Genomic DNA, 72,089 nt, shown 5'->3' on the forward strand with positions numbered 1-72,089 from the left:
ATAACCACTCTGAATCTGAAGATGTTTCTCTAACCTCTCTAATACTAGAATGTAGATTTAGCAATGATACAGATATACCGCAAGTTCCAACACCATCCCATGAAAATCTTAGATCTTAGTCATGTACAATTTCGGGGAACCCCTCAACACTGCATATATATCTCAGACCCAAGACTGATATGATACTTTCCCATGCAATCTGATCGTCGATAGTAGACTCTCCCACTTGGCGCGGAGTCATAGGGCACAACATCTGATGATCCACATTACCAACTTTCATAAGCTCGTACAACACCAATCAAATATACGAACCAGATGCATCCCACACTTGAACAACTGAAGCTCTACCAACACGTCCATATCCTTAGTCTGGAAAATACCTTGAGACAATGATTAAGCATATATGTCCCCCTCGTAGCCCATCTGCAACATTACAAACTGTCGGAACATAGCTGATACTGAGCGTGCAATGTCATATATGAGTGGATGTAAAGGGATATAAGATATATGCTTCAAGCTAAATCAATGTCGCACGATAAAGAATAAAAGAAGTGGTTCCTAATAGTTTCATAGCCTCTCGAAGATAAGTACAGACGTCTCCGTACCAATCCATAACACTCTACTAAACATGTTTATGACTCATAGCACCTATGAACCTAGAGTTCTGATACCAACTAGTCACGACCCCAATTTTCCACCTTAGAATGTCGTGATGGCACCTAGTCTCTAAGTCTAGGTAAGCCTAACACATGTTGATTTAATAACAGAATTGAACTATTTAATCATTTATCATAAACCATTAAATGACATACATAGCTGCAAGTGAACAATAATTATACATTTCTCAAAATCGGTAGTACAGAGTCATAAGCACTACTAAAACACACTAAAATTTTTAAACACAATACTGTTTTGGATTACAATTTAACAGTAGCATAATGAAGTAAGATGATGACTCTGAGGCCTGCGAACGTTAAGAAGTTATACCTTGAAGTCTTCCGCCGCACAGACGTAACTTTCACCAACTGTAACGACTCGGCCGGTCATTTTGAGAATAATAGCCCCAATCCCCTATTTACTGTTTTCCCCGTATCTTTTTCTGCTTAAGTGACTTTTCGGGAGGTTTTGTTTTAGTTTCGGAGTGTTTTATGACACTTAGTCCCTAAAATGGAAGCTTAAGTCTTACGATTATGACCGTGGTCGGAACTGTGTGAAGACTACTCTGAAATGGAATTTTGTTGGTTCTGTTAGCTCCGTTGGGTGATTTTGGACTTAGAAGCGTGTCCGGATTTCGTTTTGGAGGTTTGTAGCTCATTTAGGCTTGAAATGGCAAAAGTCGAATTTTTGGAGATTTTGACCGGTAGTGAAATTTCTGATATCGGGGTCGAATTTCGATCCCGAAAGTTGGAGTAGGTCTGTAATGTAAAATATGACTGTGTGCAAAATTGGGGGTCAATCGGACGTGTTTTGATAGGTTTCGGCATTGGTTGTCGAATTTGGAAAATTTTAAGTTCTTTAAGTTTGAATCGGAGGATGATTCGTGATTTTAGCGTTGTTTGGTGTCGTTTGAGGGCTTGATTAAGTTTATATGGTGTTTTAGGATTGGTTGGTATGTTTGGTCGAGGTCCCGGGGGGCCTCGGGTGAGTTTCGGGTGCTTAACGGATGAAACTTTTGACTTGTGCATATTCTGAAGTTGCTGGTTCTGGTGTTTTCGCACCTGCGGTGGGAAGTCCGCAGGTGCGGTCCCGAAGAAACGATAAAAAGGTCGCAGGTGCACTTTTAATCTTGAGTTCCAATGATCGCAAGTGCGACGGGTAAGTCACAGAAGCGGAGCCGCATCTGCGGAAGAGAGATCGCAGAAGCGGATCTGGGGAGGAAGCCAAGTTCCGCAGAAGCGGACGATTGAGCGCAGAAGCGCATCCGTAGATGCGGATATATGTGCGCAGGTGTGGAGCTGTGGAATTTAATGAAATTCTGCAGGTGCGGAGATTTAGCCGCAGAAGCGGTACCGCAGAAGCGGTTAATGGACCGCATGTGCGGTTTAACTAGCAGAAAAGGGGCCAAATCGAGGGTTTGATTCATTTCTTCATTTTTGGACTTGGGAGCTCGGGAATTGGCTTTTTTCTAGGGATTTTCAGAGAGATCTTTGGGCTAACGATTCCTAATTCGTTTTTGGTTGTATTTCATTTATCTATAGTTGTTTCATCCATTTAATTTCGGATTTGGATTGAAAAGTTGGGAAAATGGGGGAAGAGTTCCCTAACAGAAATTTTGAGTTTTGATTGGGATTTAGACATCGGATTTGGATAATTTTGGTTCAAGTGAACTCGTAAGTGAATGGGTGTTCATATTTTGTGACTTTTACCCGATTCCGAGACGTGGACCCGGGTCGACTTTTTAGGGTGAATTTCAGAATTTTTGTTAAAGTATTGATTTCCTTAATTAGATAAGTTCATTATGGTTGTATTTATGATATGTAATTGCTTTTGGATAGATTTGGGCCATTCGGAGCCGGATATTCGTGGGAAAGGCATTGTGACCGATTGATTGAGCTTGGTTCGAAGTAAGTGGCTTGCCTAACCTTGTGTGGGGGAAATCCTCTTAGGATTTGGTACTATTTTGATATGTGAGTGTTGTGTACGTGAGGTGACGAGTACGTACACGGGCTAATTGTTGTAAAATCTCTATTTCTGCTAAGTAATAACATGTTTCCTTCTTATTTGAGTTACATCACCATGTGTAGTATCTTGTTAGCTTAGAATAGCATGTCTACTTGCCTTAATTGCTTATCTGAACTCCATGCAGCATGTTTAGTGAATTGTTTGCTTTTCCTTGACTTGTACTTTGTCTAAATTGTAGGATTTCATGGTGTAGCTGTTAATTCTATTGTTTGAGCTGCATCTTTACTTTTGGGACTACGGAACGGTATTTCGGGATATTCCCCTGTCTTGCATATTTACTTTGGGACTACGGAACGGTATTCCGGGAGATCCCCATGTCTTGCATATTTACTTTGGGACTACGGAACGGTATTCGAAGAGATCCCCATGTACTACATATTTACTTTGGAACTACGGAACAGTACTCCGGGAGATTCCCATGTATTGCATATTTACTTTGGGACTACGGAACGGTATTCCGGGAGATCCCCATGTACTGTATATTTACTTTGGGACTACAGAACGGTATTCCGGAAGATTTCCCTACACATTTATATTTGGGACTGCGAGATGGTAGCTCGGGAGATCCCCTCTTGTTATTTCTGTGTACTGAGCTGTTGTCTTCTATGATTTCATTCCTGTTAAATTTCAGTCTTTATTTTACTACGGTATTTCATTCTACCTTGTTTTATTATATATATATATACCAGTAGGGCCCTGACCTGACCTCGTCACTACTCGAACGACGTTAGGCTTGGCACTTACTGGGTACCGATTGTGGTGTACTCATGCTACTCTTCTGCACATATTTTTTCCATTGTGTGCAGATCCAGATTCTCCTTGTCAGCCACACTATCAGTGAGCCGAGACAGCTTTGGAGACTTCAAGGTGTATCTGCCGCGTCCGCAGACCTCGAAGTCCCCTTCTACTCTTCCCCATGTCCATTATCTTCTGTATTTTCCTTTTGTTAGACTCTAATGTATAGAGACACTAGATTTTCCTTTTGTAGAGGTCGAGGATGTCCATGTGGTACAGCTAGAGCACCCGCATGAGCTGTTACAGAGGAACCCCCATTAGCTCCAGCTGGAGGGCAGACACCTGAGGTACCTGTTTCTGCACCAGCCATCCAGGAGACTTTAGCCCAGTTTCTGAGCATGTTCACCACCTTAGCTCAGGCTGGTTTGATTCCACTTGCTCCTGCTATATCTCAGGTCGGGGGAGGAGCACAGACTCCCATCATCGGTACTCCAGAGCAGCGGGTTCAGGTCGACCAGGTTCCAGAGATTGTACCAATGCAGCCAGTAGCTCTAGCTCAGCCATATCTTAGGGCAGCAACTTCTGAGGTGGAGTAGCTCAGACTTGAGAGGTACAAGAAGTACCACCCACATACCTTCAACGGATTGGCTACAGATGATGCTCAGGGTTTTTTGGAGGAGTGTCATCGTATTCTCTGTACTATGGGTGTAGCGGAGACAAGTGGGGTTTCTTTTACTATATTACAGCTTAGAGGAGCAGCCTATCAGTGGTGGCGTACTTATGAGTTGAGTAGTCCGGCTGAGGCAGCTTCACTTATATGGACTCAGTTCTCGGACATGTTTTTGAGAGAGTATGTCCCTTAGAGCCTCAAGGACTCATGGCGCACGGAGTTTGAGCAGTTGTGCTAGGGTGTTATGACTGTGTCATAGTATGCAGTTCGCTTCAGTGATTTGGCCCGACATGCACCGGCCTTAGTTGCCACAGTTCGAGAGAGGGTTCGACGGTTTATTGAGGGACTCCACCCCAGCATCCAGATTAGTATGGTTAGGGAGTTGGAGATGGACATTTCTTATCAGCAGGTTGTGAGTATTGCCAGGAGATTGGAGGGCATTCTTGCCTGGGATAGAGAGGAGAGGGAGGCCAAGAGGTCTCAAGAGACTGGTTCTTATTCTGGTGCTCATGCCCCATCAACTCGCCATGGTAGGGGTTATGTGAGCCGCCCCGTTCATTCAGCTCTTCCAGCCACCAGCGGTGTTCCAGCTCCTTCTAGGCCCCAGGAGCTTTATTATGCACTGCCAGTATCTAGTGTGCCTCCTGCAAGGGGTGTTCCTAGCGGCCAGTCTAAAAGACCTAGCCTGATCCAGTCACAGCAGCCACGCCCTCCCAGAGCTTGTTTTGAGTGTGGCGAAACTCGCCATATGGTGAAGGATTGCCCCAGATTTATAAGGGGTGCCCCTCCACAGACTTCTCAGTTACAACGTGCTCCACCGAGTCCTCAGGCTATGATTACAGCACCAGCTGCCACCCCACCTGCTCAGCCAGCTCGAGGTGGAGGTCGGAGAGATAGAGGTTGCCCTAGATGGGGAGGCCAGGCTAGATATTATGCCCTTCCTGCTCGTACAGAGGTAGTCACTTCTGATTTGGTCATTACAGGTATTGTCCCGGTCTATCATAGAGATGCGTCGGTATTATTTGACCCAGGCTCTACATATTCTTTTGTGTCCTCTTATTTTGCCCAGTCTTTGGGCGTGTCTCGGGATTCTTTGAGTTCCCGTGTTTATGTATCTACTCATGTGGGAGATTCTCTTATTGTGGACTACGTGTATCAGTCGTGTTTGATTGCTCTTATTGGTTTTGAGACCAGAGCCAATTTATTATTGCTCAGCTTGATGGACTTTGATATTATTTTTGGCATGGACTAGTTGTCGCCCCATTATGCTATTCTGGATTGTCACGCTAAGACTGTGACACGGGCTATGCCAGGATTACCGCGATTAGAGTGGAAAGGTACCTTAGAGTATACTCCTAGTAGATTTATTTCATTTCTTAAAGCTCAACAAATGGTTGAGAAGGGGTGTGACGCTTATCTAGCTTATGTGCGAGATGTCAGTATTGATACCCCTACAGTTGAGTCAGTCTCAGTAGTGAGGGATTTTCCAGATGTGTTTCTAGCTGATCTTCCGGGCATGCCGCCCGGTAGAGATATTGATTTTGGCATTGATTTGTTGCCGGGCACTCAGCCCATCTCTATTCCTCCATATCATATGTCTCCTCCTGAGTTAAAGGAGTTGAAGGAGCAGTTACGGGAATTCTTGATAAGGGCTTCATTCGGCCCAGTGTGTCACCTTGGGGTGCTCCTGTCTTATTTGTGAAGAAGAAGGATGGTTCTATGCAGCTGTGTATTGATTACCGCCAGTTGAACAAAGTCACAGTGAAGAATAGGTATCCATTGCCTCGTATTGATGACTTATTTGATCAGTTACAGGTTGCCAGAGTGTTTTCTAAGATTGACTTACGTTCAGTCTATCATCAGTTGAAGATTCGGGAGTCAGATGTCCCGAAGACTGTTTTTAGGACTCGGTATGGTCATTATGAGCTCCTTGTGATGTCTTTTGGGCTGACCAATGCCCCAACAGCATTTATGCACTTGATGTACAGTGTGTTCCGGCCCTATCTTGACTCATTCATCATTGTGTTAATTGACGACATTCTGGTGTACTCCCGGACTCGTGAGGATCATGAGCAACACTTCAGACCGCACTTCAGACCTTGAGAGAAAAGAAGTTATATGCAAAATTTTCAAAGTATGAGTTTTGGCTAGAGTCAGTGGGATTCTTGGGTCATATAGTATCGAGTGATGGGATTCGAGTGGATCTGAAGAAGATTAAAGCAGTGCAGAGTTAGCCCAGACCGTCTTCAGCTACAGAGATCCGGAGTTTTCTTGGTTTGGCGGGGTATTACTGTCGATTTGTAGAGGGTTTCTCATCTATTGCAACACTTATGACCAGGCTGACCCAGAAGGGTGCTCCGTTCAAGTGGACAGAGGAATGTGAGGAGAGCTTTCAGAATCTCAAGACATCTTTGACTACAGCACCAGTATTGGTATTGCCTATAGGTTCGGGGTCTTATACTGTATATTGTGATGCAACGCGGATTGGTCTCGGTGCGGTGTTGATGCAGGATGGTAGGGTGATTGCCTACGCGTCTAGACAACTGAAGGTGCATGAAAAGAACTATCTGATCCACGACCTTGAGTTAGCAGCTATTGTTTATTCCTTAAAGATTTGGCGGCATTATTTGTACGGTGTTCCTTGTGAGATTTACACCGATCATAGGAGTTTGCTGCATTTGTTTAAGCAAAAATATCTTAACTTGCATCAATTGAGGTGGTTGGATTTACTTAAGGACTATGATATCACTATTTTGTACCATCCGGGAAAGGCCAATATGGTGGCCGATGCTTTGAGTCATCGGGCAGAGAGTTTGGGGAGTTTAGCATATCTACCAGCAACAGAGATGCCATTGGCATTAGATGTTCAGGCCTTAGCCAGCCAATTTGTGAGATTGAATATTTCTGAGCCGAGTCGAGTATTGGCTTATGTGGTCTCTCGGTCTTCTCTTTATGATTGTATCAGGGAGCGTCAGTATGATGACCCCCATCTGCTTGTCCTTAAGGACACGGTCCAGCACGGTGATGCTAAGGAGGTCACTATTAGGGATGATGGTGCATTGAGGATGCATGGCAGGCTATGTGTGCCTAATGTGGATAGTTTGCATGAGTTGATTCTCTAGGAGGCTCACAGTTCATGGTACTCTATTCATCCGGGTGCCGCAAAGATATATCAGGACTTGAGACAGCATTACTGGTGGAGGAGAATGAAGAAGGACATAGTATAATATGTAGCTCGGTGTCTGAATTGCCAGCAGGTAAAGTATGAGCATCAGCAGCCAGGTGGATTGCTTCAGAAGTTAGAGATTCCGGAGTGAAAATGGGAGAGGATCACTATAGATTTTGTTGTTGGACTCCCACGGACTCAGCAGAAGTTTGATGCAGTTTAGGTGATTATAGATAGGCTAACCAAGTTAGCTCATTTCATTCCTGTGATGACTACCTATTCTTCCGAGCAGTTGGCTCGAATTTATATCCGTAAGATTGTCAGGCTTCATGGCGTACCGGTATCTATCATCTCTGACCGAGGTACCCAGTTTACATCACAGTTCTAGAGGGATTTACAGCAGGAGTTGGGTACTCAGGTTGAGTTGAGCACATCATTCCACCCTCAGACGGACGGACAATCCGAGCGCACTATTCAGATATTGAAGGATATGCTCCGCGCTTGTGTGATAGATTTTGGGGGTGCTTCGGACTAGTTTTTGCCACTTGCGGAGTTTGCTTCCAACAACAGTTATCAATCCAGCATTCAGATGGCACCGTATGAGGCTCTGTATGGTAGGTGGTGTCGGTCCCCAGTGGGTTGGTTCGAGCCGGGCGAGGCCAGATTATTGGGTACGGACTTTGTTCAGGATGCCTTAGATAAGGTTAAGGTGATTCAGGATAGACTTCGCACAACCCAGTCTAGACAAAAAAGTTATGCAGACCGAAAGGTTCGCGATGTTGCATTCACGGTTGGATAGCGGGTCTTGCTTCGGGTTTCGCCTACGAAGGGCGTTATGAGGTTCGAAATAAGGGCAAGCTGAGCCCAAGGTTTATTGGTCCATTTGAGGTGTTGCGGCGAGTTGGGGAGGTTTCTTATGAGCTTGCCTTACCTCCCAGCCTAGCAGGAGTTCATCCGCTATTTTCGATACTCTGGAAGTATCACGGAGATTTGTCTCATGCGTTGGATTTCAGCTCAGTCCAATTGGACAAGGATCTATCTTATGTTGAGGAGCCAGTAGCTATTTTAGATAGGCAGGTCAGAAAGCTAAGGTCAAAGAACATTGCTTCCGTGAAGGTTCAATAGAGGGGACAACCGGTCGAGGAGGCGACTTGGGAGACCGAGCAGGATATGCGCAACCGTTATCCTCATCTTTTCACCACTTCAGGTATGTCTCTATACTCATTCGAGGACGAATGATTGTTTTAATAGGGGGAGGATGTAACGACCCCGGTCGGTCATTTTGAGAGTAATAGCCCCGATCCACTATTTACTGTTTTCCCCGTATCTTTTTCTGCTTAAGTGACTTGCCGGGAGGTTTTGTTTTGGTTTCGGAGTGTTTTGGGACACTTAGTCCCTAAAATGGAAGCTTAAGTCTTAGAATTTTGACTGTAGTCGGAACTGTGTGAAGACGACTACGGAATGGAGTTTCGTCAGTTCCGTTAGCTCCTTTGGGTGACTTTGGACTTAGGAGCGTGTCCGGATTTCGTTTTGGAGGTATGTAGCTCATTTAGGCTTGAAATGGCAAAAGTCAATTTTTTGGAGATTTTGACCGGCAGTGGAATTTCTCATATCGGGGTCGGATTCTGATTCCGGAATTTGGAGTAGGTACGTAATGTTAAATATGACTGTGTGCAAAATTAGGGGTCAATCGGACGTGGTTTGATAGGTTTCGGCATCGGTTGTCGAATTTGGCAAATTCTAAGTTCTTTAAGTTTGAATCGGAGAATGATTCATGATTTTAGCTTTGTTTGGGGTCGTTTGAGGGCTCGATTAAATTGGTATGGTGTTTTAGGATTGGTTGGTATGTTTGGTCAGGGTCCCGGTGGCCTCGGGTGAGTTTCGAGTGCTCAATGGATGGAAAATTTGACTTGTGCATATTCTGAAGTTGCTGGTTCTGATGTTTTCGCACCTGCGGAGGGAAGTCCGCAGGTGCGGTCCCGCAGAAGCGATAAAAAGGTCGCAAGGGCTCTTTTAATCTTGAGGGCCAGTGGTTGCAGGTGTAACGAGTAAGCTGCAGAAGCTGAGCCGCATCTGCGGAAGAGAGATTGCAGAAGCGGATTTGGGGAGGAAGCCAAGTTCCGCAGAAGCGGACGATTTAGCGCAAAAGTGCATCCGCAGATGCAGATATATGTGCGCAGGTGCGGAGTCGGGGAATTTAATGAAATTCCGTAGGTGCGGAGCTTTATCTGCATAAGAGGTACCGCATAAGCGGTTAATAGACCGCAAGTGCGGTTTAACTTGCAGAAAAGGGGCCAAATCGAGGGTTTGATTAATTTCTTCATTTTTGGACTTGGGAGCTTGGGAATTGGCAATTTTTCGAGGGACTTTTAGAGAGAGCTTTGGGGTAACGATTCCTAATTCGTTTTTGGTTGTATTTCATTAATCTATAGTTATTTCCTCCATTTAATTTCGGATTTGGATTGAAAAGTTGGGAATGGGGGAAGAGTTCCCTAACCGAATTTCCGAGTTTTGATTGGGATTTAGACATCGGATTTGGATAATTTAGGTACGAGTGAACTCGTGAGTGAATGGGTGTTCATATTTTATGACTTTTACCCGATTCCGAGATGTGGGCCCGGGTCGACCTTTTAGGGCGAATTTCAGAGTTTTTGTTAAAGTATTGATTTCATTAATTAGATGAGTCTATTATGGTTGTATTTATGATATGTAATTGCCTTTGGCTATATTTTGGCCATTCAGAGCCGGATATTCATGAGAAAGGCATTGTGACCGATTGATTGAGCTTGGTTCGAAGTAAGTGGCTTGCCTAACCTTGTGTGGGGGAAATTCGCTTAGGATTTGGTACTATTTTGATATGTGAGTGTTGTGTACGTGAGGTGACGAGTACGTACACGGGCTAATTGTTGTAAAATCTCTATTTCTGCTAAGTAATAACATGTTTCCTTCTTATTTGAGTTACATCACCATGTGTAGTATCTTGTTAGCTTAGAATAGCATGTCTACTTGCCTTAATTGCTTATCTGAACTCCATGCAGCATGTTTAGTGAATTGTTTGCTTTTCCTTGACTTGTACTTTGTCTAAATTGTAGGATTTCATGGTGTAGCTGTTAATTCTATTGTTTGAGCTGCATCTTTACTTTTGGGACTACGGAACGGTATTTCGGGATATTCCCTTGTCTTGCATATTTACTTTGGGACTACGGAACGGTATTCCGGGAGATCCCCATGTCTTGCATATTTACTTTGGGACTACGGAACGGTATTTCGGGAGATCCCCCTGTACTGCATATTTACTTTGGGACTACGGAACGGTATTCCGGGAGATCCCCATGTATTGCATATTTACTTTGGGACTCTAGAAAAGTATTCCAGGAGATTCCCCTGCACATTTATATTTGGGACTACGAGACGGTATCTCGGGAGATCCCCTGTTGTTATCTCTGTGTACTGAGCTTCTGTCTTCTATGATTTTATTCATGTTAAATTTCAGTCTTTATTTTACTTCGGTATTTCATTCTACCTTGTTTTATTATATATATACAAGTAGGGCCCTGACCTGACCTCGTTACTACTCGACCGAGGTTAGGCTTGGCACTTACTGGGTACCGATTGTGGTGTACTCATGCTACTCTTCTCACATATTTTTTCCATCGTGTGCAGATCTAGATGCTCCTTATTAGCCACACTATTAGTGAGTCGGGACAGCTTTGGAGACTTCAAGGTATATCTACTGCGTTCGCAGACCTCGGAGTCCCTTTCTACTCTTCCCCATGTCCATCATCTTATATATTTTCCTTTTGTTAGACTCTGATGTATAGAGACACTAGATTTTCTTTCTGTAATTTGTGATTCACCATGTTCCGGGTTTTGGGAATTTGTTGTGTATTTTTGAATAGTTGGTTATTGTACATGCCAAGTTGTATGGTACCCAATTAGTTGTTAAATTTATGTTTTTATTTCATTATTCTGCAAAATATTAGGCTTACCTAGTCGTAGAGACTAGGTGCCGTCACGACGTCATACAGAGGGAAAATTGGATCGTGACACCAACACTATCAGAATACCTGGATCTGCACAAAATTATGCAGAAGTGTAGCATGAGTACACTACAATGGTACCTAGTATGTATCAAGCCTAACCTCGGTAGAGTAGTGACGAGGCCAGGTCAAGATACCTACTAGACATAGAAACCTGTTCAAGATATACATAAGCTAACAATGGAAAGGACATCAATGTAAGACCAACGGTGTAAAAATTATTGATTTACAACCAACAATGAAGTAATAGTAACATAAATGGCAGCAAGTAATAAAGAAACAACATAATCAGAACATCGAAGAGATGTAAATGAACTCAAATAAGGAAAAATGAGTGACAACTCAAATAATCAAATCGCTCCCAACGCATGAACTTACAACAAGAATTACCCCGAGGCACCACATCTCATAAACCACAAGTCATGGACAACAATTTCCAAATCTTACACATATGGCCTCATGCCCACAATAACAATCACTTCGCACGGCAAAGCCCACGTGCTACCATGTACTATCTAACCGTGATAAATATTAATTTAGATGAACGAAAGATATATTTAAGCACCATAAAACATAATAAAACTCTAGAATAAAATAAGGTGTCAAATGAAATAATGACTTTATTTTAGAAATCAAGTAAAGTAAAATAATATACAATTTCTACGAAACCGAGTATAAGATTCAATAAAATTGAGTAAAAGTATCATTTTTTAATAAAACAAAACATAAGTTAAATTAACGAATTAAATATAGAATTTGTTAAGGAAAAATATGATAATAATTTTAAGTAAGGTAAACATCTAACAGGGTGATGAGTATAATTTGAGAACCCAATTATAGTGAAAGTGCGATAACTATTTAGAATAATAGGGCACCGACTGACATAACGAGTTATATCTTAAGAAGCACACAGAATAAAACATGTTAATATTTCTTTTATTTAAACCATTATGTTACCAAAACTCAAAAGAATATGATATAGTGACTCCACGCAGTTAAATTCACATTGACAATCAATTCACCAAGTTATAACAGAGGCACAAATTGGCATGTTAAAGCAATACAACAAATCACGTAGCACGCATGACTCACATAAGAAACCACAATCGTTCCAACGCCACGATAACAACGAATAACGAAACACAATCAAAATGCGGATGGATGATTAAAGGAAGAGCAATGACCGTTCAAATCAACAAGTTGTTCCAACATGGAATGTACAATGAAAATCACAACCGAGGTACCGCCGCGTATTCACATTTCACAATTTCAATCACAATCTTTTTTTTATATCACCGCATGAGCCTTACATTTAGTTTTGAAAATTATTTTTAACGAAATAACTACACGTGTTTTAGCCCACCTTATCTCACCGCGTTGCTTCAACTATTTCGCCTACTAGCAACATGTGTATCAAGCCCGTTTTATCTCACCGCAAGTGTATCAACCCCTAGCCTTATACCACCGCATACGTATCAGTATCACAATACAATCACAACTCACCCCACAAGTGCCCATATGCCAAAACTTGCCACAAAGTCAACAACACCAATATCTCTACGACAAATAGCCCATAGCTCAACCACAATGTGTACAAGAATTTCAATAATAAAAAAATGAATGAGAATGCTCAACAAAAAAAGGTATCTCAACAATTAACAACTTCGCCTCAATGTGATAACGGCTATTACAACTTCAACACCAATAACTCAACAAGTTGATATTCCACAAAATAACAACTTCAATTAAAAGTGATTCAACAACTAAGAGGTAACAAGATAAGAAGGAACACAACAACTTCAACTAAAGCATATAAGAGCAAAATAACAAGTAAGAGGTAGAACAAGTGCTAACAATGTCAAATAGAGCATGTAAGATTAAATTAGCAATGAAAGATATAACATATTATGAAAATTCAATTAAAGTCATGGAAGGAGTCTAAATAATCTAAACCGGTCAAATACCACATATAGCCTATGTACCCACTCGTCACATTGCGTACACGGCTTTCACATAACACAAATGCACAATCAACCCAAATCCTAAGGGGTTGTTTCCCCCACACAAAGTTAGGGAAGGTACTTACCTCAACTAGGCCAACTCAACCCTCTAAAATAGCTTCTCTCCTAAAACTTGCCTCCACATGGCTCAAATCTAACCAAAAATTCTTAATAACATCAAACAATCCAAGAAAAACCAATTACAATTAATAAAGCTATGATCTTTACATTTTCCCGAAAAAGTCAACAAAGTTAACGCCGGTCCCATCTTGGATTCTAAATCCAAGCTTACCCAAGCAAATCCCGAACCAATACAAGCTCAGACGAATGAAAATCGACTTAATCGGAGTCTGATAGCTCAACCAATTCGCCAAAACATCGCGCTTGGAGTGTTCATAACCAAAGAGTCCAACCTACACTAGTTGGGTCCCATATCTCCCGAAATACTCCTCCAAAACTCACCAAATTTGAGTATGCTATTCTCCAAATATAGGAGAACAAGACCCCAAAAGGAATCGAAAAATAAATGCCTCTACCTAATTTTAATTTTTAAAATTTAGGACATAATCCTAGGTCTTGATTTAAAGAATTAAATGGGTTTTCAATTAAAATCATGGATTAAAGCTTAAATCAAGGGAATGAATCAAAGAGAAATACTTAGGTTATGGTTTAGACCTTTCCCCATGGAAGAAACTTGAATAGTATCCTTGAATTCTCGCAATCCCAAAATTTCAAGTTGAGAAAAACTCCAACAACATTAATAGCCAAAAATGCCAGGTGTTCTTCCTCGTTTCTTGTGCCAAATGATTGTGAAACTCATTTTTTATGCCTCTAATGGTTTCCTCATGAAATTTCAGTCAAGTTAGGCTTTTGAATCACTCCATTTGACCTTATAATGAAGGAGATGTGTTGGTTTCAATATTTGAAAATAGTGTAGATTTTTAAATACGAATTCAATGATAATTACGTAATTAATCTGAAAAATCTAGCAACCCAACTCTTAGTAAAATGACCATAAATTTCTCATACGATGACGAAACTTAATGATTTCAGTTGCTATGGTTTCAAAATTATGATATGGATATAATGATTTTTTTAAAACACGAATCAAAGGTCGTTTGCTCAATATGGTAACATTTATGCTCAAATCGACGTCGAAACCAAAATCAATCATCGTACAACTCAAACTTATCCAAAACTCATCGGAATTTAATCAAACTTTGTGGACATGAACAAAATCATCATATTAACTTATTGGAATAATTAAAACCCAATTCTGAGTCCATTTACCCAAAGGTCAAACCTTGGTTAACTCTTCCAACTTAAAGCTTCTAAAACGAGAATCATTCTTCTAAATCGATCCTGAACCGCTCAAAAACCGAAACCATTATACACACAAGTCATAATACATAATATGATGTTGCTCAGAGTCTCAAACCACCGAATAGAATGCTAAAGCTCAAAACGACTGGTCGGGTTGTTACAAATAATGTCATACAAGCTCATTCGCTAACTCAAATCACTAAAATAACATCAAATATCAAGAATCGATCATCAAAACCCAAAGTTTTCAACGTGAAACTCAACTTTTTCCAGTTTTCACATAACGCATTAAAACGCGCTCGGGTTACTCGGTGTTACACCCCACACCTGAAAATTAAAGATTTGTGAGTTTGGTTTTAGCCTAGCCAATTGTCGATGTTTGTGACAGCAAAGGGGATTAAATGTTTTTGCAGGCTTGCACCAGCTGTCCCACCGGGTGCTGTAACCGGGGCGGGGCGACCCATTTTGCATGTGGAGCAGCGGAATTTTCTAGACTTGGTATGGTATAAAAAACTAGAGTAGCTCTTTCTCTCTCATTCTAGAAGATATCACCCATTTTAGGTTGTCTCCCAAATTCTCTCAAGCCCCCTTTAGAATTCCCAAACAGTATAAGTCAAGATCAAAGGTGAATATAGAAGAATCTAGGATGAAGGAGCTTGGGATCACCGCTAATATAACTATCATCTTGTTGTATTGATTCTGGAGATTCGTTAGAAGCAGAAGTATCGCTAGTTCATCAACAAGGTATGTAGGGAAACATTCTTTCTTGGCATGATTTGGTGTAAGTCTCTCTCTCTCTCTCTCTCTCTCTCTCTCTCTCTCTCTCTTCCTTTAAAGGATTTTTGTATTTTAAGAATTTTGTTGATTCTGAGTCCATGTCTATGATGTTGTCCCTGTTCTTGTTCATCCTTGTCGATAACATTACTTTCACAGTCTGAAATGTTCCCAGTTGGTATCCTGAGTTCAGAATGTATGATGCTTTCTAAGTCTAAACTTAATATCTCTTAAAATTGACTTTTCATTGTACTTATATTTATATGTATCTAGTTTAAATTACCGAGACATTCTATAGACGGTCGGGTACAACACCTATTGTGAAACCACTGATTAGTTAGGTATGAAGATACAATGTGAGACATTATCGAACCTTTGGAGGCTGGGTATGACCAAGATCTCTATGAGGCTGAGTACAAAATGATATAATGTAAGACACCAGCGAGCCCTCATGTGGCCGGGTACGATCAAGACCTCCTGAGGTCGGGTATGATGTGACAAAAGAAATAAACTTTACTGACTCCTCTGCAAGGTCGGGTATGATATGAAGCAATATGCCCCAAAAGAAGGGCTAAATAATACTATATTGTATTTAACACATAGTTTCCATGAGTGGCTCAACTCTTCATAAAGTTTGTATCCTTTCAAGTTTATGGCTTCTACAGTTTATGCCCCCGGGGTCTTGTCTTCGGTATTCAGGTTGAAATCAAGTACCCATATCTCTTACGTTATGTCATTGATTTTTACATGTTTTCTTAGTCTTACATACTCAGTACATTTTCTGTATTGACGCCCTTTTCTTTTGGGCGGTGTGATCATGCCCACAAGTGTAGAAAGACTTGGTGACGTCCCTCCCTAGTAGGATGTTAGTTCTAACTGACTGGTCATGCACTCCACTTCTTCGGAGTAGCTGTTCAGAGGTTACTAGGTATCGAAGTACATGTACCAGTTATATTGGGTGCGGAGGGGCCCTGTCCCGACTAAGTTGTGTACATGTGTTATGTTTCGATGCTCTTAGAGGCTTGCAAACTTGATTAGTGGTTGATATGTGTAAAAGATGACAGTAACTCTGATGGCAACAGATTTTTATGTGTATGTGTAAATATATCAATGCTAAGGTCTTTTACCAAACCAGTTGTGTTCATTTAAATGTTTACTCGAAGGCCTAGTTGACCCAGACTCTATGTTACAAGGTCTAAGTATGGCATCAGTTCACACGGACCTTCGGGTGTCATGTGCCGATCGCACCTCTCAAGATTGGGGTGTGACAAACTTGGTATCAGAGCAGGTCTATCCTAGGAAGTCTGCAAGTCATATCTAGTAGAATCTTACTTATAGGTATGTTGTGCACCATACTTATAAATAGGAGGCTACAGGATATCTATGATGAATACCCTTCTTTTTTTATCTAGATCGTGATATAGAGCTGAGTCATAAGTATTCGCTTCTAATCCCCATCTTGTTTATGTTTATATTAATGCCTACCACAAGACGTCAGTCAATTGTTCAGGGATTGAACGAAGAAGAGGAGAAGGTACCAGTCAGGCACCACCAACCCATACCCATCAACATGGACCACACGATGAGACTTGTACTCAAGTTTCAGAGACGACACCACCACCCCCGAAATAGCATAAGAAAACTAATACACCTTTTATTCCTCCTTCGGTTTCTTCTGACCAAGATTAGATATGAGAAGTGCAGTACAATTGTTGATGCGGTTAGTAGCCTCCCAAGCCTAACGTCAGGCCCCTACCACCTCAGATAGAGTAGTTAGTACGAGAGTTCAGGATTTCATAAATTTGGATCCCCCTCCCCCCGGTGTTTATAGGGACAGATCCAAATGAAGATCTCCAAAATTTTCTAGATCAAATGCAGCGGACTTTACGAGTTATGCATGCCACTAATACTGAGTCCATAGAGCTTGCTTCTTACAAACTACAAGGTATAGCCGTAATTTGGTATGAGACTTAGGAACAGTCTAGGGGATCTCTTGCCCTAGCAGCAGGATGGAGGGAATTGTTTGAGGCATTCTTGCAATAATATCTACCTGTTAAGCTCTGCCGAGCAAGGAAAGATAGGTTCTTATGGTTGGATCAAGGAAATATGAGTGTTCGTGAGTACAACATGCAATTTAATTCCTTAGCTAGGTATGATCCTTCGGTTATGGCTAAGATGAATGATTGGGTAAATTGATTTGTGGGCGGTTTGGGACCGTATCTGATAAATGAATGCACCACAGCTTCTTTGAATCTGATTATGGATATCGACCGTATACAAGCCTATATGCAAAACCTGGAGGATCGTAAGAGCTAGCAATGAGCCGCTCGAGAGCATGACAAGGGCCAACATAAGAGAGCCCAGTCTATAGGTGATATGGGAGAGTCACGAGGTGAATTTAGACCTATGTTCCCTCGGCATCCAATCACCCAGGAGCTAGTACGACGTCACAGTTCCAGGGACAGCGTCGTGATCGGATTACCTACTCCAGTTAGGGTTAGAATCCCCGAGGTCAGAGCTCACAATATAGTGGATACCCTAGTAAGATGAGGCCCCTGGTACCGCATTGTGATCGATGTGATCGGAATCATTTTGGGCATTGTCGTCAGGGTTCAGATTTATGTTATTCTTGTTGGCAACCTGGTCATAACATGCGGTTTTGCTGAGTAAGAAATGTGGGTGGCGTGATACCGCCAATGGGGTCAGCACCAGCTTCTTCATTTACAGAACATCCTCGTGAGCAAGGCATGCAACTACCAGCGGGAAGAGGTAGAGGTCGAGGTGGAATGTCTAGTTCGGGTGGGAAACAATAGAATCATATCTATGCATTGTTAGGTCATCAAATCTAGTGTCATCACCAAATGTAGTCATAGATACATTATTCGTGTCTTCCATTAATGTGTATACTTTGGTAGATCCAGGTTGTAATATGTTGTATATTTCTCCATTCGTTTCTAGTAAATATGGTAAAGTACCTGAATTGTTATGACAACTATTTGAAGTGTCCACGCCCGTGGGTGAGTCCGTGGTAGCTAGGCAGGTATACCGAGGTTGTGATGTTGTGATTCAAGATCACCATACCTCGGTTGATTTGAATGAATTCGAAATGGTAAAATTTGATGTTATTATGGGTATGGATTAGTTGGCCTCTAGTTATGCCACAATTGAATGTTGGAAGAAAGTTGTCTGTTTTAATTTTCTGGGAGAGACCATTATTGAATGGAACCAAAAAGGGAAGTTTATTTCCTACCTTACGGCTCAAAATATGATCACAAAAGGATGTTTCTACCATTTGGTGTGGGTTCAATATACGGAGGCAAATCCTCCCACCCTTCAGTCGATTCCGATCGTTATTGAATTTCCCAATGTATTCCCGGATGAGCTCCCGGGTATTCCACCCGAGAGGGAAATTGAGTTTGTCATCAATGTGCCACTCGATTCGCAACCGATATAGATCCCTCCTATATAGGATGGCTCTTGTTAAGTTGAAGAAATTAAAAGATCAGTTGAAGGACCTTATTGATAAGGGCTTTATTCGACCCAGCACTTCCCCTTGGGGAGCCCCAGTACTATTTGTTCAAAAGAAAGATGGTTCATTGAGGATGTGTATTGAGTACCAGCAACTGAATAAGGTAACTATCAAGAACAAGTATCCTCTTCCCAGGATCGATGATTTGTTTGATCAATTGCAAGGTGCTAATTATTTTTCAAAGATTGACCTCAGATTTGGGTATCATCAGCTAAGAATCAAGGAAGAAGATGTTCCAAAGACAGTCTTCCAGACCAGATATGGCCACTACGAGTTCCTCATTATGTCCTTTGTCTTAACCAATGCACAAGTAACCTTTATGGATCTAATGAACTGGATGTTTTGGTCATTTATGGATGTCTTTTTGATCGTGTTCATAGATGATATCTTGGTGTATTCTCAATTAGAAGCATTTGTGAATGGTCCTACACACACACTTGGATTACAAGTTGAACGCCAAATTTTCCAAATGCGAGTTCTGGTTGAACTCGGTGGCAGAAGAGCACTCTCAGAGAAGTCACTTAAACTATGTTGACAGACATACGGCCGCACTTGAAAAAATACAAACCGTACAACTGCATACTCTCCACCGCGCAGGTAATAGAGTGAGGACGACATTTGAAATTTTGCGGATGCACTCGCCCTCTTTCACTTTGCCCACCATATGAGTATAAATAGCACAGTAGTGTCCCTATTTACACTTTTGCCACTTTCACTTCACAACTGACATTCTAAGAAGGAACTACGCGCTTGCACCTTGTGATCGGAAATAGCCTCCCACACTCACTTCGATCTTATTACACTAGCACAATCTGGTATGCATCACTTCAATCTTGTTATTTTTATTTTAGAATTTATTTTAGCTTTTTAACTTCTTTTTAGGCCATATGTGATTACATCCTTTACTAGTGTTTATGCCTTTACCATGTTACCCAATAGGATTGAACATTTAATTGCATAACCTAGGTAGAAAAGACTGTCATCCGTCACAATTCTCAATTGTGCAGACTACACTTGATATTGTGAGGTCCGCAAAATTCAGATTTAGGTAAATTGATTGCTTCCCTAATTGTGCAGCCACATTTTATTTGTGTGGACCGCAGTTGAATTTTTGCAACTGCAAAGGGAGGTCCACATTGTGAATCAGAGAACTTCTTATCTGAAGACCTGAGTACTTTTACTCAAGTGCGGACCGCAAATATAATTATGCAACCCACAGTTGGATTTTTGCGGTTGTAGATGCAGGTCTGCACTGTCCGTCATAGACTTCTATCTGAGGATTTGGCACAGTTATGCAGGAGTGCGGCCGCACTTGGATTTGTGCGGAACACGCTTCCTCTTTGCGGATCGCACATTAAATTGTGCGGACCGCACTTTACCCCTATCTACTGGATGCTACAAACTTGAAACCATACTGATTCAATGGTGCCCTCCAATGCTAACATGAATCTTAACTTCTTTGCAACTTGTATATCAACTATCAACTCTCTTTGTGCATACACAGACAATGGTGCAATCAAGAGGAAGAATAGAGTCATCTAAAGGAAGGGGTGAACAAGGGAAAGGTAGAGGCAGAGATGCCATGCACCCAAGTGCACAGAAGGTCATATAAAAGAAAACAACTGCAGACCGAGGGAGAGGTAGAAGCCTCTCAAAGTCAAGTTCTTATATCCCATCTAGGGAGGCCTCCGAAGGAAATTCTATGTCTCTAACTAAAGAGCACAAATGGAGGCCTCCAAAGGGAATTCTGTGTCTATACCAGAAGAGCACAATGAGGGGTAGTCTGGGCCCTAAGTTGTACCTTATACGTCAAAAAACACCTCTTAGGTCTCAGCTAGCACCAGTCATGAGACAAATGTAGCTGCTCAGGACTCCGAGTCTGATGATGCCCCTGATGATAGAAGAGGGTGAACAGGTGCAAGAAATTGTATAGTGCGAACAAAGAAGAAGGTGGTTAGGGAAGACTGGGTTTTGAGCCTATAGGCCTATACAGACTTCCGAATGTCGTGGATGGAAAGATCCCTTGCTCACGGAAGGCAATTCCTCACCAAGAATTTAGACAAATACAATCCGGCAATCTTGGAGCAGTTTACAAAGAGGAAGGGGTGATGCAGGTAGATGTCAAGGAACACCTTGTCCGGGAGTTCTACGCTAACATGGCGCATATTGTTAAAGGGACAAAGGTCACCAAAGTGCATAATCTTAAAGTAAAATTTTATCAACGCATGCTGAAAAATTACCTCGGACTTGAAGAAGTGGAGCCGAAAGAGTATTTGTCTAAGTTGGCCGAGAAGGAGGAGGTTAGACCATGGCTCGCAGAGATTCTTCCACCTAGGCCTACTCCCTTTTGGATAGGTGCCAGAGTGTCAATCATCCACCAGGCTCTGAGTTTTGAGGAAAAAAGGTGGCAGACATTTGTGTGCACTAGACTTGACCCATGCCTGAAGGAGAATAACTTGTCGCTGGCAAGAGCAATGATGGTACATTCTATCATGGTCGGGTACCCAATCAATGTGGGTACTCTAATGTTGGCCAATATCTCTCTTGTGGCACAGTAGGGTAACACTTCCTACCCCTACCCCCAGCACCATCACTGAGTACTTGACAGACTCCAAGGTGGATTCCTGGCCATTTTCCAATTGGTCCCTTTGATCTGTATAAGTTACAATACCCAAGGAACCCGAAGAAGAGTAGTCAGCTTACCTCTACTGCTGGCCAGTCTGATGAGCCGGTAGTAGTAGCCCCTAGTCCCTATGAGATCTTTTCTACTTCAGTTGAGCCTACAACTAGTATTAGAGTTGTTATTCCTGAGTCATTACCAACCCCTAGACCAGCTCTGAGGCTGGTGACTTTGCCTATGGGCCCACTGTCTACCTTACAGGTTTCTCAGATGCTAATGAGTCTCAACAACTGGATGCAGACAACTACTTCAAAGTTGTCTGAGATATCTAGTTCAGTTGCAAGGCAAACCTCTACACAACCGGACCCTTCAGACATTGACATGAAGCTCACAAAGGTCTTGGACAACCAGAAGGTGATTATGGACACACTGGTATAGCATGATGCAGTGATTGAGCGATTGACAAAGCAGGTGAAGAAGATGAGAAAGACACAGGCCAGCAAGAAGTCAGTTGACTCACTCCGAGATGAGGTGACTAAGATAGCTGAGGCTGGCAACATGTTATTAGACCCCACCCAGCCTCCACCGAATCAGCATTCTCATGAGGATCCCACTACTCAGACTGAGGAGCCTTGCCTTGCATTCAGCACTGCTGCTGCAGTGCGTGATATGTTTACTTCTCATGCAGCTCCCGTAGAGGATGATGACACTATTCAGTTAGTTGAGCTGCCTCAGACTGATACCATGATGACTGAGGACCCTTAGGGAGTTTCTTCGCCGCTCTCTGCCCTTTGATCTTATTTTGCTAAGCATTAGGGACAATGTTTCTTTTTATTTGGGGGGTGGAGAATTTTATATTTGATGATTGATACATTTGATGACACTGGGATCTAATAACTGGATGATTTTATTTTGTTTATCTTTAGTAGTTTGTTACATTTAGTAGTAATCTTTAATTTTGATTGTTTTGATAGTATAAATTTTATGCTTTTCCTTCTTTTGTTGATAATAAGCTTTTGGTTATCTTAATGTCACGGTTCTTTCCAAAGGTAATTTCTTGTGTGAATCGGGTGACTCTTCCCGAGGACGTATAGTGTGATAACTTTCTTAAGAAAATGAGTTCGTTTTATGTTTAGGTAACAGTAGTAGTAAGTAGTAATGAATAAAAGCCCTAATCAAGTTAGTCTATGAAAATGAGTTATTTATGCTTCATGTGGCACCAACATACTTAATTGCATGCTTATGGTTCGAGACAAGATTATTGAAAGAAGTAGCTCTAGTAAAAGTGATTTTGAGGCTATTGAGTTGTCTTTCATAATCATTAGGTGGTTGAGTGAACCATACCATAGAGATATTTAACTTGATTGTGATTGTTGTGGGTTTTAGACTCTATCCTTTTTTACGGTCTAGTTGCATGAAAGGTGAGATGATATTTTGTTTCTAGTCCAAGTACTTGAGTGAATAATCTAGAACTTGCCCCGAATGTGCTTTAATGCGAAATTTTAAGTTTGCTTGGTTTGAAAGATGATTGTAGGCTTTCCTTGGACCGTTTGAGATTTCTATTGCCACCATATGATCATTACCCCTAGTCAACCTCTTTGAGCCTTTATCCTTTCTCTGTTGATAACCATGCTACAAGCCTTAATCTGTTTTGAACATAATCTTCCCTAGCACTCGAACCCTCACTCATATGTAGTAAGTGGATCAAAGCCTAAGTTTGGGGAGGGGGTGGGGGAGTTAATAAATCAAAAAGAGGTATCAAGTCATTGAAAAGAGAGAAAAAGAAATGATCTCCATGAAAGAGAATGTAAGAAAAAAAAGTAACGAAAACAAAAAGAAGTCCAAAAAGGGGACAAAAAGGGAGATTGATGAAATTAAATGAGGCAAGTACCTCTAGTATAAATATCAAGGGAGAAAAAGAATAAAATTGGAAATAAAGAGTGATGACAAGTTTCTCTAGCCCCCAAGAAAAATAAATACCTCTAAGGGTTTGACAAATGTGAGCCAAGAAATGAGATGTGAAGTGCTTAAGGAAGGGTGTAACCACTTATATCCCATATAGTATCATACCCCGATCCAAAAGCCTTCATTACAACCCGAAAGAAATCCTATTTTATTTCGAACCGAGTATGCTTGCATTAGTGGAGATTTACATGAGGGGAAAGCCTATGGTACTTGAAGCTTAACTTGTGACATTCCTTTGTGAGAGAAGAGTGAAACCTTTGTTGCTCTAGAAATTGAGTATTAAAACTTGAAGTGAGCAGGGCAAATGGAAGATAGAAGAGGAAGAGTTTGGAGTCCAACATGATATACATGAAAGAACAATAATCCTTGATGAATGAAGTTAATTCTCGAGGCTCAAATGTCACACTAGAGTTACATGCAAGTTGCACATTTTTGAAAAATGTGACACCTTATTTAGAATGCATGAGTATTATCTATAATTGTTGGTCCCAACTGAGTATGAATGACTTAAAGGTGACTCTTTGAAATGATCATTCACTGAGGGAAGGATGGAACTAATCTAGTTTCTTGAGGACTAGCAAAGACTTAAGTTTGAGGGAGTTGATAAGTGTGAATTTTAAACACTTATCAGTACCTTCTTGCTTTAGTTTTAATCCGAAAGTAAAGATTTTTGTCCCAGAATCTAATGTATATGGGTGAATTGTAGGTGCGCTGGAGAATGTGAGCTCAATGAAGAAATCTAACTTAAAGAGGAGATGTTCCAGCTCAGATCAGTCAAGAGGAGAAATGCAAAGAACAGTGCAGTCCGCAGAATTCCATATGCGTCCGCAAAAGCAAATGTGGCTCGCAGAAGATGACATGCAGCCGCAAAGGAGAAACTGAAGCTTTAGGGATATCAAGCAGAAGCGCGGTCCGCAAACCAAAAAGTGTGGTCGCACTTAAGGTTCGCACTGACAAAGCTAGAAAGATTAGAGAAGATACAACTGAACAAGTCTGAAGCCTCCTTGAAGTGCGGTCTGCAGCAATTTAGTGCGGCCGCAGAAGCTTATGTGCAGCCGCAGAACTGATCCAACTGAAGGCACTCGCAACAGTAACCTACCAAAGTGTGGACCGCATTTGATAAAGTGCGGCCGCAGAACCCTCTGAAGGGTATTTTTGTCGGAAATTTCAGAGCACTATAAATAGATGTAAAACACCTTTTTAGGACATCTTTTGTACTGTAGCAGCAGCTGGTAGTTAGTTTTAGCCACTTTGGGCAACCTTGAGCTACAACTACAGAAGATCAATTACTTTTTCACTATAATTTTAGTTTTATGTTTTCAATTACTTTTTCTTTTCATTTTTCTATGTTAATTACTATTTAATAGCTAGATTTTATCTAGGGTTGTGATCCAACCCTAGTGTGTAAAACTTATGGGTGTTTAATATTAATGCTTGTTATTGGTTGGGTTATTGTTATTTAGCCTTGTTTATGCTTTATAGTTAGAATTAATGGTTGCAAACAATGATTCATGCCTATTTGACTTTGTTCTTACTTGAGAAAGAGGAATTTAGTCTAGGAAAACTTGGCCAACAATAAATTGAGCTAATTGAAGTTTCGATTAGTTTGATTAAAGGATATGAACTAGAGATAGGGATAATCCAACTTGGACTCACATACTACCCTTTTGGTCTTGAAAAAGTCAATTTGGGCATAATCACTCTTTAACCGAGATGTATTAAGTGAGTACTTGTGCATTGAGAGTCATAGCAAGCCCCAATCTACCAAGCAAGCATAGATATACTCTAACCATTAGGTTTACACTTAGGTTAAGGTTACAACCCCAGGCCTTTCTCTATTTGATAAAAACATCAAAAAAACATTTCAATCATTATTTGCTCATTAGTTAGATAAGTCACTTAGTAGTTAATTTAGATAACAGTTACCCATTTTTGTTTGGAAGCTAAATTTAGTTATTTCGAGTTCTTTCTTGAGTGTTTACCTCAACACCCACTTTAAACTCCCCGTGGATTCGACCCCGACTCGCGTTGGGTTCTATTATTGTAGCGACAGTTTCATATTCCTTAATTGGGTGTGAATTGGACAAGATCATTGTTCCATCCTCGTTCAACAATCTTCTGTATAATCAATTGGATCTGAATATATATATATATACGCACATACACACACATGTTATCAAAGACACAATACATAAATTATCAAAGACACAAAGGATGGTTGTGATGACCCAAAATGTCATCTTTAAATTTAATAATTAATTATGTATTCTAAGACCTTGAAAAGTACTATTTATCATTCCTCGACTTGCATGCGCAATCCGTAAAATTTCATGGAAAGTTTTTATGCGAAAAATGGATTTAAAATGTGGATTAGAGCTTTAAAATTCAATTGAGTTGACTTTGGTCAACATTTTAAGCAAACGGACTCGGATTAGTGTTTTGATAGTTCTGGTAGGTCTGTATCATGATTTGGGACTTGGGCGTATGCCCGGAATCAAATTCCAAGGTCCTAGCCCGAGATATGGAATTTTGAAGAAAAATTAAAATGTTTAAGTTCGAATAGTGACCGGATGCCTAATTATGTGAAAACGACCACAGAATAGAATTTTGATGATTCCAACAGCTCCGTATGGTGATTTTGGATTTAGGAGCCTGTTCAGAATTTTATTTGAAAGTCCGTAGTTAAATTAGGCTTGAAATGGCTAAAAACAAGAATTTAAGTTTGGAAGTTTGACCGATGAGTTGAATTTTTGATACCGGAGTCGGAATCCAGTTCCGAAAAGTTTTATAGCTCCGTTACGTCATTTATGACTTGTGTGTAAAATTTGAGGTCAATCGGAGTTGATTTGATAGGTTCCGACATCGAATGTAGAAGTTGAAAACTCTTAGTTTCATTAAGCTTGAATTGGGGTATGATTCATGGTTTTAGCAATTGTTTGATGTGATTTAGAGGTTCGACTAAATTTGTATGATGTGTTTAGGACTTGCTGGTATATTTGGTTGAAGTCCCGAGGGCCTCGGGTGAGTTTTGGATGGTTAACGGATCAAACAAATTGGACTTAAAAGCTGCTGCAGTGTTGTTTCCTCTTCTGTTGGATATTCTATGTTGATATCTTGCCCAGGTATCGAGCCCAGGGTTGACGAGGCTCAGGCTCGAGCTTGAGATCGAAGCCACGATCGAAGGTCCAGCTCGAGGCCATGATCGAAGGTAAGTCTCGAGGGCTAGGATCGAGACCCATGCTCGATGCCCTGATCGAAGGCCCATGCTCGATGCCCTGATCGAGGCCATGACCGAGTTCCAGGCTCGAGCCTGTGATCGGAGCCGCGATCGAGGCCCAGTTCGAGGACCAATTCCGAAGGCTGCTGGGCAGTTTTATAAAAAGAGGACATTCGTCCCATTCGCCATTTTTAACAAATTAGAGCTTGAGCAGAGGCGATTTTTGATAGATTTTCAAGGAAAAGACATTAGGGTAATTGATTCTAACTTGGATTTGGTCTATAAACATAAATATATCACTGTTTTCACAATTTAATTAGTGTTTTGAGATTGAAATTTGAAAAAGTTTAGAAATCTCATAGAAAACGAAATTTTGAGATTTCGGTATCGATACAGAGTCTGATTTGAGTGAAACTGGTATGGTTGGACTCGTAATTGAATGGGTTGTCAGATTTCATAACTTTCGCCGGATTCCGAGATGTGGGCCCCGCGGGCGAATTTTTAATTAATTTTGGGATCTTTTCTTTAAAATGTAGTATTTTCTTATAGAATTGATTCCTATAATATTTAGTGATTGTATCGAATTATTTTGGCTAGATTTAAGCAAGGCGGAGTTGGATAATCGTGGAAAAGGCCTTATAGTGGATTAAATTGGAGCAAGACGAGGTAAGTCTCTTGTCTAATCTTGTGAGGGGAAATTACCTCATAGGTGATTAAAATTAAATAATTGTTGCTAATTGTGGGGGCTACGTACGCACGAGGTGACGAGAGTCCGTGCGTAGCTACTATTAATGCTAAAGTCCGGGTAGTTTAGGACTCAAAGCATACCATACTTGTGTAAATTGTATTCTTTGATTTATTTATATTAATTGATATCTATATGAATATATTGTGAATTATTAGATAAAGATATTAAAGGATGAAAATCTCATAGGCTTGATTTTCTGTTTAAATCAATTAATTGTTAAAAGAAATTGTTCTCCTCCCAAATTTACCTTATAATAAATATACTCTCCTTCCGGAGGCACATAAGAAAATGTTCTCCTTTCTTGTGGAGCAGGCCGAACGCCTCGGCAGGATAGATGTATCTATGGATCGCGCCGCACGTCCCTCGATAGTGTACACGACACTCTGGATCGGGCAGTACGTCCTCGACAGAAATCATGCTTAATAATAATAATAATTACACGATACTTTAATAATTTATTTCAGCTTGTGAAGCTAATTAATAAATTGAAAAACCCTTGAAATTTAATGAATTATTATTCTTGCTTGTTAAGGAATTAATTGTTACTCCGGTAAATGAGGTTTAATTGATAAATTGGAAACTATTTGAATTGAAGGAATTTAATTAATATATTGAGAATTGTTACATTTGAAGGAATTTGATTATTTCTGCTGATTAAATAAATTATTGTGAATTCTGTAAATCATGCTAATTTAAATATCCTAGTTTTATTTCAGTTATTATTATTGACCCATAGTGAGTGTCAAAGTCGGTCATCTCGTCTCTACCACTTCGAGATTAGACTTGATACTTACTGGGTACACGTTGTTTACGTACTCATACTACACTTGCTGCACTTTTTGTGCAGGATCTGAGACAGGTACTAGTGGAGGACCTATCATCACATACCCACGTCATCCCGAGGCATAGTGGTGAGCTGCCTTTCTGAGCCGTTCTGCAACCACCAATGTCTCTTCTTATATTTATATTCTGTCTATTTCATTTCAGACAGTATTTGGAGTTTTGTATAATCTACTAGATGCTCATGCACTTGTGACACCGAGTCTTGGCACACACACATTGGTAGAAGTTGGTATTTTATTACTTTCTTGGAATAAAAGTTTAACCAATGTACGTTTGACTTATTAGTTGGCTTGCCTAACTGTAGTGTTGGGCGTCATCACGACCTATAGGTAAAATTGGATCGTGACAATGGTGGAATACTGGAATTTTTAGTATATATAAACATGTCAACTAATGGTATATATGTGTGTATACATATTTTCCAATTACAATAAGGGAAGCCTAGACACTAATCAAGAAATGGAAGAAAAACAAATTGGGGCATACATGTTGCGATTCTCCAGCATATTATCAAATTCCGATTCCGCCAACCACTTTCAGGATTTCAGCACCAAGATTCTGGTGATTCCATCATATTTGGTATAAAAACTGTCTTTCACCAGTAAATGTCTTTGTCTGCACGATCTCTTTACTAATTTCCCAAATGATTTGCCAGAAAAATATAGTTGCAAGGGTCAGAGTTTACCACGATGCCAATCCCTTCATAAATAGAGTGGCCAGGGCAAAAATGAAATGAAATGGCCACATAGCTTAACAGACTTTGATTTTCTTTCTCGATCAACAAAAAATTCTCCCGAGTCACTTCACTGGCTAAGGGATGCAGGATGCACTTCCAGCTCATTCTCATTGTAAATCTACAGAAACAAACCAAATTTGGTTGAGGTTTCTATAAAAAGGCAATGGTTCTTTATGGATTTTCTGTAGTGAGAAAGAGAAACCACCAGATATAGAATGTCTTTACCTCTATAAAACCGGGATCTGCGACAATCTTGGCGAGTTTGATTATCGTGCTTTGCATCACTCCTCTGTTGTATCAATGGTCCTGACAACCCAACCCTTTTTTGTTTGCCATTGTAGTCCTGTTTCATTTAGAAAGATATACAGCTTTATCTCCAACGTAGATATTCTGTAATATTGCTACTTTTGGGCCTTTACGAATACTAGGTTTCACAAGTAACATGGCTGCAGAAGCAAAAATATTAAACTGCTATTGCATTACATGATATTTAAGTTACTCCATTTAGCAGGAAAGGTTCATCGCCGGTTGCTAATAAAGACTTGTCTTTTGAAATGCAATAAGGTGTCCTTATTTTCTTAGTTCTAAGATCATATAACATCTCTAAGGATACATATAACCGACCCCAACTTGTTTGGGACTAAGGCGTAGTAGTGGTTGTTGTATAATAGATCAAGGATACTAACCTCTGACAATTCTTGAGACTCGTGAGTATATTGCCTGCCAATAGAATGCGTGGCGTCATTGTTGTGGCCTCTGGCTTCAGTGTTGATCCTGCTAGAAAAGTCATAACTATCTTGCATGTTTAAATCTGAGGTATCTGCAGCATGTAGTACATTGGAAAGATCAAAGGCAATCAACTTTTGACTTCTTGAATTGTCCTGTGGATGTGGCCTTGTGGCTGCAGAATCTTGCTTTCTCTTTTTCGCCCAGGTAACGCCACTTGACGCTGTCATTTGAGCAGGGACAGATCGAATGCTTTCGCCTTGAGAATCTCCGGTCGTCTGAGAAGCCTCTGACACTGTATCATAAGATGGTTTCATTGATATACGTGCCACGGTAGCTCCTTTTCCTTTAGAAATAGGGCCGCTACCACCATTGTTTCTACGGCCATTGTGAATATTGGCTTCAGCTTCCTTCATAAATAAAAAGGAAGTGTGTCAATACACCATCAATACGGAATGTATCTGTATGAGAGACTGGACAAAGACCTCAGTTGAGACCATTATGCCGAAGTTGCTCGATTTTTGAAGAGCTTTTTGCACATTTCTTGAATCTCTTGAAGCTCCAGATGCTTTCACTGTGGAACTGGTCTTCTTTCTGAAAATGTAAGAGGTTGCAGATCAGATTAAGCTTCTAAACTGAGGGGAAGATAAGTGAATCATAGGAGTGGAGTTGCTCAAAATTAAGCAGTTGGAGATGGATGAAATAGATATGTTTAGGCTATAATGTTGAACTAGTACTCGAACTAGTGAAGGAACAGCGAAGAATCATCTTTCTTTTTGTGCATATAGATGCAGATTAAGTTTGTTGGCTTTTACTATATTAGTATATTTGTACCATCCAGATGACAAGCCATCAATTTGAGGAACTACAAGCAAAAAATGCTTTCTACGAAGGACAAAGAAGAAAGTAATTCACCTCCGCGCTTCTTCTCGGAACTTTGCATCAATTTCCTTGTTCGGGGGGTACTTAGGCAAGCTTGACGGGTCACAAGCATAAGGCTTTGTACTGAAATACTGAAGAAAGGTATACGACAAATGTTGAACCAAAATATTAGCATGTTGGAGAATTGTCTTAAATGTTGTCCAAATTATGAGTTGAATATGGAAACAGGAGTCACAAAAAACAGAGTTTGATCGAGGAAACTCAGTCTTCAGTAGTGCCAAGAAAAAGATTCATGGACTGCTATCCGAATGAAGACTTACCTCAGAATCATGAGCAGATGAAGCAGTTCCACGTCTATGAGGGTCAATTGAAAGAAGTGTTTCTATAAGGTTGACAGCAGTTTTTGGTAATTCTTTACATCTATCTCGGAGTGTACTCTCATAAGGATGTTGGGGTTTAAAAATTGTCGCAAGAGGAAGTTTAGACTTTCTCCAGTATTCATCAGATGGAGAACCACAGAGCTTGAAGATTTTGTGCAATTGTTCAACCTGCAAAAAGTAGAGAAACATACTTTTTCATAATTGACTAAAATCAGTAACATTACAAGGTTACTTTGGCACAGGAATAACATAAAATCAAACAATCATTTTTCATTGATATTCTAGTAGTGTAGCTTCATTGTGTCCCATTTGTCCAAGCTGCTATGAGAACTATGTAGGAAATGTTATCAAAGGCAATACTAAACTTCTAAAAAACCACATACCTCAGTCCTCCCTTTCAGGAGAGGCCTCCCAAAAAATAGTTCTGCAAAAACACAACCAGCACTCCACAAATCCACCGTTAGCCCATAATTTGTGGATCCCAGCAGAAGTTCAGGAGGTCGATACCATAAAGTCACTACGCGGCTGGTTAGTGGTTGCTTGTGCCTAGCACTAAGGAAATTTGCAAGACCAAAATCTGCTATCTTTAGAATTCCTTCATTGTTTATCAAAACGTTGGATGCTTTAATATCTCGGTGCATTATACCTCGGGAATGACAATGCTCTAGTCCACTCAGCAGCTGCCGCATATAGCATTTGATCTACTTCCATCCAAAAAAAGAAAAAAAAAATTGAGATGTTCTTTTCCTTTTTGCAAGTCAAGAAATTCAAACAGTGACCTTAACACCAAATTTAATGGTAGAGACTAGAGAGCCATAGCTTAAATATTAACAAACCTGTGAATCAGTGAACTTAATGTCAGGACATGACAACAGTCCAGAGAGGTCATGTTCCATGTATTCGAAAACAAGGTATATGCAACATGATAACCGAGAAGTGACTATTCCGATCAGCTTCATGATATTTGGATGGTCAAGTTTGCGAAGAATTGTTATTTCTCGGGCCATAAATCTGACACTGTCTGGCTGGAAATTGTCAAATTTCACCTTCTTCAGGGCAACCATTTTACCAGTCTCGATGTCACGTGCACGATAAACACTGCTGTACGTACCTTGTCCAATCTACAGATGTGGAAGGCAGAACAAAGTGTTTGTAAGAAGAAAAGCAGTTTGCATTCGTAAGATGATGATATACAACTGTAATAGCCTGTCCTAATGTCAGTGTCTCAATGCATTAGGTGTTCAAGGCCTAAATATGTCGTCACTTTTGAAACTATAGATAAGTAAGACATTGACAAGATAATAAAAGAAATAGCCATAAGAATGTGGAGATAAATCAATAAAACAACCAAAACATGATCAGCTCGAGATTAAGATAATTAGATAGTCAATTATATGTAGCTCATCATGTTGGCATCATGGTATGGAATAACACTAAAGAGATACACCAATTGTCAAAACATGGTATCACCATACTCCATAGATAATGCAAGATTTTGCTCCTCACAAGCAATTTTGTTTTCATTACAATAATAATCACCAATAACTACACTCAATCCAAAACTAGTTGGATTCAACCATATAATTCTTCATATCATTTGTTCCATTTGAAACATTCCATTCCAGTTGTGTTCTCCATTAAACCTAATAAAATACCATTCCATCTAATTAAGGCGTCAAAGACTAATGGAACTGAAGGCATTATTTTTAACACGAAGCATATATATATATATATATATATATGCGAAAATATCACTAAAATTTAAACAAAGATTAAATTCTGAACCTAAAGATTGAACCCCATCAAATATAAATTTTGAATCCACCTCTAGTTGAAGGGAACATAATTACCTTTTCTAATCTCTCGAACGCGTCTGATCTTAGAGGCAGCCATCCATCAATAGCGTCAGACGCGACAGCAGTGAGCCACGCGGGCCAACCAGCAGCCAAATGTTCTCCTTCCGTTAACCTTCCAAATTTGATACTAAAATTAGCCTTTTTTTCATTACTCCCTTTCTTGGAACCTCTAGAATTCGAGGAACTCCTTCGAATTAAAGACTCCGCCTTCTTCTCCTTTTCGGGTTCCTCTTTAATCTTCTCCAAAGGGCCAAATCCACTCTTATTAACATGCTGCAAATTGGGATCTTTAATAATTTCTCCATTTCTGTTAATAACAGCAGTTTTTATAGAGGAGGAATTGTAATTGTGGTGTGGCGGGGAATGGGCCGTGGCCTGCTTGGAGCTGACACAACCCATGTCCCCCCATCAAAGGAATAAAAACTCTGATGGGAAAAAGGGATCACACACAGGGGAGGGGGGAAGAGAGAAAAATAAGGATCAAAATTGAAGTCCCTACATTAGATTGTTGTCCCAAAAATGAAGAAAAAAAATTGAGCTATTTTTAGGGAAGCAGCACATTTTGGGAGGGTCAAAGATTTGATGACCCTCTGAGAAACGGCGAGATATGTGGAGGAAAGAGGATTTTTCCAAAAGAAGAGGGTATTTTTTGGTTGTGTTTATGGGTTCAACATTTGTCATCTTTTTTTCTTTTTTAAAACATTGGTTATAGCCAGAAATTTGATTCATTACATGGAGAGAGAGAGAGAGAGAGACATGTAGCCGTTGAAGTTTGTTATTCCTCGTCATGCTTTTTTCTGTTTTTGGATTGGGAAAAGGAGACATTAGCCCCTATAGCATATAGTTTACATTTGCCCATGTCAGCTGTGCTGTCAAGTCAGAAGACCAAGGCAATAATCGCAGACGAAACACACAACGACAACATCATCGTGGCACTAGCAGAAACACCATCCCAATGCAATTCTACAAACAAACCGAAAACAACAGAATGATTATGCACACAACCCATCAAAGTGTTCCAAGAAATCAAATCCCTCTCTGAAAATTCATCAAACAGTTGGTGGACAAATGAGATTCTTCCATAAACACAATAAAAATTCAAAAGGGTATTCCTCAAATCAAGAAACAAATCAACTGCATAGCTTCACCAGTCCATTTCACCAACAAACGTATACAAGATCTAAGTCCAGAAATAAAATCAAATTGATCAAGAATTAAATTTTGTTTAAAGATTTGGTTTTTTATGTATTTGATAATTGAAGCTACATAATCTGTATAGTGGATTGAACATGCTAAAAGTTTGCTTGGTGTAAAAGGAATTTGCTCTTGACCAGTTTTGACCATTAAGGCATGAAATTTTATTGCATGATTGTATTTGAGAAATTATGTTTTTATATCATAGGCAAATAGGAGTATTACTTGTGTGGGACTTGATGACTTGGCAGTTGATATGGACAAATCATTGCCACAGTGGAGGGACATTAGGATTGAGGGCAATTTTAAATCGTTCATTAACGATAGGGGTGGATTGGATGAAAATTATATATATCATAGTAGAGAGACAAAATAAGACCTTTTCCCTTTTGGATTTTACTAGCTTTTATAGTATCCCTTTCCCATTTTTTCCCTTTTTGTTTTTGTTTATAACTGTTTCATATCCGTCCTAACTAAATGTGAAAATTTTCCTACCAAGTCTCTCTCTATTGCCGGAGGTTCGCGTCGAACCTCTAATTAATAATGGAAGGTCCGTTCATCCCTCCATACTTTTTAATAATCTCTCTTCATTGATGGATACAAGTATAAGGAATAGGAAGTGAATGTTATAAATATATTATACTATGGATGTTCATTTAATACTCCGTTATAAATAAGCTTCCTGAAGAAGCTTATCCATATGAGACTCCGCCGTAAAAATATTTATTTATTTAGTACTCTATTGGAAATAAGCCTCCTGAAGAAGCTTATCCTTTCGGTACTCCGTTATGGATAAATATTGCCCATTGTAGAAGATTATCTATATCTGACACAACAGCTTAGAGTAGCAGCTTACAAACAGTTTACGCAGCAGCTTACACAGCAGCTTGCAGTAGCAGCTTCCTTTCTTCTATAAATAGAGGAGAATTCAGTTCATTATGTACATAAGTTTGAAGTTTGAATAATATATCAGTTTCTCTCTATACTTGTCTTTACTTTACTGTCTTTATTTTATAACACGTTATCAGCACGAGACTCTGCCATCTCGAGAAAATACTTTGAAAGTATCAGAGGTACGGACTTTCTTTTTCTAAATAATGTCAAATCTTTCTAAACTTGAGTTTGTAGCCCTGAATATATCGGGCAAAAGCTACATGTCTTGGGTGCTTGATGCAGAAATTCATCTTGATGTGATGGGTCTGGCAGACACCATCAAAGATAAAAATCAGGCATCAAACCAAGATCGTGCCAAAGCAATGATATTCCTACGTCATCACCTTGATGAGGGCCTGAAAATGGAATATCTTACTATTAAAGATCCAGTCATACTGTGGAATAATTTGAAAGATAGATATGACCACCTGAAGATGGTCATTCTTTCACAGGCACGTTATGATTGGACTCATCTAAGGCTACAAGATTTTAAATATATCAGTGAGTATAATTCTGCTATATTTAGAATTATTTTCCAATTGAAACTATGTGGTGACAATATTACTGATCATGATATGTTGGAGAAAACTTTCACCACTTTTCATGCCTCAAATATACTCCTGCAGCAGCAATATCGAGAGATGGGATTCAAAAAGTATTTTGAACTTATCTCACATCTTCTTGTAGCAAAGCAACATAATGGGCTATTAATGAAAAACCATGAAAGCCGACCTACTGGTTCTTGTCCAGTCCCTGAAGTGAATGAGACGAACTTCCACCAAGCTAAGCATAGAAGAGGACGTGGCCCCAGTCGTGGTCATGGCCGTGGTCGGGGAGGAAACTCTAATCGTGGTAATAATAATACACCAAAGAACCCTCCTCACCACCAGCAGTGGAAAAGGAAGGAACAAAAGCATGAAGCGGTGCAAGAAGCAAAGCCAGAAAATGTATGTTATAGATATGGAGGAAAAGGGCACTGGTCACGTACATGTCGTACGCCAAAGCACCTGGTTGAGCTGTATCAAACCTCCCTGAAGAAGACAGAGAAAAATGTTGAAGCAAATGTTATTTCTGAAGATAGTTTAGACTTCATGCATTTGGATGTAGCTAATTATTTTGCACTCCCAGAAGGAGAAACAAGTTATGTGATCGGTAGTGAATCTGTAAAAATGTAAATATTTTAATTTTTGTTGTAGATAGTATGGTTATGTAATTGTTATACATAAATAAAAGTTATGCTTTGAAAATGATGTTTACTATCATATTTATTTTGTTTATGTCATTTTGAAGAATATGGATAATCCTCAAATTATGTTTGGATCAAAGACCAATCATGAAGATATTTGTGTAATTGATAGTGAAACAACTCATGTCATATTCAAAGATCATAAATACTTTTCTTATTTGCATGAGGAAAAAGTAAATGTTTCAACAATTTCTGGTAATATAAGTTTGATTGAAGGCTCCGGAAGAGCTACTGTATTTCTGTCTAAGGGAACAAAACTTATTATCGACAATGCATTGTTCTCCTCCAAGTCCCGAAGAAACTTGTTGAGTTTTATAGATATCCGTCGAAATGGGTATCATGTTGAGACAATAGATGAAATGAACGTGGAATATCTTTGTATTACAAAGAATATTTCTGGCCAGAAATGCATTGTAGAAAAGTTACCAACTTTATCTTCTGGCTTATACTATTCAAAGATTAGTACAGTTGAAGCACACTCTATCGTAAACCAGAAGTTTACTGATTCAAATACTTTTGTGCTTTGGCATGGTCGTTTGGGCCATCCTGGATCAATAATGATGAGACGAATTACTGAAAATTCGAGTGGGCATCCATTAAAGAACCTGAAGATTCTTACAAATGATGAATTTTCTTGTGATGCTTGTTATCAAGGCAAAATGATCACTAGACCATCACCAATGAAGGTTGGCATTGAGTCCCCTGCCTTTTTAGAACGTATACATGGGGATATATGTGGACCTATTCACCCACCAAGTGGGCTGTTTAGATATTTTATGGTCCTAATAGATGCATCTCCAAGATGGTCTCATGTGTGCCTACTATCATCTCGCAACCTGGCGTTTGCAAAGTTATTAGCCCAAATAATTCGATTAAGGACACAATTTACAGATTATCCAATAAAGGCTATTCGCCTTGATAATGCTGGAGAATTCTCATCTCAAGCTTTTGATAATTACTGTCTATCAGTTGGAATAAAAGTTGAATATCATGTAGCTTATGTTCATACTCAAAATGTCCTTGTAGAGTCATTTATTAAACGGCTGCAATTGATAGCAAGACCATTACTTATGAAAACAAAATTGCCCACTACTGTTTGGGGCCATGCTATCTTGCACGCAGCATCACTTATCCGTCTCAGACCAACATATTATAATAAATATTCTCCGTCACAATTAGTTTTTGGTCATGAATCAAATATTGCCCATCTACAAATTTTTGAATGTGTTATATATGTGCCAGTAGCACCACCACAGCGCAGTAAGATGGGCCCCCAAAGAAGGTTAGGAATATATATTGGTTTTGAATCACCCTCTATTATTCACTATCTTAAACCATTGACGGAAGATTTATTTACTGCTCTTGCAGATTGTCGATTTGATGAAACAAATTTCCCACAATTAGGGGGAGAGAAAAAGGAAATCAAAATAGAAATTGTATGGAAAGTTTTATCATTATCTCACTTTGATCCACGTACCCATATATGTAATCAAGAGGTCCAGAAGATCATCCATTTACAGAATATAGCAAATCAAATTCCAGACGCATTTACTGATTTGAAAAGGATAACTAAGTCGCATATCCCTGCAGAGAATGTGCCTATCCGAATTGATGTCCCAACAGGACCATCTACTAGCATGAGAGCTAGTGAACCTAAAGCACGCCTGAAGCGTGGTAGACCTTTGGGTTCTAAGGATCGAAATCCTAGACAAAGAAAATCGATAAATGATCAAAATGATATTATGAAGGGATCTCCTGAAAAGACCCAAGATCTGATTAGTTCTGAGATTCCTGAAGAAATCAGTGAACCCGAGACTCAAGTGAGTGAGGAACTTTTAATAAGTTCTACTGGTGATGGGATTAATTTAAATCGATCTGAAATAGAGGTGGATAAATTTTTTGCATATAATGTTGCACTTAACATTATGCAAGATAGTGAGAATCTTGAATCTCGATCTGTCGAAGAATGTCAACAAAGATCTGATTGGCCAAAATGGCAAGAGTCAATTCAATCGGAATTGAAGTCACTTGCTAAAAGAGAGGTCTTTGGACCAGTAGTCCAAACACCTGGTGGTATAAAGCCAGTTGGTCATAAATGGTTTTTTGTGCGAAAAAGAAATGATAAAAATGAAGTTGAAAGATACAAGGCTCGCCTTGTTACACAAGGATTCTCACAACGACCTGGAGTCGATTATGAAGAAACATATTCACCAGTTATGGATGCCATAACATTTCGATATCTCATCAATTTAGCCTTACGTGAAAAGCTTGAAATACATCTAATGGATATGGTTACAGCATATCTGTACGGGTCACTTGATAATGAAATTTACATGAAAATTCCTGAAGGATTTAAAATGCTTGAAGCATATTCAAAATCTCGGGAAATGTACTCAATCAGATTACAAAGATATTTGTACGATTTAAAGCAATCTGGGTGCAGGTGGTATAATTGCCTCAATGAATATTTGCTGAAAGAGGGTTACATAAATGATGTTATTTGTCCATGTATTTTTATAAAGAAAATGGCTTCAGAATTTGTTATACTTGCTGTTTATGTTGATGACATAAATCTTGTTGGAACTTTAGAAGAGTTCCAAAAGGCAATTGAATATCTTAAGAAAGAATTTGAGATGAAAGATCTTGGAAAGACACAACTTTATCTTGGTCTGCAAATTGAACATTTAGCAGACGAGATCTTTATCCATCAATCTGCCTATACAGAAATGGTCTTAAAACGCTTTTACATGGACAAAGCGCACCCATTGATTACACCAATGGTTGTTCGATCACTTGAAGTGAATAAAGATTTGTTCCGACCTCCAGAAGAGGATGAGGAACTCCTTGGTCCCGAAGTACCCTATCTCAGTGCAATTGGTGCACTAATGTATCTTGCTAATGCTACAAGGCCTGACATAGCAATTTCTGTTAATTTACTAGCAAGATATAGTTCTTCTCCTACACGAAGACATTGGAACAGAATTAAGCATATATTGCGATATTTAAAGGGAACTCTTGATATGAGTTTGTTTTATTCTAACAAAGATAGTGCAGATCTTGTTGGTTATGCAGATGCAGGTTATTTATCTGATCCCCATAAAGCTAGATCTCAAACCGGGTACATTTTTATATGTGGAGGTACTATCATATCATGGCTCTCCACAAAGCAATCTATTGTTGCTACTTCTTCAAATCATGCTGAAATAATAGCTATTCATGAAGCAAGTAGGGAATGCGTATGGTTGAGATCAATAATTTATTTTATTCGAGAAAAATATGGTTTGAAATGTGAGAAAAGACCCACAATTCTATACGAAGACAATGCTGCATGCATAGCCCAATTGAGGGGAGGATTTATAAAAGGAGATAGAACGAAGCACATTTCACCAAAATTATTCTACACACACGATCTTCAGAAAAATGGTGACATTGATGTGCAACAAATCCGTTCAAGTGATAATCCGGCAGATTTATTCACTAAATCTTTACCAACTTCAACTTTTGAGAAGATGGTATACAAGATTGGAATGCAGAGACTTAAATATTTGAAACAAAATTTTCATCAGGGGGAGTAAAATACGCGATGTACTCTTTTTTTCCTTACTAATGTTTTTTCCCACAGGGTTTTCCTTATAAGGTTTTTACTAAGGCAGCTAGCAATGCGTATTACTAAATATGTGTACTCTTTTTCCTTCACTAGGATTTTTTCCCATTGGGGTTTTTCCTAGTAAGGTTTTAATGAGGCACATTATCTTTTAATAAATATCTAAGGGGGAGTGTTATAAATATATTATATTATGGATGTTCATTTAATACTCCGTTGTAAATAAGCTTCCTGAAGAAGCTTATCCATATGAGACTCCACCATAAATATGTTTATCTATTTAGTACTCTATTGAAAATAAGCCTCCTGAAGAAGCTTATCCTTTCGGTACTCCGTTATGAATAAATATTACCCATGGTAGAAGATTATCTATATCTGGCACAACAAGTTAGAGTAGCAGCTTACACAACAGCTTCCTTTCTTCTATAAATAGAGGAGAATTCAGTTCATTATGTATATAAGTTTGAAGTTTGAATAATATATCAGTTTCTCTGTATACTTGTCTTTACTTTACTGTCTTTATTTTATAACAGTGAACACATTATTCAACTTTTATTATAGTTAAACACTTACTAAAAGATATAATTTGTATATTAATTAAGTTTGTTATGTTATAAAAAAAATTAAATTATGGTGGATGTCTACTCTTCCTCTATGATCTTCTCAAATGCTTAATGACATATTCAATGACATATTTCTATGCTTAATGACATATTCAATGACATATTTTTCTTCACTTTTCATGCCTATATAAAGGTCTTGTAATAGATAGGAAAATACACACAATTGAAGAAATAATAAAAATCTTTCATCTCTTTCTCTCTATATCTCTTAGCTTATTTTTTTCTTATTCTATATTGTTACTTTAAGCTATATTTCATAACACGTTATCAGCACGAAGTCTCTAACCTTAAGGTTGAATTCCACTTCTGTGTTACAGGCACATCTTTCTGCTACAGCAACAAGTCCGAGCTTTATACCATATAAGTTTATACCAATATTTGGAATAAGCAATGGTCCGGTTATTAGAAAATTAGTATTTATGTAGCTGCTAAGGATGTCACCTTGTTAAATTTTTATGAACTAAATAATAGGTGGCATGCGGTATACTAAATAATCTACAAAATTAAAATTATACTTTATTATGTATGCTTATGGTTTTACCTTATAATACGATTTTAGTATGCCTAATATAATGATTATACATTAGTTTACTGTCAAATATAATAATATAATAATAATAATAATAATAATACTCGTAACTATTTTATTTTAATAAGATAAAATATTAGTACAAGAAGAATGTACTACACCAAATTTTTCATTGATGATAGTTCTTATCAAATTTACATGTTGAATCATTTCTATATGGAAACCATATAGTAGTAGATAATAGACAGAGATTTATCCCCTAATTTATTTTTGATTCCCTGATTAACCTAAAGGTTCTGCTATATCTCTTTATTTTTCTAGAGAGCATAATATTTAGTTTCCACAAAAGTGCATGGTAACTAGTAATACTATATTATTCTATTTGATACATCATTTTTCTTTAATGTTTTGGTCATATCACTTTCATCTTGAAGTAAGCTTATTGTATCAAAGACCACATGTGAATTTTCAATATTATTTTTTATTTTCATATATCTCTTTGACACTAATTACTTAGCTGATTTGAGTAAACGAAAGTCTATTGTTGAGAATTATATCGAAATGACATTATGAAGAGTTTAACTCAAGAGGTAAGAATTTTCTTCGTATTTGAAATTGTTTTTGTCCTTTGCTATTAATGATATCAACTTCAATGAGTTCAAGTCGCAATGCACCATGAGGGTAAGATATCATGATCAAGTCCTAATGTTCCATGATGATAAGAGTTGAGTTTGAGTCCCAATTCATTATAGACTAACATGCATTTATATTGGTAAGATATTGGGTTTGAGTCCCACTATACCATATTGATGATATAATGATGACTAAAGAAAAATAATATATTTTTCATGAAAAGGCATGAATATTGCCCCACTTAATTTGCTCCATTCTTGAAGTGAATGTGGTAGCGGCGCATAATAAGTCTAAATGAAGACAAGTAGTTGAATAATGAACATGAGCGTTCCAAATATCAAAATAATAATAATCATCACTATGATTATCAAAGGAGAACAATAAGGGTTCTCAAAATAGTCCTTCAAAATGTGAAGGCAATGTTTACCATCAAATTGATATGAAAAATAATAAAGCACGCCGCTGATTATGATCCATTCATTGAAGAGAATGTGACATGTGATAAGCATTGAGAATGTAGACCCATTCCTAAAGGTGAATATGGCAATATGTGATTAAAGTAATAAATAAAGACATGCAATGCATGATTAGATGAGTACCACACAACTCACCTCTAAGGGAGGTTTGAGTAAAATAAAGAGAATAAATATTATTGTGTGGTTACATGAATATGTCATTGGTCGCGTACATGTGATACGCCAAAAAATGTTTTTGTGTGCCTTATAAAAGGTTATTAAAGGCAAAATTAAAGCAAGAAATTGATTTTGCTTATGATGATTTTGACCATGACAATTTGTTATGGTATAATTTTCTCCGTGAAGGAGACATTTACCATATGAATGGTGTAACAATAGATCTTATAGTACAAAAGTTATTAAGAGCTCCAGAAAAATTAATTTGTTACTACTACCCAGATGAATAAAATTATTCACGACATTGATATTGTAAAGTCTCAAAAGAAACTTTTTGAGTTTCAAATGTATAAGTTAAAGTGGTTTGCATATTGAGACTATAAATAAAAGGAATATTGAATATCTTCATATTTCTATAATCATAACGGGTAAATATGAAAGATTACCGATTTGTTTTCTATTTATACTACACAAATATAAGCATGATGATGGAATCATATGTAACAAGTAAACTAGAGGTTTACTGAAACAAATATAAGTTGGTATGACCGGTTGACCATATCGGTTCAATTATGATGCGAAAAATTAATTGAGAATTACATTGGCATATATTGAAGAGATATAAGATTCTTCAAGAATTCTCTTGTGATGCATATTCTCATGGTATATCAGTTAAGGCTGGGATTGAATCCCTTGATTTCTGGAACAAATAAAAGGTGATAAATATATGGGGCCAGTCACCTTCCATGTGGATCGTTTACTATTATATGATTTTAATAGATGCATTTATTCTATGGTCACATGTGCATTTGTTATCAACTTGCAGTTTGGCTTTTGCAAGATTGATTGCTCAAATTATTAGAGCACAGTTCCAGAATATAAATTATGATAATTTATCTTGATAATACTGGTTTAAATCCAAGTTGGTTTAGCAGAAATTGTATGCCTCCAATTATATCTAAACCATTGATTATGAGAACAAAACTGCCAAAATAAAATTTGGTATGTGATGTATTATTTAATATACAACAGCACTTGTACGCATCTAGCCAAGTTATGATAAGTTCTCTCTATCACAATCGGTTCAAGGTCAGGAACCAAATAATTTCCATCTAGAAATATGAATGTGCTATATGATTTAATTATTCTACCACAATGCACAAAGATAGATCCCCAAATAAGGCTAGGGATATGTGTTGGTGATCCCAACAATAGGGGGAGAAAATGGGCAGCTGAAAAAGTAATGCATGTAATGAATTATTATGAGTACATCTAGATCCTCGTACGAGAAAATGTGAACTTGAAGTTCAAGTGATAATTCATTTGCAAAATATTGCTAGTCGTATTTGCTGACCCAAAGCTAGATGTCATATTCAACTGCTAATGCTCCAAATAAAATAAAGTTCATAATGAATAGAGTCTATGGCATGCATGAAACATAATAGACTAATCGGTTCCAAAGATAAAACTCCTTGAAGAAGGAGAGGAGTAAATGTTCAAGATGGTCATAATAAGGAGGCAAGTGCTCTAGAAGATCACCACAACATAACACTTCATAAGACCTCATGGGAGAGGCTCAGGTACCTGAAAATAATAAGATAAAGAGATCTCAATAAGTTATGTCTTTATTGGGTAATAGTAGAACCGATATAAAATGATCGTTGACGATATTGTTAATATAATGTAGCGCTCAATATTATTAATATTGACGAGGATCTTGAGCTCAAATCTGTCATGAAATTTGGACAGATAAATGATTGGCCAAATGAAAAATACGCAATAAAAATTGATTTCAACTGAAAAATATGAAGTTGGACGGATAGTCCCAACACCTGAAAATATAAAGCCAGTGGATGTATAAATGTGTTCTTGTGCGGAAAAAAGGTCAAGTCGATAGACATAAAGACGACTTGTGTCACAAGAAGATATGTAAATATCTTGGAGTTGATTATATAGAGACATGTTCTCCTGTGGTGGATGTCTCCATTTCAGGTTTTAATCTGGCAATATAATAAAAACGTGATATGCATATAATGGAAATCATTGAAGGATTTAAATTGTTCCGAAGCATATTAAGGTTTCTAAGAAAAATATTAAATAAAGCTTCAAAAATCCTTATATGGATTGAAACAATCAGGGCGCATGTGGTATAATTGCTTGAGTGAGTACCCGGTGAAAGAAGGGTACAAGAATGATTCAATTTGTCCTTGTGTCTTATAAAAAGATCTGGATCTAAATTTGTTATAATCACCGTATATGTTGATGATTTAAATATCATTGGAACTTCTAGAGAACTTCCTAAAGTAGTATAGCTTCCTAAAGCAATAGACTATTTAAAGAAAGAATTTGAAATGAAAGATCTTGGAAAGACAAAATTTTGTCTTGGTCTACAAATTGAGTATATGAAAGACGGAATACACTAAAAGATTTTAAAGTGATTCTATATGGATAAAGCACATCCATTCCGACCTCGTGAAAATAATGAAGAGCTTCTTGGTCCCGAAGTACCATATCTTAGTGCAATTGGTGCACTAATGTATCTTTCTAACATTACAAGGTCTGACATAACTTTTTCAGTTAATGTCTTAACAAGATATAGCTTTGCTCCTACAATGAGATATTGGAATGGAATCAAATACATATTGCGGTATCTAAAAAGGACTACCGATATGAGATTATTTTATGGCAATGATTGCAGTCCCGATCTTGTTGATTATGCCAATGCTGGGTATATATCTGACCCACACAAGGCTCGATCTCAAATAGGCTATGTGTTTACATATGGAGGCACTGCCATATCTTAGCGATCGACTAAGCAATCAATCGTGGCTACTTCATCTAATCATGCTGAGATAATTGCTATTCATGAAGCAAGTCGAGAATGTGTATGGTTGAGGTCTATAATACATCTTATTCGAGACAAATGTGATTTGAAGTGTGACAAACTACCCACCATTTTGTATGAAAATAATGCAGCATGCATAGTCCAATTGAAAGCAGGATTCATCAAAGGAGATAGGACACAACACATTTTACCAAAGTTATTTTTCACACATGATCTTTAAAAGAATGGTGATATCAATGTGCAATAGATTCTTTCAAGTGATAATATGGCTGATTTAGTCACCAAATCTCTACCGACTTCAACCTTCAAGAAGCTAGCGTACAAGATTGGGATGCGAAGGCTCAAGGATGTGAATTGATGCTCTCATCAGGGGGAGTTAATACGCGTTGTACTCTTTTTCCCTTACAAGGTTTTGTCCCACTAGGTTTTTCTTGCAAGGTTTTTAACGAGGCAACCGAAAGGCGTATTTCTAAATATGTGTACTCTTTTTCCTTCACTAGGATTTTTTTTCCACAGGGTTTTTTCCTAATAAGGTTTTAACGAGGCACATTATCTATGGATATCCAAGGGGGAGTGTTATAAGAAAAATCAAATTATGGTGGATGTCTATTCTTCCTCCATGATCTTCTTAATTTCTTAATGACATATTCAATGATATATTTCTATGCTTAATGACATATTTTTCTTCACTTTTCATGCATATATAAACACTTTGTAATAGATAGAAAAATACACATAATTGAAGAAGAAATAAAAATCTCGCATCTCTATATATCTCTTATCTTGTTTTTTTCTTGTTCTATATTGTTACTTTGAGCTATATTTCGTAACATGTTAATGGTACTTTGTATATATCGGCTAACACTCAGGATATGCTTTTGTTTGTGTTACCGCTGAGTCGGTTTCATATTATATAACACCTTTTTTAATCTATCTCAAAACAAAAATTATGTATTTGAAAACTTCTTTATTTAACATTCTATTTTACCATCGATGACTTGAGCTTTAGGGTCCCATTTAATATAAAAACTGTTTTGTTATTATAAGTATGAAAAAATGAGAAGCGGCATGTGAAACTCTTATCCCCTTTCATTTAGTTTTTAATGATAGAAGTAAATTTGGTCTTATGTGTATTTCGTTAATTATATATCAAAAGTCCCCCTTTATTTAGAAAATTCTATGTTAGGTCAAAAACATTCGTATACAATGGGAAGGACTTATATTTCTTCTTTCCCTGGCATCAAAGTTAGTGTATGGCCAAGCGTGTAGAAGAGAACAAATATTTTTGAGTAGAAGCAAAAGCAGTTCCGGAGAAGTAGAAAAATATAGTTTTCCCAAAAATACTTTTGAGAAAAATACACTTAGAAGAAGCACTTTTTAAAAGTTGTCCAAACACTAATTGTGTAACGACCCGGCCGGTCGTTTCGAGAGTTATAACCCTGTTTTCCCCATTTCTACTTCTTTTTGTGTTATTCAGCTATATTATGTTATATCGGATTAGTTGGTTCGAGTCCGGAAGGAACTCGGGGTGAAATGAGATACTTAGTCTCATAATTGAAAATTTTAAGTTAGAAAAGTGGACCGGATATGGACCTATATGTAAACGACCTCAGATTTGAATTTTGATGATTTCAATAGCTCCGTATGGTGATTTCGGGCTTAGGAGTGTGTCCGGAATATTATTTGGAAATCCGTAGAGGAATTAGGTTTGAAATGCAGAAAGTTTTATTTTTGAGAAGTTTGACCGGGGGGTTGACTTTTTGATATCGGGGTCAGAATCTGATTCTAAAAATTGGAATACCTCTGTTATGTCATTTAGGACTTGTGTGCAAAATTTGAGGTCAATCGGACTTGATTTGATAGGTTCCGAAGTTGTTTGTAGAAATTAGAAATTTCAAAGTTCATTAGGCTTGAATTTGGTGTAATTCATGGTTTTAGCATTGTTTGAGGTGATTTGAGGATTCGACTAAGTTCGTATGATGTATTAGGACTTGTTGGTATTTTTGGTTGAGGTCCCGAGGGCCTCGGGTGAGTTTCGGATGGTTAACGGATCAAAAATTGAATTAGAACAACTGCTCCAATTTCCTTCTATTGGAAATTGCTTCTGCCCAGAATTGAGCCCAGATTGAGCTCAGGGTCGATGGCCACGATTGAAGCCCAGATCGAGCTCAAGGTCGAGGGCCACGATCGAGCCCAGGGTCGAGGGTCACGATCGAAGGCATGATCGAGCCCAGGGCCGAGGATCACGGTCGAAGGCTGGGAAGAAGACATAACCGAGAACCAGGATCGGGGACCTCGATCGAAGGCCAAGATCGAGGCAGAACCGAGGATGTCTGGGCAGAATTATAAAAACGGGAGCTTCGTCCCATTTGCCATTTTTGACAAATTGGAGCTTGGGGAGAGGCGGTTTTTGTTAAATTTTCAAGGAAAAATTGAGGTAAGTCCCTTGTGATCATTTCTACTCCATAATATTGAATTATCATCGAGTAATCCGACTAGATTTCATGATTTTGAGGTGTAAATCAGAGATTGAAATTTGGAAATACGATTTGTAGATTTGAGGGTAGGTCGGATTTTGGTAAAATTGGTATGGGTAGACTCGTGGTTGGATGGGCTTTCGGATTTTATAACTTTTGTCGGGTTTCGAGATGTGGTCCCCATAGGCGATTTTTGAGCCAATTTCGGGTTTTGGTCTAATTTTGAAGCTTTTCTTGTGGAATTCATTCCATTATCATATATTGATGGTATTATACTCATTGTGAATAGATTTGGAGCATTTGGAGGCCAAGTCGAGAGGTAAGAGCCTTGCGGGGTAGAGATTTGACCGGTTTGAGGTAAGTAACGATTGTAAATCTAGTTCTGAGGGTATGAAACCCCGGATTTCGTATCATTCTATTATTTTGAGGTGATGCACATGTTAGGTGACAGGCGTGTGGGCGTGCACTGTTGGGGATTTATGACTTGGTCCGCCCCGTAGCAACTGTAAAGTTGCATACTTTGTTGAAACCATTGATACTTATATGATTTAGAATGATTTTATGTAAATTGGGCTGAATGCCATGTTTGGGCCTTGCGCCAATGTTGTTTGGACCCTTAGGGGCTGTTTTGTATCATCCTCTCACTGTTTTCGATTGAAAATCTATACTCAGTCATGGTTATACTTGTTTACTGCATAACTCAGTCTTATGACTCTATTTTGATGCATATAAATGTTTTGGGCCGAATGCCCTGTTTTACTGAAATGCCCGAGTGGCTTGATTGGTGAGGATGAGCGTAGATCGGGGCTGCCCGCCTGCAGCATACTTGTGACTAAGTGACGGCGAGGGCCTGATTGGTGAGGATGAGTGTGGATCGGGGCTGCCCGCCTGCAACATACTTGTTACTGAGTGAGGCCGAGGGCCTGATTGATGAGGATGAGTGTGGATCGGGGCTGCCCGCCTGCAGCATACTTTATTATTATCGCACGTGAGTTGTCCGTGCAGATTATAGCGCTTGAGATGAAGGATACCCTCCGTAGTCTGTACACACCCCCAGTGAGCGCATGTACCTACTGAGTGCGAGTGCCGAGTGCTGAGTGATTGTGAGGTATGCCCGAGTGGCAAGAGTGATTGTGAGGTATACCCGAGTGGCAAGAGTGATTGTGAGGTATGCCCGAGTGGCAAGAGTGATTGTGAGGAATGCCAGAGTGGCAAGAGTGATTGTGAGGTATGCCCGAGTGGCAAGAGTGACTATGAGGTTTGCCCGAGGGGCTGTTTATGATTTAATCATTTTTACTCACATTTGCTGAGCCTTTGTTTGAAAAACTGTTGGAAAAATATCTTTAAATGATTTTTACTGGAACCGGGTTTAAACGAGACGATTTGATTCAAACACTGATTTTTAAGCATGTTGTACTTTACTGAGATTTCATGATATGAACGTTATATGCTTTATTGCTCGCCACTACTGCTCAGTCTTTATTTATTGTTGTTACTTACTGAGTTGGCGTACTCACGTTACTACTTGCACCTTGTGTGCAGATCCAGGTGTGGCTGGACACGGTAGCGGTTATTGAGTGTTCTGGTTGTAGATTTTTTTGGAGATAGCAAGGTAGTTGTTTGGCGATCGCAGCCCCTGCTCTTCTCCCTCTTATCTTCCTCTAGTAGTATTTAGCTATTTTTCCAGGCTGAGTTAGCCTTGATATTGTTAGACAAATTATAATAGATGCTCATGACTAGTGACACCCCGATGCCGAGCTTTTCTTTTCCGCACTTCTGTTTTTCTTTGATTTGAACTCTTTAAATGAAGGTTTATGCTAAATAACCTTGAAATTATCTTTAAAACGAAGATATCGGTTTGTTTTGGAAATGAGTCGGCTTGCCTAGTTCCACGATAGACGCTATCACGACAGGGGTTAATTTTGGGTCGTGACAAATTGCTACTTAGAATTATTTTTTAAATTAATTAGTCAAATACAAACACCAAAAATACTTCTCAAAATAAGTTAATTTTCGAAATTTGGTCAAACGCTAATTGCTGCTCAGAATTTCTTTTCAAATTAATTAGCTAAATACAAACTGCAAAAACACTTCTCAAAATAAGCTGATTTTTGAAGCTTGGCTCAACCAAGCAATTCTACAGATTGTTCAGTAATCAATAAAGTAAATAACTGTATTAACTGGGGCCATGTACTCCCACTTCTTAAATCCCAACTAATAATTCCAAGTTCGTCTGCAAAAGCACTTCTCAAAATAAGCTATTTTTTAAAAGCTTGGCTCAACCAAGCAATTCTACAGATTGTTCAGTAATCAATAAAGTAAATAATTGTATTAACTGGGGCCATGTACTCCCACTTCTTTAATCCCAACTAATAATTCCAAGTTCGTCTGCAAAAACACTTCTCAAAATAAGCTGATTTTTGAAGCTTGGCTCAACCAAGCAATTCTACAGATTGTTCAGTAATCAATAAAGTAAATAACTGTATTAACCGGGGCCATGTACTCCCACTTCTTAAATCCCAACTAATAATTCCAAGTCCGTAAATCCATATTCCTGTTTTCAGAAAAGAAGTTCATATGCCATTAGTTTTTGAAGCTAGCTCCAGGAATTTACAGAGAAGTACAGAAGTTTCAAACTACTGTGAACAAACTATTTGAGCACCTAACCTTTCACTGTTTAACAATATATAGACATCTTTAGCAAGTAGCCATAAGATTTACAAACATTTCTTGGGGCTTGAGACATATACATGGCATCAGCAAGAAGTTCTTAATAAAGATTTAATTTTGATGGCAGCAGTAAATCCATACTTGTTTCACCCTTTCCCTTGTAGTAATGCAACTTATGCTGCAATCTGTTCCTCTTTCAGCTGCCTACACACTGGTATTTCATTGGTGTTATGAAAAGCAACATTTTCATGAAGTGAAGGCCTCCAAGTTGCAACGTCTTGCTCGTTCAACTGGCGAGTACTATCTTGGGCTGTGCTATGACCTCTGTTTCTAGCAATGGGAATATCATGATTGTGTTTGCCTTCATATGTTGTTATGACAGCTTTTGGATCTGCTGAAGCTCTCTCGACATGTTTGCGGACATTGCATCCAGGATATGTGCAACGATAATAACTCCTGCATGCAGATCCAAGACTGAATGCCTTACAGATGTTCATGCAACTTAAGAGAAGGAATTAAAAGTAATGACCAGCACAGGGAGAAGACGCATATTTCAGCTGTTAACATGAGAATCATACTCAAAAAGATTTAAGAACAAGCAACTGTCCAGACGGGATTCTAATTATTTTCTCGACAAAAGCTCTGGATCCCAACTGGATTCATTGAAGAAAGTTTCTAAGAGCAACTTGGGACAAACAAAACAAGAAAAGAGAAGCTAAAGTGGAACAACCCTCTTTTGTCATCTATCATCCCAGTGTCAGAAAATGAGATGTGAAGAGCCTGGTAATTTGAAGGAGACCAGGGTCCATTGCGGACCTTCTTCCTTTTTTTCTCATTTTTATTTTACCTTTTTCTCGTTGAAGTCCATACCACAACTTAGGAGGGCTCTCTTGATGCCAACTGGATTCATTGAGACAGACAAAACAACAATAAGGTGCAGCGGCAAAAGAAGAGAGAAGCTAATTTGGAACATCACTCTTTTGTCGTCTATCATCCCATTGTCACAAAATGAGATCTGAAGAGTCCGGTAATTGGAGGAGAATAGCCCCCACCCCCTCATTAATGTCCAAACCAACACTTTAGGAGGCTGAGAATATTTTGCTCAGGCATAATGAAAGATGACGTGTAAAATTGACCAAAATAGAATCCAAGATGAAAGAGTTGTTCCTACAACTTCCATAAGAATAATACACTATTTCCTATTTAATTAATTTATACAGTTTTATTGAAGAAGAAGATTTCTTACGGCTTGAAACTGCAGGAACATTGTCCAAGAGAAGTTATCCTGAACAAAGATAGCCAGAGTTCGGAGCAAGAAAAATGGTGCTTAATAACTACATCATTCAAGAATATGACTTGGACTTAGTAGATTTCTGAATTATTTGTTTTACATTCACCAAATGCCTAGGGATTTATGCAAGTGGAATATACTGGACATAGGACAAAAAGCAGGACACAAGTAAACACCACTCCTTTAGACAACCAAAGGGTAGTCCAAGCAAAGCTGCATGCAGCAGAACGACTAATGTATTCAAAAGGTCACAGTTAAGATACATAGAGTAAGTAAAAGTACCTCGGATGATGATTCCCCTTCACCACTTTCTGCCCATATTTTCGCCACTTGAACCCGTCATCCAAAATGTCTACTTCACTCCTTGTCTGCACAACAATCTTGGATTCTGATTTATGTGATGAAGCAAGATTAGGAGCCTCAACAGCTGTCTTCCTGCATCACGGTTACTTGTATCAGATGCATATTCGTTTCAGTTACATTTTCCTTTGTTCATTTTCAAAAGGGTAAAGGTCCAAATATGCCCTTGTACTATACGAAATTGAGCACATTTGCCCTTCGTTAATACTTTAGCTCAAATATGCCCTTACCGTCACATAGTTGGTCCATATATGCCCTTAGAGTTACACAGTTGGCCCATATATGCCCTTTTCGAAACGGAATTCACCCAAACTAATTAGCTCTTTCGTTAATTGTATTAAAGTGTATTACAAACACTATTTCCTTTTTATTAGTACTTTTTTTCTTTACCTTTCTCTTTTCTTTCTTCTCTTTTTTTTTTCCTTTTTCTTTCTCCCTTATCCGTTTCCTCCATTACTGATGTCTTCTCCATTTTCGTTACCAATTTCACTTGACAAAACTCATGAATTCTAATTACTAGGAAAATTCTCCCATAAGGTAATCAAATTCCAATTTCACTGGCCCTCTAAATAAACAAAATTAAATTGTTCCAAAAATTATGGTTTAACTTTAAAATAATAAAAACATATCAACATTTAACAATACTCAAAAGACCAAAATATTTAAATAGTTTCCAGAAAGATAATTTAATGATTAAAAGCCTAGAGTGTTGTAGTGTTATAAATTTGAGTTGTTAGTCTTTTTTCAACTGGACATTTTTTATTTTTTTATTAACTATGTAAATTAGGGGTGTACATGGAACGGGTTGGTTCGATTTTTATCAAAATCAAATCAAACCAATTATATCGGTTTGGATTGTTCGGTTTTGTTGGATTTTCGGGTTTTTTGTTACATAAATATTATTTCAATCTTACTTTGTTAAATTTTTTAGAACTAAATATATGTTCAGTAAAAATTAAAAAATTGACAAACATATGATCTATAAAAATATTCTTATGGGAGAATTTTCTTAGTAATTGGAATTCATGAGTTTTGTCAAGTGAAATTGGTGATGAAAATGGAGAAGACATCAATAATGGAGGAAATCGGATAAGGGAGAAAGAAAAAGGAAAAACAAATAGAAGAAAAGAAAAAAGAAGAAAGAAAAGAGAAAGGTAAAGAAAAAAAAGTACTAATAAAAAGGAAATAGTGTTTGTAATACACTTTAATACAATTAACGAAAGAGCTAATTAGTTTGGGTGGATTCCGTTTCGAAAATGGGATATATGGGCCAACTGTGTAACTCTAAGGGCATATATGGACCAACTATGTGACGGTAAGGGCATATTTGAGCTAAAGTATTAACGAAGGGCAAATGTGCTCAATTTCGTATAGTACAAGGGCATATTTGGACCTTTTCCGTTTTCAAAAAAGAGATTCCTTGTGACAAAAGAGCTTACATTCTCTTCACATTTGGTTCATCATCATGTCTCTCTTCTGCTGCTGTTGCAGTGTCCTCAATTTTATCACATTCATTAGAAAGAAGAAGTCCAGATGCCATTTCAGTAGACATTTGTCCAGAACGAGCAGGGAGAGCACCATTTAAGCCGTTGACTTCGGTCCCACTCTGCATTTCGCTTTCAGGTTTAGCTTTGGAGCAATCTGAACCATCCTGAGCACAACTATCTCTTCTGCGTTTGCTTGGTTGAGGAAGTTCATGGTTGTGATGGCCTTTATACGTGATCTCAGTTATGTGACCATCAATGGATAGCTCGACCTTCTTCTTGACAGGACACTTGAGATGTGTGCATTTGTAGTAGCTCCGAGGACATTCACTTGCTTTAACCATCTTCTGTCCATACTTCCTCCAGTTGTAACCATCACAAGCTGGTCTATCGACAGAAGCAAAAGATGGCTTGTCCTCAGATTGAGAAACCAGTGGCAGTTCAATTTTCTTGCTCTGCTGGTCTGACGGCATAGCATTTAATTGAGGTCGTAAAGAAGATTCCGTTGGCTCGGTCGACGTTTCATTTCCTAATACTTGAGCTGATGTCCCTTGCGAGGAGAAATGATACTCAGCTTGGGTTTGCAAGTAAGAATGGGATAATGCTGCCTGTGCTGTCACGTGTGCTAGGGCCTGCTGGTGTGACATTCCAAAAGGACTCTACAAGGGAAAGTAGAATATGTCTATAAGTAACGGCATGATGCCACTATGATCGACAACTTCATTTAACTATTATTGTTAAGAATATGGATCAAGGGTCTAACTCAATCCAAAATACAACTCATGAGGTGAGATTGCTCAAAATCATATAAGGAGACAACAACTCATTCCCTTAAACAATATGGGACACTTAACACCGCCCGGCTAGACACCTTATGCATGGAGAATATATTATGGAGGTCCGACATTGGGAAATAAAGAACGAGGATGAGTCTGACTCGGACAACAAATGGTTCTTCGGCCTAATTCAACCACAAAAATTTAACTCATGAGGCGAGAACTATCCAAGACCATATGAGGAAACAACAATTTATTCCCTCAAATAATGTGGGACACCTAACAATTACAAACAGTCATGAATTCATCATCGTGGGGTGCGGGCATTATCCGGCTCAAACTATATATAAGTCGAAAACTTTTTATAACATGTATACCAAGTCAGCACCCATCATCACCTATTAGTGGTACTCCGCACCCACAAACTTAAGAGCTCAATCAGTCCCTTTGACAAACTCTTTGTCACTTATGCCGGAATAACAACAAAAACATCAACTAGGCCTCAATCCCTAATAAGTTAGGGTCGGTTATATGAATCCTCATTGACCAAGTTACTCTCATCTCATGCTCAGCTATGTAGGAATAGACATTCCTAATAAGAAAACGCCCACTTTCTGGATGTCTTCATGATTATGTTATTCCCCTTCAGGTATATACTAAAGTTAATCCTGCAAAATAGAAGCTTTTGTTGTACTAAAGGTCAAATCCCAAATTTTGTGCAAACCAAAAGAAAAGCTTCGACATGTGATTTCTAGCTCGTAGTTCACATATAAGACTCTTGCCAAACTACACCTTTGACTAAAAACTAGCAGCACTTTTCCAGAAGTAGATAGTTATTATGTGGTTGAATTAACGAAGTTACAAAATCACTAATTTCAAGAATTTTCCAGAACCAAAAAGAAGTATTCGTTTATCTTCTGGGAAATGAACAGTAAAGTCAATTACCTGAAGTGGAGAAAGGAACCCAGGTGAATTAAGCAATCCAGAAGGACTAAGACCAGTGGGAATCATAAACAAAGGAGAATTTTGAGCCACCATTAAACTCATGGGTCGATTCTGCTTATACCCTAAATTCTTCTGATTCCCCTCTTTACAATTCTCTTCTCCGGATGAATTTTCAGGGAAAAGAGTCGGTGGTTTTGCTAGTGGAGAAGCCATAGCTCCAGCAAGAAGCTGGGAGAAAGACGGGTATTCTGATTCCGAGAAGAAGCTGGAGACAAGTGTCATTGGACCTGGGCTAAAATAGGGCATATTTCCACCGCCAAAAAATGCTTCAAAACTAGGGGCCCGAGGTGGGATTGTTAGCTCTGAAACTGCTGAAGCTTTGAATTTTTCCCCCATTTTTTATGGCAAAATTACAAGGGGTTTTCTTGTTTGTTCAACCAGAAAAAGATATGAGCGAAGACAAAGTAAAGCAAAAAGAATCAATAGTTTATTGTCTGCTGTTGATGAATTGTTAATGTTCAGTTGAACAATTTGTTGATCCTTTCTGTTTTGATTCTTTGGATGTTTATAGATATGTCTGAGAATGTACAGTCATTGACTTGTGGGTTGGATTTGTTTAATGAAATTTGGGATTTGGTTATTGGTTACAGCTTTTCTTTTTCTGGCTTTGCTTCTTTTGTTGTTTGCATGTCGTCTTGAAGTTGGGTTATTATTATTGGACAAACGAATTGTTTTAAAAACATTATCACTTACGCGCAGGGGCGGCTAAGTTTAGAAGCTGATTTACAATTGAATTTACAGTGTAAAACATTATTATATTATTAGTATAATCTAATATATCCTCGACACCTATTACTTCAAGATTAAGATGTAGTTACTGGGGCTCTTGGCCACCTGACCCATTTTTAAACTTGAATTGCAAATTAATCTTCAAGTTTTAATTATTATAAGATTGACCCTCTTGCTTAATTAGTACTTAAATGGGATTTGGGTTAATTATAAAGTGAAGGGAAGTTGAGACTTTATCTTTAATATCTCACTTATTACACTTTGGATCCAACCTATATAAATATAATATTTTCAGAATTTTAAATAAAAAAGAAGAAAAAAATCAGGTCACCCGGGACCATACAAACTTGCTCGCAAGATCAAATCACCAAAATAACATCTAAAATCAAGAATCGATCATTAAAACTCAAGATTTTCAAGTTCAAAACTCATCTTTCCAACTTTTCACATAATACGCCGAAACGACCTCGGGTCACTCGAGACCCCAACTGAACATGCGCACAAGTCCAAAACCATCATACGAACCTACCGAAATTGGTAAAATACCGATCCAAGGTCGTTTACCAAAGACGTTGAGCGTGGTCAACTCTAGTCGTTTTAAAAGTCAAAAATCATTATTTTTACAAAACTTCACATATAAACTTTCCGAAAATTGACAAGGATTACGCACGCAAGTCATAAATCATCAAATTGAGTTATAAGAAGTCTCAGAACACAAACAAAAAAAGAAAAAAAAAGTGAGCACTCAAAACGACTTATTGGGTCGTTACAGGTTGGGATTAAATGCTCTGCATTTCTAGAACGTATACAAGGTGATATATGTAGGCTTATACACCTTCCATGTGGAATATTCAAGTATATTATGGTCATTATAGACGCATCTACAAGATGGCCGCATGCGTGCTTATTGCTAACTCATAAAATGGCATTTGCGAGATTGTTGGCCCAAATAATAAGTTTAAAAGCACAATTTCCAGATTATGCAATTAAGACAATTCGTCTTGATAATGCTGGTGAGTTTACATCTCATGCCTTTAATATTTATTTTATAGCCACTAGAATAAAAGTTAAAATGGTTTAGCAGAATGTTGATTAAACGTCTCCAATTAAAAGCTAGATGTCACGACCCAAAAATTCCTCCGGAGTCGTGATGGCTCATAACACCGCCTGTTAGGCAAGACAACAACAAATATGTAAAAATAAACTTCAATAATAGTAAGGAATAGTCTCAAAAAGTGTAATGGTATAAATATCTAAAGTTAAAATGTTGATACAAATGAATTTATCCCAAAATCTGGTGTCACCGAGTGCATGAGCTCTATAGAATACAAAATACAAAATCTGAACAAAATATAATATTGTCTGAAAGACTAAATAGTAAGAACATAAGATAATAGAAGGGACTTCAAGGCCTGCGAGCGGATCAACAGTGATACCTCAAAATCTCTCAACTAATCTGGATCCGGCTCACGGGCACTACCATGATCAACAATACCTGGATTTGTATATGAAGTGTAGAGTGTAATATGAGTACAATCGACATCATGTACTCAATAAGTAGCAAGCAGAATAATAGCATATGAATGAAAACAACTCAAATAATAATAAGCTCATCTTAACACATTAGGAGGAAAAATAGACACGATTTTCAGATATACTATCAAGGCATCAACTTCCACAGAATTCACTTAAACAGGTACTTAACAAGATAAACTATAATATCAAGCTCTAACTATCAAGCAAAGTCATCAAATACCAATTAGCATGAGGAATAATTCAACATTATGGCTGTAGGTCAGTTATACATGCCAAATCAATAAAGAATCACAATTTAAATATCAAGTATAAATAATTTCAGCACATTTATAGTGTCTGGCACAAAGTACCCCTTAATCATACTCTAAGCACGCTCATGGTGCCTGGCTAAAAGCCCACGGACCCTCACTCTCTCTCTCTCTCTCTCTCTCTCACACACACACACACACACTCAACATTGTACGAGTGCCTAACAAAAGTCCCTCTCCAAGCACATATATGATCATGTGCATAAGCCTACGGTTAATACCTGACTTCGGAGGGGCGGGTCTTTGCCCAAGCATTGATCGGATCTAAGTCAATGATCAAAATCACTTAGCCCAATATGGGGCCTGGCACATGTGTCACCTCAATATCAATACCACTAAGCCCAACATGGGGCGTGGCGCACACATCACCTCACTATCAAGATCAAATCGACTTTGTGGCCAATATCAGCTATCAATCCGCTCAAGTCTTCATATGCCAACATATCAAAGAAACATAATTCAATATACCACATGGAATATACCAGCGTGCCACAATTTAGCTCAAACTCGTGTCATCCACAAGGAAACCAACAACAAGTGAGATAACATATAAAAAGTGCATAGAGACAAAGATATAACCCGCGAATCTAATATCATGACTGAATAGTATGACTACGGCTAAGGCAAATAGCTCAACATAGAAAAAATAGCCCTATCATGTCTCAAACAAATAAGCAAATAGCCTAAACATGATTCCTAGCATGAATAATAACTTAAGTAGTCATACACATGGATAAAATATGATTTCAAAGAAGCATGATAGAAAAACAAGACGTACAATAGCCTAAGATCTACCCAGATCATGAATCACCATGGTGCATACATATACGCATATCACCTCGCATATACGTCACCTCCAACATATAACAAATATCTCAGCCAATGGGAAAATTACAATCAAATCAAGCTTAAGCAAGATACTTACCTCATCTGTGTTAGTCTTCAACCTCGAATCACGTCACAACCTCGATCTATCCCTCCAATCACGCAAATCCAAGCCAAACATCATCCAAGAAAGTCAAAAATGCCATAGAAAGGGATCTCAATCCATAAAGCTTCGATCTTTCAAGAAATTTTCAAAAGTAAATAAAAGTCAACCCGGACTTACGTGCCCGAAATCCGAAACTATTACCAAAATCCAATGACCCATAACCGAATAAAACCAAATATGTAATTAGTTTTTATTAATAATTCTAAATCGGTTCTCAAATTCCCTAAATACATTCTCTTAAAGTGTAGACAAAAACTCCAAATTTCCTTTCAAACTTTCATGTTTTAAGTGTAGAAATCCATGGGTAATCACTATATAAAATCAAATCCAAGTGAAAATTGCTCTTCAATGTAGTAGTAAAATTAATCTTCAAATATTTCCTCTTCTCGAAGTATAGGGCCCAAAATGTGAAATAATGGGCAAGGTGCCGAAAATAGCAACTTAAATGTACTGTTCAATAGTACCCTATGTGATCGCGGTAGTACCCTCGCTATCGCGAAGGTCAAACTGCCTCTAGCTCCAGCTATGCTTCGCAAACGCGAAGCCTTCTATGCGAACTTGAAGGTCCATCTTGCCTAGGCCTATGAAAACGCGATGCTGCCCACGCGGGCACGATGGCCAATATCCTACCTAACAATAAAGCTCCACGAGCGCGACCACTTCATCGTGAACGCGATAAATAAATCAAAAGGGACTCCAAAACATACTTTGTGATTGTAAAGCTCCTGCTGCGATCACGATGCTCATCAGAAGAGCACTAGAAATCAACAATGCAACGCAACCAAAATGGTCTGAAACCACCCCGAATTACACCCGAGCCCCATGAGACCCTATCCAATCATTTCAACAAGTTCAAATACATTATACAAACTTATTCAAAGGCTCAAAACTCTACAAATAACATCAAAACCAATAATCGAAGATCAAAATCATTCTCTTTACTTCAATAACTTCCAATTTGCAACCAAGCGTCTGATTCCCGCTTAACTACCTGGATTCTAACCAAACTTTGTACACAAGTTTCAACCAACCTAATGAACCTATCCGAAGTCTCAAAATACCAATCAAGGCCCGATAATACCAAAGTCAACTTCCAGTCAAACGTATGAACTCTTTAATTCTTCAAATTGCCAACTTCCGACAAATAGAGTCCAAATTATCTAGGAATATCCAAATTCAAATCCGAACACATGCCCAAATCCAAATTTACCATATGAATGAACTCTTTACCAAAGTCAACTTCCAGTCAAATGTATGAACTCTTAAATTCTTCAAATTGCCAACTTCCGACAAATAGAGCCCAAATTATCTAGGAATATCCAAATTCAAATCCGAACACATGCCCAAATCCAAATTTATCATACGAACGTATTGAAACCATCAAATCTCGATTCCCGGGTCGTTTACTCAAAAGTCAAACCTTGGTCAACTCTTCCAACTTAAAGCTTCTGAATTGAGAATTATTCTTCCAAATTAACTCTAAACCTCTCTGAAATCAAAATCTACCATACACGTAAATTTTAATGTATAATATGAAGCTACTAAAAGTTTCAAACCCCGAATGAAGTGCTAAAGCTAAAAATGACCTTTCGGATCGTTACACTAGATCACTGCTAATGAGGACAAATCTTTCCCTTTTAGTGTGGGGACATGCTATTTTGTATGCAACAACACTTGTGCTCATAAGTCCAACTAGTTATCATGATGTCTCCCCATTGGAATTGGTTTTTGGCCAGGAGTCCAATATTCCCATCTTAGAATTTTTGGATGTGCGGTGTATGTTCTAATTTCTCCATCATAATGCACAAAGATGGCCCCCCAAAAATGTTAAGAATATATGTTGGTTATGAATCTCCTTCTATTATTAAGTATATGGAGCATATGACGGGAGATTTGTTTACAGCAAAATTTGTTGATTGTCATTTTGATTAATCAGTTTTTCCAACATTAGGGTGAGAAATAAAAGGTTGAAAAAGAGATAGAATGGAAACCATTATCTCCATCTCATTTAGATCCTCGTACAAATCAATGTGAACAAGAGGTTCAAAAGATTTTACTTACAAAATATTATAAATCAACTACCAGATGCATTTACTAACCACCCAAGAGTTACCAAATCGCATATTCCCACTAAAAATGTTCTAATTCGAGCTGATGTCCCAGTTGGATAATATGACAATGCAAAATGAATCTGAGCCACACGTTAAACATGGTAGACCAATCGGTTCCAAGGATAAGAATCCTAAAAAGGGATATGAGAAAAGTTCAAATTGATCATAATGTGGTGGCAATTGCTCAAGAAGAGCATCAAGATATAACAATTTATAAGATCTCACGGGAGATCCAGGTACCTGGAAATGAAAAAAATAAAGATATCTCAATAATGTATGTCTCCAAGGGAAAAATATGGAACTTAAATAATATTATTGTTGACAACAACTTTACATATAACATGGCAGTTGAAGTAATGCAATAAGATGAGGATATCGATCCAAAATCATTTGATGAATGTAGATAGAGAAATGATTCGCAAAAATGGAAAGTCGCAATTCAAGCGGAATTGGCTTCACTTGGAAAACATGAAGTTTTTGGACCAGTAGTTTGAACACCTGAAGGTGTCAAGATAGTGGGGTACAAATGGGTTTATGTGAGAAAACGAAATGAGAAAAAAATAGTCATAAGATATAAAGCACAACTTGTAGCATAAGGGTTTTCGCAGGCCTGACATTGATTATATAGAGACATATTCTCCTGTGTGGATGCAATTGCCTTCAGGTATCTAATAAATCCGGCAATTTATGAAAAGTTTTCTATGCGGCTAATGGACATTGTCACTGCCTATTTATATGGCTCTTTGGACAACAAAATTTTCGTGAAAATCCCTGAAGGATTCAAAGTGCCAAAAACATGAAAAAGTTCCAAGAAAACTTGTTCAATAAATCTTCAGAAATTCTTATACCACTTGGATAAATTAGGGGGGATGTGGTACAATCACCTTAGCAAGTATTTGCTAAATGAAGGGTACAAAAATAATCCTATTTGCCCTTGTATTTTTATATAGAGGCGCGAATATGAATTTGTCATTATACCTGTGTATGTTCATGTATTTGATGAACAATGTGTTCTAACCTTATTTGGTTTTCTTTGTTGTTGTGTTCATTAATGATATCTTGGTTTATTCCCATAGTATGGAGGAGCACGAGCAACATTTGAGGATTGTGCTCCGGATTCTGAGGGAGGAGAAGTTATATGCTAAGTTCTCCAAGTGTATGTTTTGTTTGGACTGAGTGGCATTCTTGGGCCACATAGTGTCTAGTAATAGGATCAAGGTGGATGCGGAGAAGATTGAGGTAGTTCAGAATTGGCCCAGACCTTCGACCGCTACAAAGATCAGAAGTTTCTTAGATTTGGCTGGTTACTATCGTCGCTTTGTAGAATGGTTTTCATCTATAATAGCTTCATTGATTAACTCATAAGGGTACCTTATTCAGATGGTCAGATAAATGCGAGAAGAGCTTTTAGAAGCTCAATACTACTTTGACTATGGTTCCAGTTTTGGTATTGCCCTCAGGATCGGGGCTGTATACTATCTATGACAATGCTCTGCGTGTTGGTCTTGGTTTGTGTGTTGTTGCAAGATGGTAGGGTGATTGCCTATGCACTGTTCCAGTTGAATCCTATTGAGGAGAATTATTCGATACATGATTTAGATTTAGCAGCTATTGTGCACGCGCTCAAAATTTGGAGGCATTACTTGTATGGTGTGTCTCGTGATGTATATACTAATCATCGAAGTCTTCAGTATTCATTTAAACAAAAGGATTTGAATTTGAGGTAGCGGAGAAGGTTGGAGTTGTTGAAGGACTATGATATCTCTATTTTTTATCAAACGGGGAAGGCTAATACGGTAGAGGATGCCTTGAGTAGAAAGGTGGAGAGTATGAGGAGTTTGGCATTCATTCCAACTGTGGAGAGGCCTTTAGCCATGGATGTGCAGGTGTTTGCCAACAACTTCGTGAGATTAAACATTTCTGAGCGCAGTAGAGTTCTTGCTTGTGTTGTTGCGCAATCATCTTTGTTTGAGCGTATAAGGTTCGTCAATACAATGATACCCATTTGCTTGTCCTTAAGACACAGTACAACGAGGTGGTGCTAAGGAGATGACTATTGGTGATGATTGGGTGTTGCGAGGGTCGGGTTTGATTTAGTAATATGGATAGTTTGAGGGAGTTGATTCTTAAGGAGGCTCATAGTTCGTGGTATTCTATTCAGCATGTGCTATGAATATGTATCGTGATTTGAAGAAACATTATTAGTGGAGATGGATGAAGAAGGATATTGTTGGGCATGTTTTACAGGTGTTTGAACTATCAATAGGTCAAGTATGAAAATCAGAAATCGTGTGGTTTGCTTCAGAAGATTAATATACTGGAGAGAAAGTGGGAGCGCATTATTATAGACTTTGTGGTATGTTTGCCACGGACTTTGAGGAAGTTTGATGCCATTTAGGTCATTGTTGATCGATCGATTAAGTCAGCACATTTCATTCCGGTTATGACTTTCAATACTTCAGAGAAGTTTTCTCACATCTACAAGAGAGATTGTTTGCTTGTGTGGTGTACTTGTTTCTATCATCTTGGATCACAACACTTAGTTTACTTCATATTTTTGGAGATCTGTTCAGCATTAGCTGGGCACACAAGTGAAGTTGAGTATTGCACTTTACCCTTAGACGGATTAGCAATCTGAGCGGACCATCCAGATCTTGGAGGATATGTTGAGGGTTTGCGTTATTGATTTCTGGGGTCAGTGGGATCAGTTTTTAACTTTAGCGGAGTTTTCCTACAATAACAACTATCTTTCTAGTGTTCAGATAGACTCTTATGAGGCCTTATATGGGAGGTGATGTTGTTCTATGGTTGGTAGGTTTAGGCCTAGAAAGGCTAGGTTGTTGGGCACAGATTTGGTTCATGATGCTTTGGAGAAGGTGAAGTTGATTCAAGAGCGACTCCGTATAATGCAGTCTAGGAAAAAGAGTTATGTTGATACAAAAGGTATGTGATATGGCTTTTGTGGAGTTGAGAAGGTTCTTCTTAGAGTTTCACCTATGAAGGGCACGGTGAGATTCGGAAAGAAAGGCAAGTTGAGCCCGAGGTTTATTGGTTCATTTGAAGTGTTGGAGAGAGTTGGCGAAGTTTCTTATAGACTTACTTCGCCTCCTAGTCATTCGAGAGTTCATCCGGTATTTCATGTTTTTATGCTTTGGACGTATCATGAATATATGTCACATTTGTGGACTTCAGCACTGTGCAACTAGATGAGAATCTGGCTTATGAGGAAAAACCAATGACCATTTTGGATAGGCAGGTTCGGAAGCTCAGGTCTAGGAATCGCATCAGTGAAGGTTCAGTAGATAGGTCAACCAGTCGAGGAAGAGACTTGGGAACTAGATATACTCACCTTTTTGGCATTTTAGGTATGATTCTAGACTCGTTCGAGGACAAACGTTTGTTTAAGAAGGGGATAATGTAACAACCCGACTGGTCATTTTGTGTATTTGAGCTCTGTACCTCTATTTGATGCTTCCCATATGTTTTTTATTATTTTGTGACATGCGAGGGTGGTTGGTTTATCTTCAGGAAGGTTCGAGGATGAATTGAGATACTTAGCCTCATTTTGGAAGCTTAAGTTCTAAGAGTTGACCAAGGTTTGAATTTTATAAAAACAATCTTGGATTGGTGATTTGATGGTTCCAATAGGTTCGTATAGTGATTTTGGTTTTAGGTGTATGTTCGGATTTGAATTTAGAGTTTGCTAGGATGTTTTGGCTTATTTACCAAAAGTTGACAATTTGAAGGTTTGGAGAGTTCCTAAGTTTGATCGGGAGTTGACTTTGATGATATCGGATTCTGATATTATTTCAGAACTTGGAATATGTTCGTTTTGCTATTTTTAACTTATGTGCAAAGTTTGGATGTAATCCGGATTGGTTAGGCTTTAATCGGATGCTTAGTTGGAAGCTTGGAAGTTCTTGAACTTAATAGAAGTTAAACTTGTGCTTTGATCTTTGATACGTTGATGTGATGTTATTTTATGTGTTTGGAGGATTTGGATAGGTTCGAGTATTTATGGACTTGTTGGTGTGATTGAATGTGGTCTCGGGTGGCTCGGGTGAGTTTCGGAATACTTGGGCATTCTTGGTGTTGCAGATTTTTGCTGGTGGCAGGTCCTTCATCGTGATCGCGAAAGAAACATCGTGAGCACGAAATGCATTTTAGAGCCGGGGGAGGTTTTTCTTCGCATTTGCAACTGGTGGGTCGCGTTCACGATGGTAAGGAGAGTTGCTCTTCGCGTTCACTCCAAGATGGTCACGGTAGCATATGAGAGCTGAGAGTTGGAGGTTAGGCTTTTGCATTTGCGAAGGCTTGATCGCGTTCGCGTATAGAGGGGGAAGACTTGGTCATTGCGTTCGCGAGGGTTTATGGACTTATTGATGTGATTTAATGAGGTCTCAGATGGCTCGGGTGAGTTTTGGAACACCCGGGCATTCTCAGTGTTGCAGATTTTTGTTGGTGGCATGTCATTCATCGCGATCGTGAAGGAAGCATTGCGAGCGTGGAATGCATTTTTGTCACGACCCGAAATTCCCACCTTTGAGACCGTGATGGCGCCTAACATTACACTTGCTAAGCAAGCCAACGTTAGAATAATTTTAACTATTCTTTTTACAATTCATCTTAAATAAATAGTATGGAAACCAACAACCAGAATAATATCTGAATTTAAATGAACAAACCAAAATAATAATGATGTCTAAATACCATCACAGAATTGGATTCACAAGTGCACGAACTTCTAGAATAATACAAATAAGGGTTTTAAAAAAAAGTTGTCTAAAAGAAAGCACACAACTAAGATAAAGTAGAAGGGGACTTCAGAGTTGCGAACGTCGTGTGGCTATACCTCAAATCTCATATGATAGGTGGATCCGAGCAAATCTACAGTACGCCACTGGGACCAACTCCGGTATCCGAGCAATTCACATTTTAATCAATTTTTCACATAAAAGCTTCTTGAAAGATTATACGGATTGCACACACAATTCGAGAAAAGATGAATAGCGCTATTTGAGGTCTCAGAGAACAGAAGTGAATGTTTAAAGTTAAAGATGACATATTGGGTCATCACATTCTCCACCTCTAAAACAAACGTTCGTCCTCGAACGGAATTAGAAAATTACCTGAGCTGGTGAAAAGGTGTGGATATCTACTCCTGCATGTCCTACTCGGACTCCCATGTAGCTGCCTCAATCGACTACCTCTCCATTGCACCCGAATTAAAGGATAACTCTTAGACCTCAACTGTCAGACCTGTTGGGCTAGAATAGCTACCGGCTCCTCTTCATAATTCAAATCTTTGTCCAATTGGACTGAGCTGAAATCTAACACATGCGACGAATCTCTATGATATTTTCAGAGCATAGACACATGGAACACCAGATGAACCGCTGATAAACTAGGTGGTAGTACAAGCCTGTAGGCTACTTCACCCACCCTTTCAAGAATTTCAAAGGGTCTGATATACCTAGGGCTCAACTTGCCCTTCTTTTCGAATCTCATTACACCTTTCATAGGTGAAATCCAGAGCAATACTCTTTCTCCTGCCATGAATGCAATGTCATGAACTTTACGGTCGGCATAACTCTTTTGCCGAGACTGAGCTGTGCAAAGTCGATCGTGAATAACCTTGACCTTATCCAAGGCATCTTGTACCAAATCGGTACCCAACAACCGAGCCTCTCCTAGTTCAAACCAGCCAACTAGCAAACGGCATCGCCTCTTGTATAATGCTTCATATGGAGCCATCTGAATGCTCGGCTGATAATTGTTATTATAGGCAAATTTCGCAAGTGGCAAGAACTGATCCCAAGAACCTCCAAAGTCTATAACACAAGCGCGAAGCATATCTTCCAATATTTGTATAGTGTGCGCTGACTGTACGTCTGTCTGTGGATGAAATGTTATACTCAACTCAACCCGTGTGCCTAACACACGCTATACAACCCTCTAGAAATGCGAGGTGAACTGCGTACCTCGATCTGAAATAATAGACACGAGCACACCGTGAAGACGGACAATCTCGCGGATGTAAATCTCTACTAACCGCTGTGAAGATAGGTATCTGCCACTGGAATGAATTGTGCTAACTTGGTCAACCTCTCCACAATGACCCATACTGCGTCAAACTTTCTCTGAGTCTGTGGGAGCCCAACAACAAAATCCATAGTGATACGCTCCCACTTCCACTCAGGAATTTCTAACTTATGAAGTAAACCACCAGGTCTCTGATACTCGTACTTGATTTGCTGACAATTTAGACACCGAGCTACATATGCAACTATATACTTCTTCATTCTCCTTCACCAATAATGTTGCCGCAAATCTTGATACATTTTGGCGGCACCTGGATGAATAGAATACTTGAAACTGTGTGCCTCTTCAAGAATTAATTCATGAAGCACGTCAACATCAGGCACACAAAAATGATCCTGCATTCGCAGAACTCCATCTTCCACCACAGCAACCTGTTTGGCATCACTGTGCCGCATCGTATCCTTAAGGACAAGTAAATGAGGATCATCATACTGCCGCTATCTGATGCGCTCATATAAAGAAGACCAGGCGACAGTGCAAGCTAGAACCCGACTGAGTTCTGAAATATCTAACCTCACAAACTGATTGGCCAAAGTCTGGACATCTACAGTTAACGGTCTCTCACCAACCGGAATATAATCAAGGCTGCCCATACTCACTACCTTTCTACTCAAAGCATCGGCCACCACATTAGCCTTTCCTGAGTGATACAAAATGGTGATATCATAGTTTTTCAACAACTTCAACCATTTTCTCTGCCTCAAATTAATATCTTTCTATTTGAACAGGTACTGTAGACTATGATGATCAGTGAATACCTCATACGAAACACCATAAAGGTAATGCCTCCAAATCTTCAGCGCATAAACAATGGCTGCCAATTCTAAGTCATGAACAGGTAATTCTTCTCATGAATCTTTAATTGTCGTGACGCATATGCAATCACTCTGCCATCTTGCATTAATACTGCGCCAAGCCCAATGTGAGATGCATCACAATACACCATATAAGATCCTGAACCTGTGGGCAATACCAATACTGGCGTCGTAGTCAAAGCAGTCTTGAGCTTCTAAAATATCAACTCACACTCGTCTGACCATCTGAATAGGGCACCATTCTGGGTCAATTTGGTCCGTGTGGATGCTATGGATGAAAACCCCTCCACAAACCGGCGATAAAAACCTGCCAAACCCAAGAAACTCCGGATCTCTGTAGCTGAAGTAGGTCTAGACCAATTCTTAACTGCCTCAATCTTCTTAGGATCCACCTTTATGCCTTCTGCCGATACAACATGCCCCAAAAAGGCAACTGAGTCTAACCAAAATTCACATTTCAAGAATTTGGCATATAACTGATTTTTCTTCAAAGTCTGAAGTACAATCCGAAGATACTGCTCGTGCTAGGGTTGGGCATAATACCGGCCGAACCGAAAAAACTGGCCGAACCATGAATTTTGGTTTTTTGGTTTCGGTTTAAACAGTTATTCGGCCGGTGTGCGGTTTTTAAATTATTAAATTTTGGTTTTTCGGTGCGATTTACGATTTTGATATTTCAGTTTTCGGTTAAATCGAAAAACCGATATTTTGGACTCATACCCAAAATTTCCGGCCTCCAGACTCATACCCGTTGCTTAGAAAAACAGACTGCTTTCCGAGACGTGAGTAGAAATTAGAGCCACTACATGTCTTAAGAACGTTTAAGGCATAGAATAGAAAACTATGTGGGGATTTAACTCTTTTGGATCAGATAAAGCAAATAATTTCAGCTGCATAACCAACTGATATAGTGTAAGCTCCAGAACACATCCCTGAGAATATTCCTGCACTTGAAGCACAACAGAATATACATTTAAGATAAAAATCTTGAACCGTTAATAATCGAAAAACTAAACCGAAAATAACTGAACCGAACCTTGAAAAAACTGCACCAAATCATAAATACTTTTGTTTGATTTGGTTATTAATATTACAAAACCAAAAACCGATAAACCGAACTGTACTTTTATAATAACCGACCAAACTGACCGACGCCCACCCCTAGCTCGTGGTCCTCTCGACTGCTGGAGTAAATCAAGATACCATCAATGAATACCACCACAAACGAATCCAAATAGGGCTTGAATATCTGATTCATCAAATCCATAAATATTGTTGGGGCATTTATCAACCCAAACAACATCATTAGGAATTCATAATGCCCATACCGAGTCCGAAAAGCTGTCTTAGGGACATCGGATGCCCTAATCTTCAGCTGATGGTAACCACACCTCAAATCAATCTTTGAAAACACCTTGGCACCCTGAAGCTGATTGAATAAGTCATCAATTCTTGGCAATAAATACTTGTTCTTGATAGTAGCCTTGTTCAATTTCTGATAATCTATACACATCCGCATTGAACCATCTTTCTTCTTTACAAATAACATCGGTGCACCCCAGGCGAGACGCTAGGTCTAATGAATCCCTAATCAAGCAAGTCTTGTAACTGCTCCTTCAATTCCTTTAGCTCCGGCAGGGCCATACGGTATATTGGAATAGAAATAGGCTGGATGCTAGGAGCCAAATCAATACAGAAGTAAATATCTCTGTCGGGTGGCATCCCCGGCAAATCTGCAGGAAATACATCTGGAAACTCATGGACAAATGGGACTGAATCCATAGAAGGAACATCCGCACTAGAATCATGAATATGAACCTAATAAGCTAGACAACCCTTCTCAACCATACGCCAAGCCTTCACATAAGAGATAACCCTGCTGGTAGAATGGCCAAGAATCCCTTTTCACTCTAATTGAGGTAACCCCAGCATGGCTAAGGTCACCGTTTTGGTGTGACAATCCAATATAGCATGATAAGGTGACGACCAATCCATTTCCAATATAACATCAAAATCTACCATATCAAGAAGTAGAATCTCCCAGTAGTAACCACACACGAATGATAAACATGATCTACCACAACAGAATCTCCCACCGTTGTGGACACACACACACAGAAGCACTCAGAGAATCACGAGGCACAACCAGATATGAAGCAAAATAGGAGGATGCATAGGAATAAGTATATCCTGGTTCAAATAGAACTGAAGCATCTCTATGGCAAACTGGAACAATACCTGTGATCGTGGCATCAGACAATTCGGCCTCCGGTCTAGCTGGAAAAGCATAAAATCAGGGCTAGGCCCCACCACTTGGAGTTGTATCTCTGGGATGTCCCCTAACTGGCTAGCCTCCACCTCTAACAACCTGACCTCCATTTCTAACTGTCTGACCCCTGCCCCTAGCTGGCTGGCCAGGCGGTGGAGCAACCGGTGCCGGTATGATGGCACGAGAATCTTGCTGAGATCTGTTGCTCGACAACCTAGGGCAATACCTCCTGATGTGACCAATGTTCCCACACTCATAACACACATCTTGTTGTTATGGCTGCTGAAGTTGAAGCTGACCCGAACGGGCCGGATAACTGCTGTAGTGACTCTGGAGCGGTGGTGCACTGATAGGAGCTGAATGTGTACTAAATGTTGGCTTCCTAGAGTAAGTCATAATAGGATCGTGACTCCCTGAAGCACCGTGAGATGCTTGAAGTGTTGAATAAAATGGCTTGGGAGGATGACCCCTGCTATAAGTACCCCTGCCTCTAGATGAGGCGCCTTTAAAATTACCGGAATGACGGGGCCTCTTATCTGACACTGGCCCTCTCTTCTGAGCATGAACTAACTCAATCTTCCTAGCAATATTCACGGCTACCTGAAAGGATATATCACACCTTGTCTCCTTGGCCATCTGAAGTCTGATAGTATAAGTGAGTCCATCAATGAATCTCCTCACTCTCTCCTTTCCAGTAGGAAGAAAGACGATGGCATGACGTGCTAAGTCCACAAATCAGGTCTCATACTGGGTAACAGTCATACTACCATGTTGGAGATGCTCAAACTGCTTGCGGTATTCCTCTCTTAGTGTAATAGGAACAAATTTCTCCAGAAATAGATGTGAGAACTGCTCCCAGGTAAGTGCAGGCGAATCCGCTGGTCTAGCAAGTACATAATCTCTCCACCACCTCTTGGCGGAACCAGTCATCTGAAACACAGCAAAATCGACCCCGTTGCTTTCAACTATTCCCATGTTCTGCAGCACCTCATGGAAGCGGTCAAGATAATCATGTGGGTCCTCAGAAGGTGTACCGCTGAAGTGAATTGGAAAGAGCTTAGTAAACTTGTTCAATCTCAATAAGGCCTCAAAAGACATGGCGGGCCTATCACCGGCATGTGCCGTAACAACTGACTGAACTACCCCAACTGGCGGGACTGCTGGAGCCTGATACTTGGGAGCTATCTGCTCCGTAGCGGAGCAGTGGGAGTTTGTGCTCCTCCCCCAGCTTGTGAGATGGCTGGTGCCACTGGAAATGTACCATTCTGGGCCACACCCTCCATTAGGCTTACCAAACGGACTAGAGCGTCCTGAAGTACTGGAGTATCTATGAATCCTTCCGGGACCTGAACTAGTCCAACAGGTACAGTATGAGCTAGAACCTCCACTCCCAAATCCACCCAAGGTTCTACAACAGGTGCTGCTGCTCGAGTTGTAGACTGAGCTTAACCTCTGCCTCTACCTCGCCCTTTGGCACAACCTCGGCCTCGGCCTCTACCCCTGGTCATAGTCTCCACCGGGGGCTCTGGCCCTTGTCCGTCGGTACATGTATTACGCGTTCTCGCCATCTATGAGAGAATAAGAATAGAATGGTTCAATCATCGATGATACTATAAAATTACACGACAGAATAAGAAAGAAGTGATATTGTTCCTAAACTTCATAGCCTCTAGAAGATAAGTACAGACGTCTCTGTACCGATCCTTCAGACTCTACTAAGCTTTCTCGTGACTCGTGAGACCTAAGTAACCTAGTGCTCTGATACCAATTTGTCACGACCCGAAATTCTCACCTTCGGGACCATGATGGCGCCTAACATTTCACTTGCTAGGCAAGCCAACGTTAGAATAATTTTAACCATTTTTTTACAATTTATCTTAAATAAATAGTAACAAAACCAATAACCAGAATAATATCTGAATTTAATTGAATAAACCAAAATAATAAAGATGTCTAAATATCATCCCAGAACTGGAGTCACAAGTGCACGAGCTTCTAGAATAATAAGAACAAGGGTCTGAATAAAATAAAGCT

At 38.9% G+C, this 72,089-nt stretch overlaps 2 protein-coding genes across 3 annotated transcripts; both read right to left on the minus strand.

The window, feature by feature from the left end:
• Positions 1–28,661: 28,661 nt before the first annotated feature.
• LOC104093571 (protein IMPAIRED IN BABA-INDUCED STERILITY 1-like) lies at positions 28,662–34,456 on the minus strand. Of its 2 annotated transcripts, XR_001968807.3 has the most exons (10): positions 32,887–34,456; positions 31,873–32,157; positions 31,420–31,737; positions 30,977–31,204; positions 30,690–30,787; positions 30,260–30,368; positions 29,735–30,184; positions 29,274–29,391; positions 29,072–29,166; positions 28,662–28,960 (listed from the first exon to the last, which is right to left on the minus strand). XR_001968807.3 is itself a non-coding variant. In XM_009599365.4 (9 exons), exons 1-9 carry the CDS (start codon positions 33,289–33,291, stop codon positions 29,156–29,158), a joined length of 2,022 nt encoding a protein of 673 aa, XP_009597660.1. In that variant the 5' UTR covers positions 33,292–34,456; the 3' UTR covers positions 28,662–29,155. The 2 variants fall into 2 exon arrangements, 1 of the variants encoding a protein (XP_009597660.1); XM_009599365.4 differs by having other exon boundaries at positions 28,662–29,166.
• A 15,679-nt stretch (positions 34,457–50,135) lies between these two features.
• Positions 50,136–55,834, minus strand: LOC104106540 (probable WRKY transcription factor 3). The gene is made up of 4 exons (XM_070185656.1): positions 55,135–55,834; positions 53,369–54,072; positions 51,852–52,004; positions 50,136–50,734 (listed from the first exon to the last, which is right to left on the minus strand). The coding sequence occupies exons 1-4, from the start codon at positions 55,528–55,530 to the stop codon at positions 50,452–50,454; spliced, it is 1,536 nt and encodes a 511-aa protein (XP_070041757.1). The 5' UTR covers positions 55,531–55,834; the 3' UTR covers positions 50,136–50,451.
• Between the last annotated feature and the right edge of the window lie 16,255 nt (positions 55,835–72,089).

This window comes from Nicotiana tomentosiformis, chromosome 9, assembly GCF_000390325.3.
Source record: "Nicotiana tomentosiformis chromosome 9, ASM39032v3, whole genome shotgun sequence".
Lineage (NCBI taxonomy): Eukaryota > Viridiplantae > Streptophyta > Magnoliopsida > Solanales > Solanaceae > Nicotiana > Nicotiana tomentosiformis.

Bases quoted from the DNA above. Each gene is read 5' to 3' on its own strand.
- LOC104093571 (XM_009599365.4), bottom strand. From the start codon at position 33,291: ATGGGTTGTGTCAGCTCCAAGCAGGCCACGGCCCATTCCCCGCCACAC. The intron at 30,788-30,976 runs GTAAGTCTTCAT...ACCTTTCTTCAG, and splicing joins CATCTGCTCATGATTCTGAG to TATTTCAGTACAAAGCCTTA. The intron at 30,185-30,259 runs GTCTTTGTCCAG...TTATTTATGAAG, and splicing joins GCATAATGGTCTCAACTGAG to GAAGCTGAAGCCAATATTCA.
- LOC104106540 (XM_070185656.1), bottom strand. From the start codon at position 55,530: ATGGGGGAAAAATTCAAAGCTTCAGCAGTTTCAGAGCTAACAATCCCA. The intron at 54,073-55,134 runs GTAATTGACTTT...TTTCCCTTGTAG, and splicing joins GGTTCCTTTCTCCACTTCAG to AGTCCTTTTGGAATGTCACA. The intron at 52,005-53,368 runs GTAAGCTCTTTT...ACCGTGATGCAG, and splicing joins GAACCAAATGTGAAGAGAAT to GAAGACAGCTGTTGAGGCTC.